This window comes from Gadus chalcogrammus, chromosome 7 (assembly GCF_026213295.1).
Source record: "Gadus chalcogrammus isolate NIFS_2021 chromosome 7, NIFS_Gcha_1.0, whole genome shotgun sequence".
NCBI classification, from domain to species: domain Eukaryota; kingdom Metazoa; phylum Chordata; class Actinopteri; order Gadiformes; family Gadidae; genus Gadus; species Gadus chalcogrammus.
In genome coordinates, this window is record NC_079418.1 from 21,033,121 (window position 1) to 21,090,620 (window position 57,500).

General features: G+C 45.5%; 4 protein-coding genes across 5 annotated transcripts in view; 1 reads left to right on the top strand and 3 right to left on the bottom strand.

Moving 5' to 3' along the window:
* The window catches only part of LOC130385650 (alkaline ceramidase 3-like), a 10,011-nt gene extending 9,585 nt beyond the window's left edge, over positions 1-426 (bottom strand). Inside the window, exon 1 of the mRNA XM_056594270.1 lies at positions 226-426. Within this exon, the coding sequence (XP_056450245.1) occupies positions 226-328 (103 nt within the window). The 5' untranslated portion in view covers positions 329-426. The remainder of the gene's footprint in view (positions 1-225) is intronic.
* Positions 427-500: 74 nt separating this feature from the next.
* On the bottom strand, positions 501-5,317 carry LOC130385637 (serpin H1-like). Its single transcript, XM_056594258.1, has 5 exons — positions 5,162-5,317; positions 3,258-3,884; positions 3,053-3,151; positions 2,414-2,646; positions 501-2,128 (listed from the first exon to the last, which is right to left on the bottom strand). The coding sequence occupies exons 2-5, from the start codon at positions 3,853-3,855 to the stop codon at positions 1,826-1,828; spliced, it is 1,233 nt and encodes a 410-aa protein (XP_056450233.1). The 5' UTR covers positions 3,856-3,884; positions 5,162-5,317; the 3' UTR covers positions 501-1,825.
* A 2,899-nt stretch (positions 5,318-8,216) lies between these two features.
* Positions 8,217-29,323, top strand: LOC130385623 (glycerophosphodiester phosphodiesterase domain-containing protein 5-like). 2 transcript variants are annotated; one of them, XM_056594238.1, is made up of 16 exons: positions 8,217-8,774; positions 13,679-13,853; positions 18,936-19,039; positions 19,706-19,799; positions 20,117-20,176; positions 20,464-20,562; positions 21,015-21,108; positions 21,417-21,562; positions 21,903-21,985; positions 22,447-22,597; positions 23,821-24,051; positions 24,585-24,730; positions 25,214-25,361; positions 26,205-26,287; positions 27,353-27,465; positions 28,012-29,323. In XM_056594238.1, the coding sequence occupies exons 2-16, from the start codon at positions 13,737-13,739 to the stop codon at positions 28,095-28,097; spliced, it is 1,755 nt and encodes a 584-aa protein (XP_056450213.1). In that variant the 5' UTR covers positions 8,217-8,774; positions 13,679-13,736; the 3' UTR covers positions 28,098-29,323. The 2 variants fall into 2 exon arrangements, with proteins under 2 accessions (XP_056450213.1, XP_056450214.1); XM_056594239.1 differs by having other exon boundaries at positions 23,821-24,042.
* LOC130386050 (SAM and SH3 domain-containing protein 1-like) lies at positions 29,100-39,692 on the bottom strand. Its single transcript, XM_056594833.1, has 12 exons — positions 39,624-39,692; positions 36,806-36,910; positions 35,519-35,656; positions 35,124-35,164; positions 34,942-34,976; positions 34,729-34,799; positions 33,104-33,568; positions 31,245-31,374; positions 30,542-30,693; positions 30,056-30,256; positions 29,651-29,801; positions 29,100-29,299 (listed from the first exon to the last, which is right to left on the bottom strand). The coding sequence occupies exons 2-12, from the start codon at positions 36,827-36,829 to the stop codon at positions 29,115-29,117; spliced, it is 1,593 nt and encodes a 530-aa protein (XP_056450808.1). The 5' UTR covers positions 36,830-36,910; positions 39,624-39,692; the 3' UTR covers positions 29,100-29,114.
* Between the last annotated feature and the right edge of the window lie 17,808 nt (positions 39,693-57,500).

Genomic DNA, 57,500 nt, shown 5'->3' on the forward strand with positions numbered 1-57,500 from the left:
GTACATTTTGGGTCTTTGTGCAAAGGAAATGAGCCAGGCATGCTTTGGTTGAGAAATAACAGCCAATCGCGAATGGTCAATACGAGTGCAGCGGCAGATGAGGTGTTTACGTTATTTCAGAGGCGACCTTTCCTATACGTTGTGGACAATCACGTACTCGCTGTTAATAATTCATTAGACAATAAACAATTTTCGACACATGTGTAGAGCTATTATTATACTTACAGAATTCGGCGATGTAATACGACACGACATAATTCTCCTCGCACCAGTCAAGCGTTGAAGTCGGCCGTCCCCAGTAGCCTTGCCTGTCTAGCGAGGGAGCCATGATGAAAAAAGAGCGGACTAGTGGAGTGAAGGAGGAGGCTGAGTCCACAATGAACGGCGAGATCAACCCTCCGGCGTTTCTCAGGCGTTCTCAGCCGAGCGTCATTAGAAACGCGCTGATACTGTATCGGATGGGCGTATCTTAGAGATAAATTAGAAGATGATTGACAAGTGCGGAGTTTATTTGTGTTCAGTGTTTCAGAGGAGCATAAGATCAGGCTCAAATCCATGGCCTTCATTATGTGAGGGACAACGTAACTGGTTCCTAAAATGAAATTCATATTGATTTAGTTAATTAAGGTTTATGAAAATAAATGTTGGCCCATTTAATAATAATAATAATAATAATAATAATAATATTAATAATAATAAAAATGATGACTCAAATATCTTTGTTAGTGTAATAAATGATAATAAAAAAAAACGCTTTATATTTCTCTGATATTAAAAACAACTTCTGAAATGTAGCTGTACAGTAAGCCACATACCTCTCGGTGGCGGTAGAAACAACAAATGAGCATATGTAGCATAGGTAAGTATGACAACACAATTCCCATTGGAATATTGATAGAGAATTTGACTTTAAATTCCAATGGATGAAAACTTGAGTTAACTATAGATGAATTCACTTTTTCCTCGTTTGTTATCAAAAAGAACAAAAAAAACACAAGAAAAGCCATAAACAAATAGAACGTTACAAAACATTGCAAAAATCAAATATTCCAAATATTTTTTAATAAGATGCATGAGACTCAAAAGTGATGCATCCATTGTTTTACATGATGTCCTTACATCATAGCATCATTACATATTGAAGTCAAGAAAAGCAAAACTTCCCCTGAGTGGTATTTACTATGTGCAAGGTAAGACTGGGTCACCAAATATACAGCCTATTTTCGCTTAGTTCAAGTCAATTCGCCTTTTGTGATCGCCTACCTATATCTTGAATATTAATTTCAGCCAATTGAACTCCCAAAAACCACATATTCAAGTCCCTTATTCAGGAGATTATACTTAATATAAGCACTCATTTTGTATTCTATCTATCTTGTTCAACAAAAGAAAATTCCTGCTGCATGTGATGCAGAAAGCGCTCCAAGATAATTCAGCGGTGTTTCAACATAAGATTGTGCACAAAATTTTGCTCACACACTTTTAAATTGGAATCGCGACAGGTTAAAGGAATGCATCAAATCTAAAACAAAAGGGTGTGAATTTTGCATTACAAATTAAACATGTGCATACATAATCCCACGCACTCACTCAGACACACACACAAACACGCACATGCACACACACACACACACACACACACACACACACACACACACACACACACACACACACACACACACACACACACACACACACACACACACACACACACACACACACACACACACACACACACACAAACACACAAACACACAAACAAACACATAGTTAGACAAACCAAAACACAGAATCAAAATGGGGGAACTGCAGTCACAACAATACGCTATAACTCATCCCTTATCTTGTCTCCCTTAGGCCGGACCATCCTGCCCATGTAGAGGATGGACTTGGTCTTGAGGTCCTTCACCAGGAATAGAAAGGGGTGGTCAGCGTAGAAGAGCTTGGGGTTCTTCAGCTTGTCCGAGCTGTAGACCGTGGGGTCGATGGGGTTCCCCTCTGTCGCCCACTCCACGGCCGAGGCGTGGAAGACGTTGGCCAGGTAGAGGTCCTTCTTCCCCGAGATGTTGGACAGGTCCGCCTTGGCCTTGTCCACGGCGTCCGTCAGACCAAGTTCTCCGAGGTGTTTCTAAAAACAAAACAGAGGACGTTCATGTAAATCCGGTTTCCTCATAAGTCTATCACCGAATGAGGCGACGCCACGCTGATCGAGCCTCTGACCCCGCTGATGAAAGCCCTCGTGTTTGAGGTATTATGATTGTTACGATCTGGGTGGCGATAGCGTTGTTATCCATGGGGACAATTAGGCTCTTCGCAAAAAGCGTCGCCAAAGAGAACAAAACCAAAATATTGGAGGTGGCAACTTTACACTACACCACATAGTGCCTTTTTTATTTTTTGGATTTTGACTGACCTGCAGGTTGTGGCTGACTTCCATGCTGATTTTGGGCAGGGACACGGCCACAGCCTTCTCCTCCATCTTGGCCACCCAGGTGTCCAGCTGTTTCCCGGACAGCAGCTTCTCCACTCTCTCCAGGGGCTCCACGTGAAGGGGCATGACGAAGACCACCGAGGACTTCTTATGGGCCAGGGGAATGCTCAGCACCGTTAGCTTGTTGTCCACATCCTCGTAGTAGTCATACAGGCCTGTGGAGCGGGCACACACACACACACACACACACACACACACACACACACACACACACACACACACACACACACACACACACACACACACACACACACACACACACACACACACACACACACACACACACACACACACACACACACACACACACACACACATACATATGCACAACATTGTCAGCTGTGCAACTATAACTACACAGTTAATATGGGTACAATATATGTGTAGTTTATAGCTAGGGCTATGTCTGATATGTTGTGTCCAAGTCGACTTAAAATGTACAGACAACTCTTGCCCAATAACTTCTGATTTCCAGCATGTTGCATGTTAACGAGATAAAGTCCATGAAAAAGTTCTCACCTGCATCATACATTTCAATGTGTTTTGTTAGTGTTTTCTGACCTGTGCGGTGCATCATCTCCACTGAAATGGTTAAGCCACGGGACGCCAAGAATACACGGCCGTCCACCATCTTCGGATGGAACTGTTCATTCCAGTGGGCTGTTTTGACAAAAAAGGACAGCTTTAAAAAGAGTAAGCATCATTCAACAATTAATAAATGCACTTTAACAACAGTTGGACATTTCTCTTCCTTGTATGATCTCACGTTTGAAAAACATAGCGTTGATGATCATCGCCCCGTCTGTCTTCTCCACGTTCTTGGCGACCTCAGGCAGTTTACCGTCCGTGGATTTGACCCCCCACTCGTTGATGGCCTTCATGGCGCTCTTCTTGTCCTTGAAGTTGATCTTGGAGTGCTCGCAGTTGTAGAGCTTCTTGCTCTTCTTCAGGAAGCTTTCGGTGAAGGTGATGGAGCTGGGCCCGTACAGGCGGCTGCGGATCTTCCAGGTGACGTTGCGGGCGGCGGGGTCGCTCACCTCGCTCAGCAGCTCCCCCAGGCCCGCGTGAAGCTGCTCGTCCTTCAGCTTGTCGGCCTTCAGCAGGCTCTTCACCTGGGAGGCGGTGGAGGCCTTGCCCCCCAGGGCAACCAGGCCCAGGGCGGAGGCCACAACCACCGGGGAGATCAGGATGTTCTCCGTGTCCTTCTCCTGGGCCACGCGCTGGTACAGGCTGAAGGCCAGGCTAGCGCTGTTGTCGGCCAGCAGGGAGGCGTGGGTGCTGAGGACTTTATCCCGGGAGGCCGACGTGGCAGAGGACGCTGTGTGGGCCAGCAGGGCCAGAGCCACCAGACTGGTGACCAACATGGCTTCAGACTTCAATTGATAGCAGAGACCTGCAAGGAGACATATGGGGGATTCTCTGTTATATGTTGTGTTTGGGAAAGTAATCAGTGCTTACAGTGTGATTATATACTATAGTATAAACATAATGGTGAGATGGTAGGGGAAATTTGGATTGGTGCTGTCACTTTACTTTGTATAACTAAACATAAATGCCGTTTTCTCCCAGAAGTAAGTTGGTCTCCGGGGTTAGCATTACTAATGAGGATTAGCAATAATATGGAAATAAGTCACAGAGCAGGCTTATATAACAGCCACGTAGGCAGCTGCCGGATGCTAGGAAGACTAAACAGGGGCTAGCCGAACTGTCCGCTCACTTGGCTTAACAGACACAATTCTGTGTTGCCACAGTTACTATGTAAGGTAATGATTTTCTATATCTGTGAACTCTTCTTCTGGTCATAGTCAAGTCCTAACACGCTTGTGAGGACAGAGAGTTATGAATAAAAGGAGTACAATTTGATCTTTAAAGCCCCAGCATTCCATTTTGAAGTTAGAATATTTTTGTGTGTTCAGATATTATATCAGGGACTGATTAAAAAGTTATTGTAAGAATAGTTGTGACATTAGGGACACCTCTTTAGTAGCATATTTGTGAAACAGACTTGTGTATCCAGTGTTAACAACATTACTATTATAAAAACAAGATTCAAGATTTAAGATATGACTGTTGCTAAAAAGTATAGGCATTCTATTTATTGTAACACATGCTACACATGCATGTTACAAATGACAAAGTAAAGTTTTGCTGTGAATTGTGTATGTGGTACTTCTTCATGTCCTTGTAAGCCATTGCGTCTCGAAGGAACCTCACGTATGAATGATGAGGGGGCTTGCTTATCCCATTGGAGGGGTGCCTCACCAATCAGCATAGTGCCAGAAGTCTAGAAGCTTCTAGGTCTAGACAGTATACGAATTATATTTTCTTTAAGTGAGCATCCTTGTTTTGCAATCATTATAACATGAATTATTCAAGATTCAAAGACATTAGTGATGCAAATAAAGTAAGTTAAGTAAAAGGCAGACAAAAGGGAGAAACATTGCAAGCATATCAAGGTAAAAAGTTCACCTCCATTATGTTATTCTATTCTTTAAATGCTGATTCTTTAAATGCTAAACTTTTAACTTTAGAATTTAAGTTATCAATACACTAGAACGCAACACAATTAAAATACTGTAATGCTGTTTCCTATAGACAAAGCATTTCAGTTGAAGACCATTTTTTCCACATTCCCCCTCCAACCCTGCCAACAAAGGCTATTCCCTTTACCTTATTGTGCTCCTGCTGTAATTCACACCTAGAGGTCTTTTACCAACTGTGTGGTACAGAGTAGGTCCTCCACAAAAAGTCCACAGTCTATAGAAAAAGTTGCATTTCTGGACCTCGGCAGGAAATGGAGTGAAGAGATTTTAGAGTTCAGTCCTAGGACCACCCCTTGTATCCAGTTACTGTGGGAAAAGAATCCCCCCCCATTTCAAGGTCCTAAAGCCTGGAATATTCTGACATTTGAAAGCACTGAGCACACCAGTGTCTGCCTACTTGGTATTTTGAAGCATTGACTTTATGAACCCTGTATTTGTACATTTGTCATTGGTAAGAATTGACATATTGAAAGTTACATTGTTTTTATGTGAGCTGTTGCCCGCTTTAAACCTTACATCGTTGTTGTGATGAGCATACTCCATTATGGTCTGTGTGCATTCGATTGTAACTAATTCAATGAACATCTTCCAAACCACGCCCTGTAGACATGTGGTAGCATGTCTTAGGATGAGTAGGCCAATGCTAATAGATGGTTACTAGACTGCTATTAGATTTCCAGTAAAGGGCTAATGTTGGCTGTTGATGTAAACTCAGAGATCTTCCATGGCTAGGTTCTTTTTGACTGTTTTTCTATTAGCGTTCTATTAAATAAAAAATCAATGCTTGGAAAAAAGCCTTCTATTCATCAGTACATGACCAGCATATTACCCCCAAATCAGTAAGTTTGTCGAGTTAAAGTCTGACCATCAACCCTCCTCTCTCTCCTCAGTCTGTTTAATTACCCCGTTGCTACGCTGTCTGTTTGAACTGAGCCTCTAATACAGGCCGACAACTTATAAGGGGGGCTATTTATGCATGTAGCTCTTTGATGTCATCTCCATAGTGATGATCCGATGTTCTCAACCAACTCTTCTTTAGCATGAGGATAACTGAACCTCGACGTTAAGAAAAGGGAACAGTGTTACTTCATGAATGCATGCCCTCTGGGGGTTGGGGAGTGCAGGGAGTTGTTTAAGTGCATGGTTAATGCTAATGGACTTGTGACATGAATTCAGACGTAAGCTATAGGACACACGTGGGCTTCCAAGCCCCCTCAGACAGTGATGGAATGTAAAGCCAGGCTGGGACAGGGCAGGAGGGCCTTCTCATGCATGCATCTGCATGCATTCCTGCAGATGCAGGAACAACAGCAGCAGCAGCAACAGCAGCACAAAAAGGACATTACCCCAGGCTCCCTGCTGAATACCTTCTGAAATTTGAAACCGTGGGCAATGGGATCTGCCCTGGTGGATGTAGAAACCAGCAGCTTCTTTAGAAATGTACACAAATAGGTGTTTGGTTGTTCCCGACCTATGCAACTCAATCAGAACAACCACAGAATAAATATATTCAGTTCTCTCTCTTTGGTTTTTACTTATACTTAAATGCACTTGGTGATTTTATTAAGGCTGATCAATAGGTTGTTGTATCTGTTTACTTTGATACGTATGCTATCAGCAAGGCTATTACAATGGACAGTGTATTTTTTTCAAATGAATGATTGAGATTCACCAGATATCATTGTATATATGTATATGACAATAACAATAACAGGTTACACAGCCTTACACCTAGAATAACAGCAATACCACAAATTGCTCGTTCTATTACTTTATATTCTGTATAGACCCTTTACTTGCTTGTATATGAGGATGAAGTGTGTAGGAAGCAGGCTAGGGAGTGGTGGGAACAGACAATGGAATGTTTCCCCCTCGATGCTTGATTCTGTCCCTTTTCCCCGATGTCATGCAAGTCCGCCCCCTGCCTATTGTAAGCTGTGTTTCAAATTAAATGTGCCGGCAGGAAGAGTATAAACAAATGCATGTCCTGTTCTGCTGTTCCACTTTAAAGTTTGTAATGGTGTCAGTGCAGCTGTGGTCAACAACCGTATTAGAAAAAAAACCGAAATCAAATAATGATGCAATAAAGATGCAAATCTTTGAAACTAAATACAGCATACATAGATACAAAGAACTCCTATGTTTTCATATGGTAATTGTTGCATGGAAGTCACAAAGAGAGTGACATTTCTTTGCTATAGATATTATTAAATAAAATGTAATACAAATCGGTGGCGAAAAATGTGTCCCTTTTAATTATTTGTGTTGTTTAAATGTGAACATCAAAAGGGGATACGACTATATTTGCAGACAAAAAATGTAATGATCTGAATGAATGAAGTGAATGCATGTGAACCGTTAGCCTGGCATCGCGGTACGAATTGCAAAATGCATGTCTGGAACCGCCCCATAATTTTCGATTTCCAAAGGGCGTTAACCACGGGCCTATCCAACCATAGGTCTACAACCAATCATAGTAACGAAACGGGTTAGGCAGCACTGGGCGACGAGAAAACATATTTCTTCTCAACAAAAGCTTTACGTTTTCTGTGTTCCTTTTTTTCGTGAAAATGCACCGTCCAGTTCGTTTAATGCTCTCTCGATAGCGTAAAAGGGCAGTTCTACATCATCGGAAGCCATCTTTTGTTGTTGATGAAAACCTACTCTGCAACGTCATCGTATTTATCCCGCCTCATATCAGAAAGACGGTTGTGATTGGTCGGTCTGTCTCGCACCGGGTAGACACATGTTTGTATGGGAGGGGAGCATGGGGGAGCCAGTCCTTCTTGAGAGCAAATGAAACATCGCGATATTCGTCTGGTTCCCAGGCTGGTGACAATGGAAAAGGAAAAATGTAATATGGTGCCCTCTGCTGGGAGAAATTGAGAAGGTGTGCTGCGCAGTCAAAATAAATGCTGCTCTCTAGTGTTACTCAATGGACAAGTATTACTTGCTGACAACCCATACAGAAGTAGATCTACACAATATATTAAAAACATATGTTAAATATAATGTTACTGAAAAAAATGGTATAATCTCCTGAGCCTTGAATAGCCCCCCTGTTTGAACCGTCCGTCAGTTGATCCGCGGCGTTATGTGACCCCGGGTGACACACACAGGGTGTTGGGAGGGATCTAAACAGCCTAGGGAGCGGAAGGATAGCCAGCAATAGCCTTGATAAATAGATGTTGACGCAAATTGGATGTCGTTTGAAGTCCACTTAATGCAACAGGAACGGGCTGCTTAATACAACGTGTAAACGGTACTTCTACCGTCCTTTGTGGACTTGGGTGTTTGACACTACACCTGCCAACGGCCCCTGTACTGTGGAGGAGAACGCCCTCCTCCACTCACTGTGTCAGACCACAGAGATATCGCCTCTTCAAGAGCTCCACCCACGCGTGTCAGAAGGATTAACGCTGGGGCTTTTTTTTTCGCCTAACACTTTTGCAAAGTATAATAACTAGGTGCTCCTCAATACAATTCAATACGAACACATTGATTATTGAAATGTAAGCGCACATTCCTTCGTCATTCGCCGCTGTAGTTTAAATTGAGTCAACTAATGTGTTCCGTTGGATTGTTGTCACGTCGCGGCGCTGAAACTTTAGAAGACCTTTTAAATTATATTTTTAAATTTAAACCCGGTGGAGGATTGTGTTTCGATTTGAATGGTAATGAAGAGCAAGAATTAAGCCGTTTTTAACAGCGTTCAGCAGAGACGCATTCGTGAAAATAAGGTGAGTGTGTGCGTGTATGCGTTTGTGCGTTTGTGTCTGGATGCGTGCGTGTGTATGTGTGTGTGCGTAGTTTATGGGATTACCTTCTAGTCCATCTGTGTTTCTGTCGTTTAGCATGGCCTACAGTGTTTGGTTTTGTATTGTCTGATGGATTTGTAGGTACACAGTTAACTATCAATATTAGCCTTCAGTTAATGGTTATATCTATAAAAATTGACATATGGTGATATTTTATACCTTGTCTTTCCAACGTATTGATCCATCCATCAACCATCATTCCTTCAGGCTAACTTATCTATCAGTCCTAATGGGTGTTTATTTTCACATCCAATCAAACCAATCGCACATAAATACATAGGCTACATTACCTTAGTTTGGAAAGCTAACAGAAATAGGCAAAAATGCATTTTAAGGTTCAATTTACTGGATCTAGTCTACTGTAACCATGGTAACACAATTATGGCTAGGGAGGTCATGCAACCCCAAAACCCCCAATATAACAATCGGAAGAAAATCCTTCATAAGGGATAAGGTTGTAACTTCAGTTTAATGGCATTAATGACATTAAATAAATTATACTCTGATTGGCTGATGGTTTTGTATTGTATGTGGAAAGTCCATTCTTAAAATTGTATTGGAGATTACATACATTTTCTGATCTATCTTAGTTAAGTGACTATGCTTACGACCATTTCAGACATTGTAAAGTTGCTTTCAACATCACATATGCCTATCTTATCCATCACCTTCGCTCTTAAGTAATTTGTGCACAACAGTCAATCATCTTGCTGATGATGTGCAGACAGGGTCAAGTATAATCACAGCAAGGGTTAAAACTTGATAAATTGATTTTGTAACACCATATCATGTATCAACTCCACACCCAATTTCAAAGAGCCAGACCTCTCAAATGGGCTTTACAATCTTTTGATTTATCGAAGAAAATATATAGTGTAGTTAAACCAGGTGATTAGAAACTGTTGAAAATGTGTAAAGGTGGAAAAAATATTCTCTCAATGATGCTTAGCACACAGTGCCAGAGCAAAGAGTGCCAGGAAAATGTTCATTCAACCCATAATGAATGAATGATTACTCCTTTATATATATACTTTTATGACGCAATGAATGAAGGGAAGAACCCAGAAAAAGGTGGCAATGATAAATATTATAAGCTAATTATAGAATGTGACATTTGCTCTGTGGGCTAAAGCCATTTACAAATGAGATGGCTGGGGTTTAATGGATTATTAAAATATTAACAAAGGCGGTCACATTAGTCACCGGAAACATGGAGATTTCTGGAGATGAACCAAACCGTACATTCTATTTTGGTAAGGCAGCGCTGCCTTTTTACTGAAGTTCTGGCAGATGAGATGGGTTGAACAGGAGGAAAGCTGAACCAATGACGAGATGGAGGTGCGATCGGTAGCTGGAACCTGACGAGACCGAAGAGTTCTGTTCGATAGGCTCAACCTTTCTCACAGGATGAAGTGTTGTGATTACTGATATCCTAAATGAATCGAGCAAAACTTTTCTCCTCCTCACAAGTATGGTCTTCCTTGCATATGCAAATTGAGGCTAATGAAAAGCATGTTGAAAAGCATATTACAACAATTTTTGGCAGGCAGCTCATCCACTACCACACTGGGAGCATCCAGTGATCCTTGCGAACCGTGCCATGGGATCTTTAGTGACTGACCACAGGACGCCAGGGCCTCAGTTTAACATGTGAAGACTGGTCTTCATGTCATTTTTAATTTGTTAATATAATACATTGTTTTTAATCTATAGAGGGAGGGTTTTGTGTCTTAGGCAGGTGCTTCAAATGCCCCGGTTTCGGTTGCTTTGTCTTATCAGATGTTTTCCCCATGCTCCCTGAAATTACTGAATCGCAAGGAAAAGCAAAAAGGATCCCTTTTTTTTAATGTTTTGCTGTGCGTCTTTGGGCAGCCACAGCTATACTTACCACCAGCGTAGGTAAGAATCTGTTTTGAATGTATTATGTTCTTCAAGGAAAGAGGGGTCGAATCCAAAGGAATAGCTTTCAAGAGACTTTATTTGTATAAAGTATTTTCGGTATGGTAAACTGATGCTCTGAAGTTAAGAGAGATTGAAGATGTGCCTTAGCACGTGCGAGAGTGTTCTCCTAGCTGGTCTAAGACTTTAGCCCACGAATGTCCTAGCGCTGCCTGGAGAGTTCTACCTGTCTCCAAGATGTGGAGGCTTTCTTATGGACTCGGAGGACCGGAAGACTTGGAGAAAACCGGTGGGACGTAATCCTCGGTTTTCCTCGCTTGGTCTGTGGTGCTGCCCTCTGTGGATAAAGTATCTATTGCAGCCTTCAGTAAGGCTCCCCTTGTGGCTATGTATGGTATTTACGGCTAATATGTTTGGTCTTCATTGGGTCTATGTGTGGGTAGCTTAGATTCTTAAAATACGTAACAAATGTTTTATTGGGAATTCTACATGAAGATTAACACCAGGACAGCCTTTCCCTTGAGAGTTTCAAAATCAATACACATCTAAGCCGATTGACAGGGTTTCAATTGATCAGCAAAATATGCAAGATTTACTATAGGTTTTGTCTTCCAACTTTCTTCCATGGAGTTTCTGCCACAGAAGTAAGAACTATAGTGATGTATATTTGAGCTGATACCCTCTCGCTGATTGTGGTAATGACACAGAACCACTGTTGTTGGTTCTATTTAACGGACGGGAAGTGGCCGCATGAAAATTTGTCTTTCGTTCTTTGGTTGGGTCTTTGATCCTTGGTTGGGTCCCGCTGCCGCAGCAGCCTATTCATTGGTCTCCTCTTGCAAAACTCATCTTGGAAAAGGATATTTCATTTCCTTATCGGTTATTCATTTTGATTTATGAATGATCGTAACACCGACTTCGCTCAGCATTCTTGGGGGATTCCAATTAGTGGTTTCCGTGTTAGACGCTGAGTCAAGCTTATCACAGCGATAAATTACATGGATTTATTCTTCCTGATTGAAATGATTCATGTCGCCACATTGTTCACACATCCCAGCATTTATTGTGCCAGCCATAGTCTTCCCTCAAATTGTCTTCAATGTCATTCATCAATGGTTTATAACCCGACAGACCCTGTATAAATGGGATTGCTGTCATTTATTTAAGCTGTAAATCACAGTTATCAATTACTCTTCCCTAATATGTTTTGTATCTGCCATTTAAAGGTTGCCATCTTTTTATTGTGGAATCATCAAACGAAAATCAACCTCTTGGAATGATTGTATAGAATAAAGCGTTTGTTTTTCTTTAATTTCAATGCTATTGCATCTGTTGAAAAAAAGGATCTCTTCTCGTTTCCTTATATGACCTGAAGGAGTGAACATTTACTTTAATTCTGGAAGTCTGTGTTTGCTAGCGAGGGGACTCTTTGACCCACATAGGCCCATTGGAGTTGACAGGGGCTGGGTCTCTGCTTAGACAGCTGCTCCAACGTTTTTTTTGTTTTTTTGGCCATTATGGCTCTATCTTTTTATCAAGTCAATCCAGCTTCTTCATGTTTTCTTGAAGAAGGTTGAAATGTTAAGTAACTGACTTCTTTGTAAACCAGGCTGGAGCAAATCACAAATTCCTTGAATTGACTGTCTGTCTCTGTCAGTTGATGTACTTCCAAAGGTTGATTATTTAGATGAGCTGCACAAGTTAAGGCTACAACAAACTTGCCATCTCCAGAAGAACTAGATTTTCTCAATTCAAAACGGCAACGTTCTTCTTCAGGAATAGTTGTTTTTCACCAGGGGAAACTTGTGGGATTATCTCTCCTCCCATGGTCATTTTTGTTCTTGCCGCCATGGTAACCGGCATTTTCTCCAGGCAACATGCTGGCCTTTCTCTACGCCTGCACCGCTGCCCGTCTAGCAACTCTTCTGGGGTTCTTAAACCCTGCAGATAGTGACCGACTGGCTCTGCGTGGACAGTAGAACTTATTATTTTCATAGGTTGAAAATGCCAAGAGATGTCAGACATGCTAAATAGCAGGTTGCCTATGCCTCTTTTATTGCAGCTGCTGCTACCCAAAACAAGGCTTGGGGCAGTCCACCTATTCATTTAGATTTTCATAATAATATGAAGAGATATTGTGATATGACTTAAAATATATATATTGGAAGAGCAACTGCATGGTAAACAATGTTCATGTGATACCTTGAAGTCCAGGGTAGAGGCAGGGCAAAGAAAACATGCTGGACTGTTCTTCGGACGCCTAAATTTTGACACACGAATATGAGGAAAGGCCAATGTCGAAGACAGAGAAACATTTTTCTCTGTTTGTGTTTAATCACGTGTACAACACTCAAAATAATAAAGGGAGAAACTTCAAAACAAGCTGTTAAGCTCATACACTGGCTCTTTATTGTTACTTTTTTGAAAATATGATGCAGACCAATTAGGTAGGTCAACAATTTTCAATAAGACCAATAGATGAACAGTTTTATTTGACAGTTGATCAATCTAGACCTTGATAAGGCAGAAAACTCAACAACATCATATCATGTCCTTCAAATGATATTTGCAACGTAGAAGTTTCTGTAATCTACCACTTTCTTCCCCAAGGGTTCCCTGTCTCGTCCATCTTTGACAGAATAGGTTATGTAATTAACCACTTTCCTTTCCTTGGGGTTCCCTATCCTGTTTGAGATGCTTACTGGACTGTCCTGTCAGGGATTCTGAGGCCTCCTTTGTGTGGGAACAGTTTTTATAATTAACTGATTTTTCCCCCCAAGTTCCCTTTTCCTGTGTGGGAATGTAAGGGAATAATTTTTGCATTCAACCATTTCCTTACCCTAGCATTCCCTGTCTTCTTTGTGGGTTTTGGAGTCCATCTTTGTGAGGGCATCGTTTTTGTAACGTAATGGTTTTCTTTCCTCCAGAGTTGCCTGTCCTGTGTGGGATGCTACTGGACTGGTGGCAGGTCGAGGCTGAAGGAGCATGGTGAAACACCAACCCTTGCAGGTCTATGAGAAGCAGGTGTTTGTGTCTTTTGTGACCGGAATCTACGGTTGCCGCTGGAAACGCTACCAACGCTCCCACGATGACAGCTCTAAGGTGAGAGAGTGAATCCAGATATAGGTACAGCTGTAGAGATGGTAAGGGAGAGAGTGAATCCAGATATAGGTACAGCTGTAGAGATGGTTAGGGAGAGAGTTGGGTTCAGTGAGGTTGGTTTTATGACCTTTTCTGTTACGATGGAAACTAAAGTTGTAAACTTTACACTGGACAAATATTGGTATATATAGTCAAAAGGATACTTTTTCTATTACATTCATATGTCTCCTCTACTAACCTCCCCTTTCTGATATCTATAGCCTCTTTGCACTCCTCTGTCCATTTATTTTTTTAGAAACTTGGTGGAACATAATTGTTTGTTTTGGTTAGTCCAATTTTGAGTCGCTGGTGACTCACTTGTGAGTCACTTCAGATTCAAGAGTCTGCTAAATAAATAACCAAATGTAGATTTACACTACAGCTCCTCAGATTGACCAAATAAAAAAGATATCAAAAGCAAAGTACTTGGGCCTCCTCCCATCCACTCCAGGTGCACCATGCCTGCACCATTGTTCCTTCATGTCTTCGCAAGCCAATATTTGAGCTAATTTAAGTTTATTTACATTGAAGAGTGGAGAAAGCAGCTTTACCTTAGTGGCGTGGAGAAAGCTAAGCCCCTGTGTTGAATTCAAGAGGGACGTGTGTGAAGTCCTGATTATGTGCCTTTTAACTCAAGTAATTGTTAATCGGACATGTCGTGCAGGTTTAGAGTGTTGGGATCGCAGATCCAGGAATTATTGGATATAAGATGTTAACCACTTTACCTTTTTTCTTATTAACTAATATACAGTAAATATATATTTTGTTCTAACCGTGTTATGCAGCAGCCACATCGTAGCCCTGAATTATACAAAAGTCTAGAATCTAAAGGGTATGGTAAGTGTCAACAGAGTGGCATTAAGCCTGCGTAGAGAAACTAATGTTGCTGGCCATGTAGGTCCTTTATCTTACACGAGGCCAGGGTAAATCTGCATCATACTGTTGAATCCTGTTCACCTTTTGGAAATAATTGAAGAATTTTCCATTTGTTTGGCTCTGTAAGCGCCCTAAAATAGGTCAGTCTTTGTCAAAGGAAGAACAGATCTGGACCAAGGCTCCGCCTGCCCACACAACCAAAAAGCGTTGCTATTAAGCGAGGCATTATTCAGCTCGGGTGAAAATCTAGATTTCAATTATTAGAAATGTGTGCAGGTCTCTTGTAAGAAGCTGGTGGCAGGCATTTTTACAACCCTCTGCCCGTAAATTTCCAAGAGAACTAACTATTTTCTCCCAAGTGTACTGAAAGACTGGGCACTATCTTTATCAGGCCCATTCAATGGTAGAGCACTATTGATGGGACATGACAGTAGTATAATCAGTGGAGTGTTGGGTTTTTCTCCAGGCCAGATGTCCAGCTGTGTTCAGACTGGGCATGCAGTACCAAACCCACCGTCAATCAGTTCTCTAAATACAAAGCGGGTCTGGCCCGGGATGACCCCATTCACCCAATGTGTCCCGGGCACTGATGATGTGTTAGGAGTAAAATGTCTGACTGCACTAGTGCCTCACGCTCTCTCTTTGTCATTTAAGGTATTGGCAGCCTCTTGTAGTATTAAACAGTTATAAAATAAATCTTAAATTCAAAGAAAGGGTTCAATTGATAAAAGACATCTTTCCTTGAATAGTTATATTTCAGTCCTTTTTTAGACTTTAATCATAAATAAAACATGTGACGGCCTCTCTCTTTCTGTCCGCTGCTGCTTTGCCTATATGTGCATGGAGCCAGTGGGCGGAGCTACGAGGGTCGTTAGCTGATGTGGTGCACCTGTGCAGGTTGGGCCTTATAAGGTGTACCACATCACCCATTCACTCTTTATTCCCACACTGGCAGTTTGGCTTCCGTTTTTTTCCCTTTTGGTTTGAGTTTGTGCTTTTTAAATGTGTTGGTAAGGTTTGCTTGTGTCTTTTGGGTGCAATGTAACGTTGCAGTCGGACAGTCCAAAAAGTTAGGTCATAACCTTTTACCTTAATGGGAAACGTCACAAGATCAAGGAAAGATGTTAAAAGGCATTCATAAGGACTGAGGAAAATACATTGGCGGTGCTAAGAGAATCCGACTGCACTAACCCTCAGCTACGGCATTGTGGACGGGGAGGGGGGGTCTGCCGTGGCTGGAACTAAAATAATCCCAAGGTCAACTACCAAAAGTGCATCTGAGATATTTTCGCCTGTGCGTTCTTCTAACCATACTGTTTCACGCAGGCTATATCAACATGGACAACACAGCGAAGAATTCTACTTTACTACTAGAATTGAAATAGAAGGGCTAGAATAGGAATACACGCTACCAATCACAAAGAGAAACAAAGTAGTTGTCCTGTTGATAATGGTTGCTCACGCTCACACACCTGCTACTCATATTTATGGACATAAATCCCAATTAGTAGGATTGTGTTCAAGTATTTGTCATGTTGATCGTTTGTTTTCGTGAATGGTTGAATAGTGAGTAGTTTTAGAGGTTCCTGCCGCAAGGAATTGTGGGCCGGCATTATCCCCTTTCCTTTGGTAACGGAGGGTTGAGTGTAACCTATGCTAAAGGAGATACGGAAAGGAGTATTGAAGCACCTTTCCTTAGCATTGAGAGAATTTAAACAGCTCTCATGTTTGGCCTCAGCTTTGTTAGGGCCCCCTGAACCAGGTTATAACATACAATTTATCCTGGCACATTTCCTATACCGTCAATCGACAAACAATCCATGTTTTTGCATGATAAGTGGACAGTGCTGTGTTCATTACTGTGTTATTAAGAAGTTGACAATGCTGTGTTCATAAGGGTGTTTTTAGTAGTTACGGTAAGTCGCTTAAACTTTGGATAAAAGCATCTGCTAATTACCCTAAATGTAAGTTGACCCGCGCTGTGTTCTTTAGTGTTTGTAAATGGAATCTAATTTTCCATATGCTCCCAAGTGATACAATGTGCAGATGACCATATGTACCGCTGTTTTTATAACTTTATTGCTTCTTGGTTTCTCAATGACTCTTTCGAGATAATTGTAGCTTGTATCAAAAACCTTGTCGCTTTATTTTATTATTTATGTATCAAATTATAAGCCAAAGTACATTTTATCTAATTAAGTTTACTGCCAAATCCCAGACCCAACTTAAAACTATTATTTTCTCCTCTGTACATGCCATGCCAAAATACTAATCTGCATGAGCGGATAATTACAGTGCCATGCAACTGTGAAACCTGTTTACATTGCTGTAACAAAAAGCTATATAATTATCATCTGAGTCAACAAATTAAATAAACGGGCCTAATTTGTCATAGGAATGTTTACCACCAAATGGAAAAGGCTCACTTATATTTGAATACATGCGTAACTTGCATCAATGGAGTGAAGGGAAAACGTTGTGTTTTAGCAGGCAAAGTCAAACGGCGTGTTCAGATTTAGGATGCATGTAGTTCAGTAGATGGCGGTTATTGAGGAGACGAAGAGATTGTGTTTACTCTCACTAAACAGATTGCTCTTCAAGGACTAACAACCTTGCTGCCAAAGCTTTTTATCTTTAATGACGTGGTGACCCCTACGCCAATGCAATATTGAACCCTATCAATCATGCTAGCCTTAAATCATGAAACACTCTTAAATCATGAATCATACAGAGTTTAGGTTAAATCAAAAACAAATCTATAAGCTAGGGAGCCAAGTAAAGTGTAGGGGCATTGAGTCATGCCGACTGTCCTCGCTGAAGGATTTAAGAGAAAACATGACTGAGGACCCGTAAACCAATCCAACTACGGCCAACTAATGAGGCGGTTTAAGCCTCATGCTTTCATCATGAAAATAAGAACAACTGCATGTAATGCCTTTCATCTGACTCCCTTCAGACTTTAGCATTAGATTCATGATCTACCAATGCAGTCATTTCATACCGCCTACGGCCACTTCAATTCAACCCCCCCCCCCTTCAATTTTCACGGTGGTGTTAGCCATGACTTCCTCACCTTCCAGGTGTCTAATATTAGCACTGTTGTAGAAGGGAGGACGCAAAGCTGATCAATGCTCAACGAGAGCTGATGAGGCCCTGCATACACGCATGCACACCAACACACACAAACAGACACAAACACGCACGCACACACGCACACACACACACACACACACACACACACACACACACGCGCACACACACACACACACACACACACACACACACACACACACACACGCGCGCGCGCACGCGCGCGCGCGCGCGCGCGCGCGCACACACACACACACACACACACACTCAGCTTGCTCCAGGTGGCATTAGCAACTAATCCTATCAATTACTGCAGGCACATGTCCTTGAGCCACTGCATATCCCAACTCACTGCTCTCCCAGCTCGACCCCATGGCTCTACACACCACAACAGACCATAGCTTTAAACAACATGATTTACTACCAAAAAACAAAATATTAATCCTTCCCAGTACTCTTTTTGTTGATACTGTAGGCTGGGTATGATAATTCTACCTCACTTAGATCAAATTAGATAAAATAAGATGGCATTGCTACCCTGGGTGAGAAGTGCGGCATGTGTTTTTATAGGGAGTTAATGTGCTATGATTATCCCCTTAATATCTTAACATTTGGGTTGAAGAGCACGCATTGTGAGAATCCTTATTGTGTAGCTGGTCATTTAACAGATGCTGTTGGCCAAACCAAGTAAATACAGATATATGTTGTTAATGACCAGGTAGAGATAAGGCATCTTGCTTGAGGATGCCTACCAGCAGACCGGAGAATCGATCCCTGTATTCTTTTCAGCTGGGTTTCGAGCGCCCTGACAAGATAATGCTAAAATACTGTTCTAATCTTAAAGGGGTGATATTTAGCCACCAGGTGAGTGAGTGTGATTATCCATCACAAGCCACCAAGCTTGTGATGTCTAATCACACTCAAACCTGGTGGCATAATATCCCCCCTTTAACCATAATGACATGTCTTTCGACGATGTTGCTCAACTCCTCAACATGACTTCATAACAAGGCCTCCTTGCAGTAAGTCTTGATGACATGATATTATGTGTGTTTGTTGTCGTGGTCGTGTGTCCAGTGGGAGTGCACGTGGACGGCCATGTTGTTCAGCTCCTTCCTGCTGCTGCTGTTCTGGGCCTACTTCTGGCTGGTGGCGCACAACGACTACAACCAGTTCAACTGGTGAGTCCAACAAAAACACATAATCTGCCTAGGTCGGTTCTTTACTGGTCCAGGGGAGGGGGAGAGGGCTTTGATACGTCCACGTACTCAAGTTAATGTATATTTTCCTTTGATTTGACCTTAATGGCATAGATAACCACCATATCAAATACTTAGATATTTTTTTTTATATTATTATTATTCATAAATACATAATTAATGATTGTAAATATTGAAGCTGTTTAGGCAGGTTCAGGACGTTTCCAACAGTTGACTGACCCCCTCCTTCCCTCTCCCTTCCCTCCCTCCCCACCCCCTTCCCTCCCCTCCCTTCCCACCCTCCCCCTTCCCTCCCCTCCCTTCCCTCCCTCCCCACCCCCTTCCCTCCCCTCCCCTCCCTTCCCACCCTCCCTCTTCCCTCCCCTCCCTTCCCTCCCTTCCCTCCCCTCCCCTCCCTTCCCTCCCTCCCCACCCCCTTCCCTCCCCTCCCCTCCCTTCCCACCCTCCCTCTTCCCTCCCCTCCCTTCCCTCCCTTCCCTCCCCTCCCCTCCCTTCCCTCCCCTCCCCTCCCTTCCCACCCTCCCTTCCCTCCCCTCCCTTCCCTCCATCTCCCTTCCCACCCTCCCTTCCCTCCCTTCCCTCCCCTCCCCTCCCTTCCCACCCTCTACCCTCCCCTCCCTTCTGCAGGTTGCTGTACAACCGCTCCGGAGAGTGGCGAGATGACACCTTTCTCATCCTGGCCTACAGTGTTGTTGGGTTCAGCTACGTCTCTATCCTAACGGTAATACCACACACACTCAGCAGACGCCTTTATCACAAGCACATTACAGTGACTATTGCAGGTTAAATAGATTCAAATAGATCCTCAGCGGAATCGTGTGATTGGTGCTCTCACTTCTCACGTGAAAGAGTCCTACGTCAGACAGACGTAACCCTTTCTGTGCCTCTCCTTGCAATGGTACTGCTTTGATTCACAACACAGCCATACCAGCAGTGACCCAGAATTGTAACTAACTAACTAATTACATTTATATTGGCGATGCTCAAGGTATCACCTCACTGAAACAAACTGTCTGTATACTTTTGCTATCCTTCCAGATTCTAGCATGCTTCCATATTTCCTTGGGCCAGCAGCTCAACCTCTACTGGGTGCATAAGGTACTTCAATGATCTGTCCTTCAGACCGTGACATTTACCTTTCATTATTCCATTAGATGTTAATTAAATACTCTTCAGCACTCTCTCATTGGTGATCTCTTTCTTCCTCTTTTGCTCTCTGTTTCTCTCTCTGTTTCTCTGTTTCTCTCTCTCTCTCTCTCTCTCTCTCTCTCTCTCTCTCTCTCTCTCTCTCTCTCTCCTCTCTCTCTCTCTCTCTCTCCCTCTCTCTCTCTCTCTCTCTCTCTCTCCTCTCTCTCTCTCTCTCTCTCTCTCTCTTGTGGCAATAGGTGGGCGTTCTAGTCACGCTGCTCACCACCATCTCAGGGGTGGTTACCGTGGACGATGTGTGGGGCGAGGAGTGGGCCATCTTGCTCATATCTCTGCAGGTCAGTCCGATGAAAACATAAAAAACCTCTAATGTCACTCAGCAGACCCTCGTCAACATTATAAATACAAGTCAAGTGAAAAGACTCAACCTTATTGACGGAACTTAGTTACGACTAATAAACTACAGACGTTTGGGTAACACCTTACAATAAGGGTGCATTACTTGACAATTAATTAACATTAGTTAAAGCAGTAATTAGCATTATTATTTAACATTAGAATAGGGGTTAGGGTTAGCGTTAGGTTTAGGGTAATCCTATTAAATAATATATTAGTCAATACCATAGTTAAAATGAACACCAATAGTAAATGATTACTAGACCAATAGTTCATTGTTAATTAAGTAGTAGAAATAGTTAGTAAATGCTTATTACCGCAATAACTCATTACATACAGTTCAATCCACACCAATCCATCCCTGTTTACCTGTGTTTACCTTTCATGCCTCCAGTCCACAGCACCTTTCCTGCACCTTGGAGCCCTGGCCGTGTTCACGGCGCTGGGCTGGCTGGTGGCGGGGTACGTGGTCCGCAGGGAGAGGTCCAGTAAGTGTGTTATGGGTCTCCATTTCAAGTACCGTTCATCTACGTGTTCTTCGTGTGTTAAACATACCCTCTTGTGGCAAAGCTCTGGTGTTTTGGTGGTGTGACTTTATTATAACTTTACTTTACTTACCTTTCAGTTTCATTTTCACTCTATTAACCGTTAATTAATAACAATTAAAACAACGTATCGTTTAAATAAGTATTATCATTTATTTGGGTGACGACCTTACTCAGCCTCCTGCTCCTCCTCTTCCTCCTCCTCCTCCTCCTCTGGCTCCACCTCCTCACTCCCCCCCAAACCCCGCCAGACTTCCAGGTGATGGTGCTGCTGATCTACGTGGTGCTCCTCCTGCTGATCTACCTGGCTCCGCTCACCTTCAGGTGCCCCTGCGTCATGAATAGCCACAGCCTGGCCCCGCGGCCCGAGATCATCGGCCGACGGGGCGCTCCCATGGTGAGCCCAGAACGGCCCGGCTCTCTGTGGTCCTGTGGTGGTACGCTGATACTAGGGGTAGCATAGGGTGCTCAGTGGCCCAGGGTCCCGGCAGAAGGGTTCAGGCACGTCGCTAAATAGAACAACTCTGTTTTATTAGATATGTTTCTAAACTGATGAATGTTGAAATGCCTATTTTGAGAAATACAATTTCATAAAATATGTTTTTTTTTTTTTTTTTTTTACAGATTTTTTAACTGATTTAACTGTATTTTTATTTTATTTATTATAGATATTATTAAAACGTGTGCCAGTAACCTCCTTTCACGTGTGTGTGTGTGTGTGTGTGTGTTGCCTCCAGCTGGCTCCAGAGAACACCATGGTGTCCTTCAACAGAGCCCTGCAGCAGGGGGTGAGCTCCCTGCAAGCGGACGTCACCATCAGGTCAGCGGGCCCCCCATTAACAACACCATAACAACACCATCAATAACACCGTAACCACAGCGTAATCCGGCCTGGTTCAACAGCCAGGGGTGAACTCCAGACAAGGGCAGCGTTATTATTCATGTCAGTAGAATGCAACACCTTGTCGGCCCTTAATGAAGGTAGTAATTCATAATAGTGATGAATAATGTCATTAATAACCACCAATAATTAAGTCAAGATAATTTGGCTTTAATGCATGATGCCGTAGCGACGATGTCCAGCTTGATGAGGTTTTGATAACCAGGCAAAACATCGATCTCTTCTTCTCCTATTAAAATCAGATCAGATCAATGCGTTCATTTTCTCTTTTATCAGATCAGAAGGCTGCTGCTAATGTCAATTATCGCCTAATCAGCCGAACCATCCTTCCTAACAACGGATCATTGCTATCTAATACCGTGATGCTGCGTGTCCCGCAGTGAGGACGGCGTGCCCTTCCTGATGCGGGACGACACCCTGCGGAGAACAACGGACGTGGGCAAGGTGTTCCCGTCCCGGCAGCACGACGACGCCTCCTCCTTCAACTGGACCGACCTCCGCGCTCTGAACGCAGGACAGTGGTTCCTGGAGGTACACTCACTCATCCTGTCCCCCTATCCTCTGGAGAGAGCCCCCTCTCTTTTGCATCTGCCCTGTGATGCATGTTCATTATTCTGTCTTATTAGGTCATTGACTAGACACCTTTATTTGAGGCCTCACACAGTGGCTGGTCAGGTCAGGTCAATTATATTTGTATTGCTCAGTCTCTGGCTTGACAGATCATATATTGATGACAGCCCCTTACCCCCAAAGGGTGAGCAAAACTCCCTTCATTATCAAAGCGTCAGGGGTGTCCAGGCACCCAGTCCCCAACACAGCAACACACTAAAACTGAGACAGTATTTAATGGTTCTAGTTAGGAGTCTTGCAGTGTGGAAATGGTCCAACAGAGAACATAGTGATCTAGTTTAGAATAAACGCGTGGATGAGTGTCTCTGCTTCCGCTGTGGATAACGTTACATAACTGAATCCAACATTAATTATAGAGAGCTTTTCGTGGAAAACTACAATACAAAATGCTTCAAAAGTTGAACTACCCATACAGATAAGATATCACATTGAAACTGATATCCTCAGGTTTTTTGTATTCATTCAAGTGAGCCATTTCATAATTTGTATGATTGATGAGCAGGAAAAGAAAGCAGGTTCAAATCTTATTTTCTTTCCTTCCTTCTTTGTTTCTTTGTTTCTTTTCCTCTCTCTCTCTTTTTTCTTTCTCTCTCTTTCGGTGTCTCTCTCCCTCTCTGTGTGTGTCTCCCCCCCCTCTCTCGGTGTCTCTCTCCTTGCCTCTCTCTGTGTGTCTCTCCCCCCCCCTCTCTCTTCTGTGTCTCTCTCTCCCTCTCTGGGCCTCTCTCCCCCCTCCCTCTGTGTGTTTCCCCCCCCTCTTTCTGTGTGTCTCTCTCCCTCTCTGGGTCTCTCTCTCCCTCTCTGGATCTCTCTCCCCCTCTGTGTGTGTTTCTCTCCCCCCCTCTCTCTGTGTGTCTCTCCCCCTCTCTGTGTGTCTCTCTCCCCCCTCTCTGGATCTCTCTCCCCCTCTCTCTGTGTCTCTCTCCCCCTCTCTGGATCTCTCTCCCCCTCTCTCTGTGTCTCTCCCCCTCTCTCTGTGTCTCTCTCCCTCTCTGTGTCTCTCTCCCTCTCTGGGTGTCTCTCTCCCTCTCTGGATCTCTCTCCCCCTCTCTCTGTGTCTCTCCCCCTCTCTCTGTGTCTCTCTCCCCCTCTGGGTCTCTCCCCCCCTCTCTCTCCCTCACTGTCAGAGCGACCCCTACTGGACGGCGGACTCCCTGTCAGCCAAGGAGCGCGGCCGCGCGGGGAACCAGACGGTGTGCCCCCTGGTGGAGATGCTGCGCCTGGCGGCCCGCGCCAACCGCTCGGCCCTGCTCAACGTGCGCCGCCCGCCCCCCCAGCACCCGCGCCACCGCAGCTGGTTCATGGACACCCTCTGGGTCATCCAGCGCTCCGGCATCCCCCAGAAGAGGGTGAGGATTGTAGGTCCATCCCTCCCCCTCTATTACACACATAACACATAATGGCTGCTTTGGGTGTGTCTGCTCTGTTGGGGTCTCTGTGTCATTTATGTACATGGGGGCTTCCAGTTCCCTCCCAGGGATTGACAAAGTGTATTTAACCATATCTTATTTATACCGCTTTTCCTCATAGGACGTGTTTTAATGACGATTTTCGCTTGTCAAGGCGAATAGGATTGGTAATTAAGGGTTTGTTGTATTATTAGTAAAACTGCAAATGCTGGAAATATTTCCAGTTTGCTGTCTCAGTAGTTGCAAATGTATAATGTGTGAAATCATTCGGATCTCAGGACCGCAAACTAAGCAGTGCTAACTAACCATACCAACCAGATTAACGTCATATATTTGGATTATAACTCTGTGATCAGCTAGACTTGTGAGAGCTCCCAGAGGACTCTAAAAAAAGTCACACATACTTCTCCCTTCTTTATTTTCCGCCCTCATCGGTAACACACCATGTCCCGGTGCTTGACGACACCATCTGCTGTCCCCAGGTGACGTGGACCCCCGACACGGACCGGGGGCGCGTGCGGGGGCTGCAGCAGGCCGCGGACGAGATGCTGTCGCTGGAGGAGATGAGGCAGAGGGGAGTCAGCAGTCTGACGCTGCACTACAGCAAGGCCAGCCACAGAGAGCTGCAGTAAGACCGTCCACACAGCCTCGGAGGCATGCAGGGCCCTGTTTCATGGACCGTCCGAAGTACTTGAGTTAATTACAGTGTTTAAAGTGAGATGATCTTCTGCCATTGGAGGGAATCCACTTCTCCCTGCCTTTTAAAAAATATAAACATTAGCAATGACTACATGATTAACCGGAGCACACGACCCATTAAGGATGCCTGTTTACCAGTTAATTGACCAAACCAATTAATCGATCAATTAAAAGGTAGCCAAAGAGTAAAAATCAACCGCCAGAATCGTTATTATCTCCCTCTCCCTCGCCTGATCAGGTCACATTAAACGGAACCAGATTGAACCAATCAGAGAGTGCGCCGCTAAGACCCTGTGTGCACCGCAGCATCCGATGAATTTGATTTTGTTTTGCTAGCTTTTTTTCTTAAGTCAGCCTAAAACACCAGCAGACTGTACTGGCGTGATGCTATGCTTCCCGCCCCGCCGCCCAGGGAGTACCTGGCCAACAACGTGAGTGTGACGGTGTACCCGGTGAACGAGGCCTGGCTCTACTCCCTCCTGTGGTGCAGCGGGGTGCCTTCTGTCTCCTCCGACGCCCCCCAGGACCTCCGCAAGGTGCCTTACCCCATCTGGCTCATGGTAAACAACACGCACAGCCGCACACGGGCACGCGCACGCACCCTCACACACAGACGCACCTTCACACGTGCACACACCTTTACATGCGCACGCACACACACACACACACACACACACACACACACCTTCACACACACACACACACACACACACACACACACACACACACACACACACACACACACACACACACACACACACACACCTTCACACACACACACACACACACACACACACACACACACACACACACACACACCTTCTCACACACACACACACACACACACACACACACATACACACCTTCACACACGCATGCAAACACACACACGCACACACCTTCACACACGCACAAACACACACACACACAAACACACACCTTCCCACACACACACACACACACACACAAACACACGCACACACATGCACAACTCAACATGCAAGGTCATGCAGAAAGGCAGAGACAGAGAGAGAGCAAGATATTCAAATTGTAATTCAAATGGGCATTATCATATATAGAGCTTGTGGTTTTGCCCCTTGAACGCACCTTGAACTCATCTTGACGTTGGGCTATATTTTTGAACAACGTGCTTTCTAAAACAAAGAGTGAATTAGGGGGAATCAACCGTCAAAATGACAGTAGGTCCATGGAGCTTGACAACTTGGAAAGAAATGTCTTTATGATATACATTTTGAAGTATTGCTCTAGTCAGAGAGCTATGCTATCTGGAGGGGCAACAGCAAATTCATATAACCGGGGGATTATGGTCCCCTCACCACCCCATAAACCCCACTGGTGTGTGAGCTGATAATCTGTTTGTTTTTCTCCCTCTTGTCTCCCAGAGCCAGAGTGCTTACTGCTTTATCTGGATCACGTCGGATCTGGTGTCCATCGCCGTCGTGCTGGTGATTTTCTCCTTCCAAAAGTAAGCTGGAGGCTCCCCTCTCCACACTCCACACCACCAGATAGCGGTCACGGTGTCGGCCCCTGGCCTCGTTCAAGTCTGTCTGCTCCTGCATTCACTGATCGTTCTGCCTTTGATTTGATTTTTTCTGTTCTTCTCTTCTTCACCTCACTCCCTGTTTGTCACATGCTCCGTTTTTTTCTTCATCCCCATCTTTCTGACTCTCTCTCTCTCTCTCTCTCTCTCTCTCTCTCTCTCTTATTTTGTTCTTTCTATCTTTCTTTACCCTATTCCTCTGTGCTTTGCCTGTCAGCTATCATATGATCAGGTAACTGCTTTCTTTTCTCGCCGTCTCGTCTTTCTTCCTTGGTGCTCGGTGCTGCGCCCCATCACACCCCCACCTTATCCCCCCCCCCCCCCCCCGACCCCTGTATTCTAGTGATCCAGCTCTTGCTTTAGCACTCCGCTGTGCCGTGGTGCGGTGTTGTTCCTGGGTCTCAGATCATCTCAACACTATGAAAGCTTACAGTAGAAACATTGTTCACATGTTAAATGTTCTTCTAGTGTTGTCACCAGTGTTTTCAAAACGGCGTCCATCGACACTATAACACATTTTTGACGTTTCATGTAGTCTCTTGGAACACTTCAGCCAGCCACTGATGTCTCGGTCACGCACAAACACAATCGTGCGTCATCTTTTTTGGCATCATACTTCAGATCAGTCCTCTTTTGGACGTTTTCAAAACACACACACACACGTTACAGTGGTGGAAAATGTTGAATGAAAGGTTTCTGCTTATGTTTTTACATTTATGTTACTTGAATTACGTGGATATGACCTCAGTATCCAGACCTCCCCCACCACCACTAACATCCTAGCTCCACCCCCCCCCCCAACTCTGAATTTTATTGCATTGTAAGAAACTCCTGTAGGAACATGCAGTGTGATGACAATTGTTGTAACGATGACACAGATCTGTGGTGTAGTGTTTCACTGGTGTATTTTGTGTCATGCTCCACGTGTTGTGTTGCATTGCGTGCGTGTGTGTGTGTGTGTGTGTGTGTGTGTGTGTGTTTGTCTGGCAGATGGAAGATGAGTGGCATGCAGAACTACAACCCGGAGCACATCATGCTGAGCGCCGTGACGCGCCGGGCCAGTCGAGACGTCAACGTCATGAAGGAGAAGCTCATCTTCTCAGGTACGCCTTTTTATTTTTACTAATCCAATTACCGGTAGTTAGCCCTCTGTTGGCCATTAGGGATTCTAATGCTATTCTAGTCCTCACAATGTATTTAATGTATCCATGTTGAATGTAGCTTTTAAATGTGTAGTGTCTAATATGGACTCTAGCATTAACGCTGGCATTTACCTACCACTAGAGGGCGGAATGTACACCCCGATGCAATATTGTAAGCAGACTGACAGCACCACTTCCTCCATGTTTATCTCCTAGACTCAAACTTGCAAGACCTTAAACTTACTGCATGCATAACAGCTTCTAATAAGTAAGATCTATTCGAAATTAAACAAAATATGAGCTTCCACACGTTAGGTGCAGACTTGCTGAAACTAAGACACAGAGGCAGCAGTTGTTTCTTTAAATAATTAATTAAATTAAGTATCATAGAGTGATGAAGTCACCACGAGGCCCTATCATAGCGAATGTTTGTTCAAGCGAGCCGCGTCATTCAGGACTATTTAATATTGATGGTGTTAAAAATATCATATCTCATTTCCATTCCAGAACTCAACAATGGGCTGAATAGCACGGAGGATCTGTCCCTCAACCTGGAGAATGGCTATGCTAGCTACTCATGTGGTGGCCACTGAATATATCAAACCAGAGGAAGAAATGCTACTTTCATGGCATTGTATTAAGGTTACTTGAATAGGATTTAACTGATACCTTGTCTGTTTAGAGATTTCTAACTGCCCAAAACCTGGCTTTGTACCAGGTTATGCTGTCTTGACTGGCTTGTGTACATTGTAATGGCGACTTTAAATGTAAGCTCAGTTATAAGGACTGTAATTACTTCTGTTATTTAATGCGATCCTTCACGCTTTTCATATCGAGTATTGCTACAAGCTGTACAGTTCATGGTTCAATAAAAGTAAATAGGTCATGTATGTTGATTCTTAGAGACTTTAAATGGATTGAGCTAGTCACACTCTGCTTTGCAGTTCTACATAAGTTTAGGTAGGAGGTTAGAGAGAAATTTTACAATAGGGTTTACCAGTAGAGTAATCAACGAAAAACCTATCAATTTGTGCTCGCTTGAGTGACCCTTACAGATGCTTTATATCAGTGTTGGTTCGCTACATTTTCCCATGTCACCTATTTTGCTATTGTTTTTATAACAGAATGAAGGCATTGCATATCGCTCCGTATTTCAAATCAATGTAAATATTCCTGTGTATTTTTAATGTTTCCCTCTAAGAGGATTTTCATGGCTTGGATTTATGCATTTATGCTAACTTTGTTGACACATTTTGATGTGAATGTCGAAGATAGTGATGGCGGTATTATTTGATCAATCCATAGCCATGACATTTCAGTTAAAAATGTTGGCCTCTGTTCTCTTATGCCATGACCAGTTCATATAGTGAATGTTACATATTTTAACTTTCACAAGGCTGCCTTCTTAAATGAATTCTTAGGATGTTGTAAAAGTTTGTATTTTAGTCCAATAAAAGAGGTACTGTATTTATATATATATTTTATGTTGTTAAACTGGAAAACTAATAATTAAAAGTGTTTTTGTGTAAGTAAAGATTTATTCACACATCATTTTAAAGACATAATGAAAACAGCATACTGCCTTATGTATCTACAAAGCATAGTTTATTTCACACCGCTGATATCTGATCCAGTGTCGGAGAAGAAATGTTGAGGAAGTTTATCTCTGAGTCGTCTCTGCCGTTATCAGAGCAGTCTGAAGGCATGTGGCATCCAGAGTCCCGGGGCCGGGACTCTACATCCATCATGCTCCTCTCACTGGGGGTCTCAGAACCCTGGTGCCGTTCACGACCACCTGTCAGGACGACAACAGAACACATTTGTTCCTGTGTGCTGTCAATGCGGACAATAACTGAGCATGCTCTTGTATTGACCCTGGTTTGATTGCGACGTGTCGCCCTATGCTGGGTGTCATTCCCTCTGCCTTTCAACCTGTTTTCCCGGCCAGATTGTATCTTGCAGATCCCAGATTGTCTCTACCTGGGCCCAGCTACAGCATCCGCTATAGGGAGTAAACCCTGTCCTTGTTAGTCGATCCCTAGACGGCATCACTGCCTTCACATCCCATATCCGACCTGTACAAACACATTAATTGAGTCTTCCAGTCGGTTTTCTTCCAGTGAGTGTGATTTCTACCATGACTCACGTTGTGGTTCTTGTAACGACTCTGCGGCGGCGAGCAACCGACGTCTGTTATCTGGACAGATCTCGTTCAGCTCGGCCGGGTGGCGATCCCTCAGCCTCGCCAGGTCCTCTACCTCTTGGTGACCATGAAGACGAAGGATGCTGCTGCACTCCTGTTCCAACAAAAACAAAAACTACTTAAGAGAAATTCTATAGAACTAATTCTATTCATGCCCAATAGCGATCTAGGTGGGTGTCCTTGGAAACATGGTTGCACAGCACCAAAGTGCGACAGTGTCATCCCCACCTGGGCGTCACTATTGAAAGCACCGTCTGCTAAATGACTAAAGGTGAAGGTAAACAATAATGATCTTCAGTACCTTCAGTACTAGTACTACAACTGGCCTCTATTATTCGTGAGACCTACCCCCAAGCTGTGCTGCTTCAGCAGCTCCTCCAGACTGTCCGGTCTGGGTTTGGAGCCCGGTCTATGGCTCAGGCACTTCTCGGACCCCCTGTCCTCCAGGATGTCCACGTAGACAAACTTGAAGCTTCCTATATTGCCGTTCAACATTCCTCTCCATATGCCCATGGTGGGTTTGGCGATCACGTCGATCACATCTCCCACCTGAGCGAGGGGAACAGAGGTGTTGCCAGAGGGCTTGTTGGTGGCCTCAAAACACTTTATATCATGTTGAATTATATCCCCATCCTACTTGCTCATTGTTATGTTGGCTCAGTTCATGAGCCATCACAAGCCCTTTATTAAAACCGACCCTCTTGTGACATCACACATGGGAGGGTTGTACGATTGATGGATCACCCTACCAGTTACTGGGATATTCCACTTGGGTAGGCGGAACCATTAGCTTGCATTCAGATCCAAAGACATTTCGGTGGGCGGAAGGCTTACCTTGAGCCTCAGCGACTCCATGTCATACGGACTGGGCACGAAGTCGGTGTGGACCCTGGCTCGGGCGCAGGAGCGCGCCGGGGGAAGTAGGTCCTCCTCGGCCCTCAGACTGTTTCTGTTGCTGGAGCAGATGGAGCCGCTGGTGACGCCGCCTGGCGGAGGAACACATTGGACAAATACGGACGAGGAAGACTTCAGTGATAACTAAAGGGCCTATTTGACCTCCATTTCTGACGATGATTAGCCATTACATTCAATTCCTTTAATTTAACTAATTTCAAAATGTACCCTTTAGTGATATCCCGCGTGGGACTGTCCAGCCATTTGAAGTAGCTTGTTATGGCTAACCAATCGTTTAATAACACTTGGGGGGGCCATTTCAGTCAATCAGAAGCAGGCAGTGTATCAGGTATTGTAAGCCAAAACCTTCCTGAGGTTCTAGTTTATTTGGGTCATAAATAATCTACTATTCATTTTGTAATAAAGTGCCAAATTTGGTACATACAGTATATAGCTTCATATATTTAGAAGAAATCTGGATATTGTTTGGCGTTAAGTTAATAGAATCCCTTTTCTGATTGTTAATATTAGGTCCATAAGATGGATAAAGTCCACCTTGTAAGGCCTTACGTTATTAGCATTGATTGGCAGGACTGCTAACTGGCTGTGTGCCTTAAGGCACACGGAGCATGAAGGAGCTTACTGGAAGAGCTTTGTCCACTGTTGAGACTGTCCAGGCTTTCTGACAGGTTACTGGAACGCCTCTGCTGTCCTCCAGGTGACACATGAACCCTGCTGACCTGGTCCTGGCTCCTGGCCCTCTGCTCCCCACTCTGTGTTAAAACAAACCAGATAGGATTATTATACCGTTCTTTCTTTCTTACTTCATTTCTCTATCCTGCCATCACCCAACATCGTGACTCTTCCACTAAGGACATTGAAATTAATATAATGGAATCCGGCCAATCAGAGAGCTGTCTGGGGTGACCTGTTGGATTGTTGTGGTTACCTAGGGTGCCCTGGTTTAAACAGGGACACACACATTCTTCCGGGAAACACACATTCTCCTCTAGCCAGCAAAATCCGGAATTAGGATGGAGTCTCTTAGCTCCTTTTAGCTGAGGGCCAAAGATTGGTTTGGTGTGTGCTGAACCTCTCCTTATAGCCATCAGTCCCCAATGCCTGCATCCTTGAGCAAAATCATACGCCTATCCTTCTTTCTCTTCAATGTAAATTACTTTGAATTACAGCATCTTCAATTGACATAATTAATAGCAATATAATAATAATAATAATAGCCAACATTTGTTAGCCAACTGTCTGATGAAGGCTCTGTGATTGTGAACATTCTACTGCTTCTCATTTATTCTCCTAATACATTTATTCTCTTCCTGGCCCTCATCACTGTCCTCTAAACATTTTTGTGGAACAGCCATCATTCCCCTCCTCAGATTGCTACCTACGTCCGGGACTCGACTCTTCACCCGTTTAACAAAACAGAAAGGCCTGTTAACGTTACCCACTGTCACACATTAGGGTCAATTTATTCCTTCATAACTTTGCTTTAACGCATGACTTCCCCTCTGACTTTTACCATGGAGGGGCCATTCCCGGGCCTTATTTGTGCCACGTGGTATCCGAGGGCACCGGATCGTCCCGATCTCAGTGTGTGCCGTGGGAGGAGGGGGTGAAAATGTGCTGCTGAATGGTGACAGATGGGTGCAGTATAGCGGCCTACTACTGTGTTTATGTCTGCCCCACGTGGAGCAACAACACAAACACAAACAAGCACAGATGGGAGCGTTAGTTTAGTGTCCCGCACCAGATTTATTTCTGCTTGCTTTATTTGTCCTTTTCTGTTTCTTTCTTTCTTTTTCTTTCTTTCCTTCTCACTTATTTATCTCCCTGTTCTAAGTCAGTTTGTTTCTTATATTTGTGTGTTCTTGAGTTAGCATTACGCATCTTGCCGAGTTAAAGAGAAAAAGATGGTGCCAGATTATGGCTGTCGTTGTGATTGTAATTGTTTGGTAATTTCCTCGGCCACCTGTCATCTCCTGGTCTGCTGCAGCACCACAACGCTGTAATTGAACAAGATAATCAGCGTTCCTGTGTAAGCGCCCATCAAGGCGGACAAGACACTGCATTGAAGCAATGAAGCGTTTCTTTCAGGGGCAGGTCGTTAGATTTAATTTTAGCGGTCATCCAGGGCCCAGAATGGACCGGCTGTTACATTAACTCTTGGCTCACCTCCCAACACTGACCAGAGGGCCGTTAGAGAGACTACCCTCAAAGAGCCCTGCTGTGGGGCTGCCATGGTAACGCACTATTGTTTTAAAGGACGGGAACAAGCACAATATGTACCTTTCTAACAAGCTACGTAATTTCAACCTAAATCCCATATTACACCCTGGGTGCATCAGACCACAATAGCACATTATTAGAGTGCCTACTTTTTTTTTGATTAAGTGATTAAGTAAAGTTGTGATAGTAAAGTTGTAACTGTTTATAACGACACTTATAACAATAATAATCATAATCAGACAATAGCGCAGCCTAGCTTACAGGGGACTCCGCAGCGTCTTCTTCATCTCTCAGGGACGGACGAGCCGGTGATGGAGAAGATCCTTTAGCTGCTCGTTGGCTCTTCTGAACGCCTGCTACCCCCTCACTCGGATCCCACTGTGCAATCCTGGACACTAGGGCCCCGTGATAGACGTAGTCCCAGGGCTCAGGGGGAACTCGGTGTTGTGTTGTGGTGTGGACGGAGGCTGCTGTCCCCGTCTGGGGAGGATCCCCGGGACTCCAGTAGTGACAGGGAGGACCACCTCTCTTCTTCAGTCTCCCTCCTCCATCTCCTTCATCCTCTTCTTGTTCCCGTCTCTCTTCCTCGTCTCCAACCCTACCCTTTTTGTGTTTACCTTGGCTTGGAGGCCGTTGCCCCGGCAATGGAGTAGAGTGTCTCCCGCTCCGTCTGACCAATCCCATGCAAGACATGAGGGGGCTGTCGGCGGACGACGCCGCGGTTTTCTTCAAGTCTTCCAAAGACAAGAAGGAAGATTTTAAGTTTTGCACATTTCTTTTGCTATTTTTTCTCTAGGTAATTGGCCACAATGAGTCACCCTCACCCTTTGACTCGTTCTTTCCTCTCCCTGCTTCTCTCTTACTGGCCTTCTTGACAAGTAACAACCGGTGAAATCTTTTTTGCTTTCTGTGTGGTTCCGCTGTCCGAAGATCACGTTCCGCACTCTGTAACTGAGAGAATGAATGATCATTCAAAAAATGATATTTTTAGACAGTGAAATCAAAAAGTGAGACCGTCCAAGCGTATCCAAACCATTCATTGCAGTTATTATTTGTCATTGGGTTTAAGCATCCAGGTCAATCTAACCCCAACATGTGCCCATATGCCATTTCATTAGCGCATGAACAAACTGTACACAACACAAATCAAGTGTCCTGGACAGCACTAAACTCATAGAAAGAGGCTTAAAGTGCATAGTCAATCTGATCTGGCTGAGACACACAAACACACGCACAAACACGCACACACACACACACGCACGCACGCACGCACACACACACACACACGCATGCACACGCACACACACACACACACACACACACACACACACACACACACACACACACACACACACACACACACACACACACACACACACACACACACACACACACACAGCCTGTCACATTTAGCTCACGTCTACATTTCTTCCTGATCCCTGCAAAGGGCGGCCGGACCAAGCGGCTGCCAGGCTCCTGATTTATTGGGCCTGAAGATGCCATAAAAGAAATGTGACACCGAAAAGAATGTATGATATTAATATTGATCGGATGGATTTTTTTGCCCCTCACACACAACCTGCCAAAGATAAATTAAATGACTCATGTGTTTTGGAAGAAGTTTTAGACCTCGGTCCAACTTTTATTTCTTTAGAACCGATATTGTTAATTTGCTCTTTGGTCTCAGTGGCTAATGACCCAGACTGGAGTGAACTCAAAGTGAGATCTGTATTCAGGGGGTCGACAGGATTCAGTAGACAAGCTGAATCACACTGAGCTCTGGTAGAGTGCTGATGCTACAGAGAGAGGTAGAGAGTTTCTGCGTTGCCATGGAGAAGCTGCTGGTGACGACTCAGAGATAATGAGAATATGATATGGAGTTTTACCTGAGTTGGCAGGTCTCTGTCTGCTCCTCCAGAGACCAGTTCTACAGTGTTATCATCCCCTTCTCCACTGTCTGAAAGGTTTCAACACAGTCAAGGTGTCATTTGATAGAGCTGACTATCAGATTTTGAAAATTCAATCCAAATATGATACTGTGTGTTGTCTTCCAAACAAAATCAAATCATCGTGGAATGGCTGAGATGAATTAAACAAACCTTTATGTTCCAAGGCTGAATGTGGATTGTGTGATCTGGAAATTATTGACAAATGGTGTGAAATGTCACTTTTAAAATAATAAAATGTTCCATTCAATTATGAACGCAAGGCCACAAGAAGTGCATCAGTGGGCATTAGTAATTATTATTCTAAATCAACATTTCAGTGTCTCTTCTCATACCTCCTGTTCTGTATTTTTTGTTTGGCTGGAGAGAGATGAATCTGGGATACATCATGGAAACAACGGGAGGGAGGGAGGAAGGAAGCAAGCAGGAAAATAAGTCAGGAAGGAAAGAAAAGGAAAAGAAGATTTGATCGTACATTTGACCAGTTCGTCCTCTCAAGAAGGCTTCAGAATAGAGGTGACGTTGTGGGTTAACAATAATAAATAATCAAATATCAAACCTTTGCTTGATCATTTAAATCAATAAAATGTTTTGTGATACTATTGTAATACAATATTATAACATAACCTGTGTACAATATAACAATATAACACTGATCTTTTTCCACATCATACTTGACTCCCACAGTGCAGTGTGGGTACACAGCCTCTTGTGAAGAGAGCTAACTTACAGAGCTGATGCATGGGTCCGATCCGCCCCAGTCTGGTGTCCGCCTCAGCACGGCAGGGCTGTAGCTAGACCCGGGGAGGACTCCCTGGATGCACTGGTTGTGGTATGGAGGCTCATAGATGTTGTCTGTGGAGCCGTCCTGGACAACAAGGAATCAACAAGGATTTCAAAGTTGAAACCTCGGTTTGCATCACTGGACCTTTATAAAATACGTAATATATTAATCTTTCAGCGTGGCTTGGAATTAATGAGTTATGTAACTACAAGGCCTATATAGTGATGTAATTATCTAACTCAGTGAACCATGGCGAATCCAACATTCATAATCAATGCTTTGGGGTGTGATTCAGGCTTCAGGCATCAGTTAGAGAAAACCGGTCAGACACTTAAAGGTGGGACGGCTGGTCGCGTGAGACTGCAACCGGGCTACTTGGTAAGCTGCTAAACCCCCAGCCTCCCATCTCCCGGACACGCTGCACATTGTCAACACACAGCCTGTGTGTTATCAGATGACCTCCTTCTCATTCATAGGGCACTGGCCTCCCTTTGTTGTTCTGTGGCCAAGCCACGTGCTTACTTACTAAAGGCAACATACCAGGAGAAACCAATACAAATCCAACATCACACATTTCTTATTTCCTGTACGATATCTACTCTAAAAACGATTGGGGGGGATGGAATTCAACAAAACATCAACAACAAATAAAAATAATAGACCACTGATTAGGAATGTGGTTACGAAGCATTCAACCAAAAGATGGCTTGATGCACAATGATGGATAGCATTTGAGTAAATAAACTAATAATTACGGAATACATTCTCAACGCCATATTGATTAATTTGATCCAAAGGAGATAAACAAATTAACAACAAAATTGCTTTGGTTTCTAATGGGATTTTACCCAGCAAAGCAAAGCCCTTTAGAAACACAGCTTTCCATGACCCTAAATAGGTACCACTATGTTAAACTAGTGATTACCAGAGCCTGTTAAGTCAATGTCCAGCACATCATGTGTCTGCACAGTTGATCATGGAGATGTACTTTCACTCAGTAATGATTGTAGCAAAGGGATTCTTATGGAGATAAAAGACAAAATATTCTGCTTCTATTTCTAATTTCCCACCAGAACCTACATAATGTTTCACCATTAATAAAATCATCAGATCCATTCTCCACTCTATAACATTGGAAATCCCCAAGCTGTTTCTTTGGCTTAAACAAACAAACAAGCAAGACAAACAGAGCTGGGAAGTGGAAAGCATTAAAAATCAGAGCTAGGATCCTACCAGCGTGAAGCAGAAGAGGTTCATGCCTGAAGCCCAGTGCCCGTCGTTGTGGTTGTTGTTGTCGCCAGACAACACGACCAACAGAGCAGCCGAATGGCGCGGCCTCTGCGATAGACAACAAACACACTTTCACCCACCCACTGGAGGCTCACACAAAGACCCACACGCCCTCACACCCTGCGGCCGCACGCGCAGCCCCCCTCCCCTTACTCCCTCTACCACCCAGTGGCTTAATCCTGGTTCGAAATCCCTTGCATAATCCAATAGATGAGGTAGAAGACAGAGCAGAGCAGAGGGCCAGGCCACCCCATAATATCACTCTTTAACACGCAGTGCAGACAATGGGCCCAACAAGGCAGGGACACGCATGCTCCTTGGTTTATTACTGTGTACATAGAATGAACTCAATACAGAGACAGAGGGGCTGGTAGAGACTCATTAAAGGAGGCAAGTGGCTAAAGTCTTTGGTCATATATTGCAAAAATAAAACACACAAATACAACAATTGGCCGAGTCATCTTTGAACATGGGCTTTTGAACAAACTTAATTTCTCTGTATTTGTGTAATGTTTTGGATTTGATGAGGAAATATTTGTCATTATTAGGAGGAATTGCTGTGTTTGAAAGTGCCAAAACGTTCCTCATGAGAGATAAGGCAAAGTTTTTCCACATCTTGTATAAGAAATGCTGTGGCTGATAATTTTTTTTTTATTATTAGCATAGGTTACAGTATATTTTAGTCACTTTACGTTTTACAAGACTACACCTCTTGTGAGTCCTCTCAAAATGTTATTGGCAATGAAAAAATCCCTGATGTATAAGCCCTATTAAAAATGGGCAGCAGGACATTTGTATCCCTATTAAAATTGTAAAATATTGGTAATTGTGAAATATCTCAACGACGGTAGTACCAAGGTACAACATAGCTCAACATTTATTTCAGGCTCTAGGCTACATTATTTTAATATGCTATGCTTTGAAGGTATTTCCTGGATTTCCCTGTTGAATTGGGTCAGTTTTGAGAGATTTAGCCCAAAAGCCTGTCTCTGATGTCACTGAAAAAGGGTATTCATACTGCAGCCCAGGGCTCGCCAAAATATGCGACAATTGCATAATTAAATCTTTTCATATTTTATTTGTTGGTTTGCCTTTTTGTTTGTGTTTGATTAATTATTTGTTATTGTTTTTTGTTCACTGACAGTGAAAGTAAAGTAAGTAAATAATCGTATTGTTAAAAAAAAACACGTTTGGGCAGTGTCCTCTACTGGATGAATAAAGACGCTACACTGCCCAAAACGTCCTCAATTAATAGGCCTATAAGTTGTGTTTCTCGGTTGTTTAAAGATCTCCAAGTGAATCCCTTTATTGCCTCCTAGGCTAAAAATAATACCGCCCGAATGTAATCTCCTATGGACCTAATATAAATGTCATCATGGTTTGGTTGAAATAACCCCACTCAATAACATTGACAAGAGGGTTTTGTAAAAGGCCTTTAGTTTACTCTAATTTAGCCATTCATAAGATCTGTGGCTCGTATTTCAGAGTATTTTTTAACTATGTGTATTTACAATACTGGTAAGGGGGATGGGGAATCCTGCACTCATACTTATTAATAGAGGGATGGCTATTTTATTACAGTACTCAAGATGGCAGTGTCTCACCTAACTAACTGCCTCTGGACCCGTCGACTCTCTTGGAGATGTCTTCACGTCCACATCACACGTTCAGTTTGTTAGTGGGCATACCGTAAAATAACCTCACTTAGATATGACCTTCCCTCCCTGAAAACTCGACTTGCCAAGTCATCAAATCATGTAGTACATTTTTATGCAACCTCATTTTAAATCCCTAATATAATACGTTTAATGCCCGGTGACTGCTTGGAAATATAGCAACCTGGGGATCGTTGTCTTTATATTCCTTTGGAAAGACTAATCTGAGATCTAGGGTTCCGGAGCTAACAAGCACAAGGCAAGGTTATTATTCCTCTTGTGGGTGGCGTTTTGCGAAAAGAACACATAAGATGCATTTGGTATGTGGGCTGGCCTGTCTATTATTGGTAAGCATAGGCCTTGCATTAAGATAGTCTATCCATCTATGCAATGCCGCTGGGGCTAAATAAAAAAAAAAAATAGGGATTCGACGCACGGCGCGTCGGAGGAGGAGTGATCGGACTCTTGTATGAGGCCGAGTCTTTGGCAACAACATGAGAACAACCGTCATTATTTACTCCGACGTGTTCATCAGAACCGGGGGTTCCGGTCAGCACCTATGACCCCGCACGCCCACCTCCTCTGGTCTGCCCGGCATTCCTGCGGCCACCTCTGACCCCGGTTCTCGCCCAATCTGAGCCCCAGAGGTGATGACCTTTTCGACGTTTGACACTGCAGAGTCAAAAAGTGAAACAGTTTTTCCCCTTGGAATGAGTGACCTCTCGTACCCTTCCCCACCCTCCCCCTTCTCGTCCAGCAGAGGTATGTGAGCACTTTGACCCCGGTCGACCTTTCATTAGCGCTTCCTTTTATTACACTGCCCCTCTCGTCCCGATTGCTTCGTCAGCATGTCATGGCGGGTGGTTAGCTTGAAAGAGAGAGGGGGTGGAGGGGGTTGGAAATAAAGACGCGCGAGAGAGGAGAGAAAGGCGAGGGAAAGGTAGAAGAAAACGAGGCAGAGAGACAGTAAAACTGAGGACGATAGAGAAAGGACGAAAAAATAACGGGGCTAGGTAGAGGAAGATAGGGGAGGATGTAATAAGGGAAGAGATAGCGCGGAGGGGAAGATAGATTGGCAGCATCTGCTGCGTTGACTAAAATGTCACCTTTAAATGGCTTCCCTGTCCTTGATGCTGGACCGTATCTGATCCCGGTTCTCCTTGGGAGTTGTAGTCCTGTCAGTCCTGCCGCTTTATGTAAGAGCCACACACACACACACACATAGGCGAACGTGCGCGCACACGCACACACGCGCTATCCAGCCTATATATCCTAGATAAGCGTTATGCAAATGTAGGATTTTACTTATGGGAGTTCTGGTGAAATTGACCATTTATATGTTACGCTAAAGGTCACTTTGATATGGATGAATAAAATTGCATTTAGTTGGGCGTAGTCAGTATCAAGGACTTATTAGCTGATAGCTATTTGTCTGCATTTTGTCGTGCTTTCATTTTTTACTTAACTTTTGTGCGAACTATTCAGAAGCAGACTTTATAGTTTAGCTTTTCATATAACAACCCCCTAATAAGCCTTCTAATTTGAGTATATAAATCCAAATTGTGTGTGTGTGTATTCACAAACATAATCATGAAGTAGTATTCAATGGTGGATGCCATTGGGGCAGAGAGCATTGCCTTCCCTGGCTGGATGTCATCGGTACACCTTAAATGTCACTCTGTGTAAAAGCAGACCACTCCATACTGGGCCTTGTCCCCAGGGCCACGATCACCCTTCAACCTTACAATAATCCAGCACAAGAGACTGGGGCCAAACCTGGACTCAGACAAGGATCTCTGGGTCTCTAAAGGCTATCGCGTGCGTTCTGTTACATAATATATTGTGTCACTGTAGGTCGTTCAACTCAGTGATACTGACAATGGGAACATATAATGAGCTTCCCCAATAAGGCAAGAGTATGGTTGTGTGTGTGCGTGTGTTTTGTGTGTGTGTGTGGTTTTGCGTGTGTGTGTACGTGTGTGCGTGCGCGCGCGTGTGTGTGTGTGTGTGTGTGCGTGCGCGGGCGTGTGTGTGTGAGTGTATGTGCGCAAGATGGCCCCAAAGAGTGCTACAAAGATAACCTAGGGGATTCTTAAAGAGCGATTGATTTGACCTGAAGAGCTGGGAACCCCGAGCTCAGGACAGCCTGCGTGGAGTAGAGAGGTCCAGGAAGGTTTAGTCCTCTGTGAGGGCGGGAGATCCTCCTGGGCTACATTGGAGAGGCAGCAGCGCAAATCTGCCAACAGAGAACTTGTGGCTGCGCCTCACAGATCTACCTCCTCCCTGACCGTGTGCCACAGAGAATTCCACGCTTAGAAAGGTCTGTGTGTGTGTGTGTGTGTGTGTGTGTGTGTGTGTGTGTGTGTGTGTGTGTGTGTGTGTGTGTGTGTGTGTGTGTGTGTGTGTGTGTGTGTGTGTGTGTGTGTGTGTGTGTGTGTGTGTGTGTGTGCGCACATCTGCCTGCATGGGAGTGTGTGTGAGTGGCACACGTGCGAGTTACACTGTGTGCTTGCTATGTTTTTCTCTCTCCTGGCCCTGGGGTGACCTTTACCCTCACATGACCTAGGGGGCAGGGGTCAGCCTTTCATTCCCACCGGTGTGGTCACAGCCCAACTAATTACCCACACGGTGACTGGGAATGCCATTAAAAGGATTATAGGGCCAGGAAGACAAAGCACTGTAATAATGGTGTTCTGTTGGCAACAAACCATTTCTATAGCAGCCCATTCGTTCACTGCTCTTTAAAATGAGACTGTAGTCATTATGTGTGTGTGACCGAGGCACAGAGGAAGATTCAGGTGTGCAGGTTTTTTAAAACCCTGCGTCTCGAAAAGTCTCCTTTAGTACAAGATGCAAATACAAAAGCACTTAGCCATTTTAAGTTAAATAATATAGGCTGCCAAAGTTTACGGGACAAAGACGAAGCTAAATTAGTTGTTTTTTTACCACAGCAGTCTGCTGAATATGTAGCCGTGAACTGAAGCGATTGGCACCATTTTCACAGTCGCACTGACACTCCTAGGTGTTCATATGGCGCTCCCATTGGCTGTCGCCACGCAACCTAGCTGCTACTATCAAAGGGTTGATAATGAAACACTTGCTTATACTGCCGTCTAAAAATATGACATGATATGAAAGTGATGTCAAAAATCAAACAGAGATTAACGCAAAAAAAGAATCCAAGTTTGACCTATTTCTGTCCCACTGTTGGCTTGTTTTGGAATGATCAAAAAGAAAAGAGAAAATCTGTTTCCCCAGGCACATAAATATCTACAAAGCCTTCTTCAGTCACAGAGGCTGTCACTGTGGAAACTGGGGGAGAAATTAGGACTCCTGTACGAGAATGTAGTACAGCACTCTGTTGTACCCTGTTTCAGAGAGAAAGAGGGTAGCGATGAACGCTGTGCCAATGCCACAACTGCAGTCCCAGTTCTAATTCCCACAATTCCTGTGCATCCTAGCAAGGCTGTTGCCAGGGCATTGTTAGTGCCGGGCCTGCGATCGTATGGTTCCAGATGACGGACATTTGCATTGCAACCATGGGTGTGATCTGCTAATCGGATAGCACAATATACCCGCTTTCAGGCCAGCAATTATGCATTCTCCTGCTAGGGCTTACATTAAGGAAGCCCAGATGCTGAGAGAGAGAGAGAGAGAGAGAGAGAGAGAGAGAGAGAGAGAGAGAGAGAGAGAGAGAGAGAGAGAGAGAGAGAGAGAGAGAGAGAGAGAGAGAGAGAGAGAGAGAGAGAGAGAGAGAGAGAGAGAGAGAGAGAGAGAGAGGGGCAGGCAGGCAAAGGCATTCACTGGGTTGGCAAATTTAGGCCCACTGGTTTTCTTTCCACCGTAAATGTGATTTTATAACTGCTACCTTTGTGTGGATCCACAGAGCCAAACCCTCCCCCCCACCTCCCTCTGGTGTCCCTGTGGTGCAGTCCCAGCTGGCTCCTGCACATCAGTATCTCTCTCTCTCTCTCTCTGTCTCCTCTCTTTCTGTCTCCTCTCTCTCTCTCTCTCTCTGTCTCTCCTCTCTCTCTCTCTCTCTCTCTCTCTCTCTCTCTCTCTCTCTCTCTCTCTCTCTCTCTCTCTCTCTCTCTCTCTCTCTCTCTCTCTCTCTCTCACTCTTTTCTCTGTGCTTTTGCTTTCATGTAATTCTTTCCACATCTCCCTTCAGTGTGAAGCGATATATGCGTGGCGATGTGTTTACTGACAGTGGACCCTTTTTGAAGTGGTTCAGGGTGTTGACTGGAGAAATCGAGCCACACCATCGAGCCAGCCCCAGTTCCCCTTCTCGACAGAAAAGCACAGAGTGTGGCATACCTTACCAGTGCTAATCCTCGTTTCTGTCTGTCAGGTGGGCTCGGGGTAGAATACGGCCGGCTGACGAGCGTCACTGGCGAGGATTAGGATTTCACCGTGTGCCTTTATGTAAGGGAGTTCAACGCGTTCAAAGGGAAGTGGTCCTCACACCGCATTATGCATATCGTTCAACAGATATCGCTGGCCAAACCTAGAGACCACAGCTACCTGGTGTATCTCTTATATTGACCAAAGCTACATGGTCTATATGTCTTAAATAGACCAGAGCTACCTGGTCCATATCTTAGACCATCTTATGGCCTATATAAGACTAACTATCCATATAAGACTAACTATCTTCAACAGAATACAATGATTGAATTCATTGCAATCTATAAAAAAATCAAATTAAATATAAGGAGTATGATTGAGTAGTTGGATTGTTTTTTATATGAGGTTTATAATATTGCCAAATATTGTTCTTCTGCGTTTTGTCAAATGAACTGTGGTTACTGTGAGAATAACTTTGATTTGATTACACGGCCTCAGCCGACCCGCCGCGTGCTGCCGTCAGAATAGCAAGCGTGTACAGCCTTAAATCAGATCGGTTCCAGTGTTTATCTTACATCTCTCTCTATATTTACATGTTCTCCTAACCGCTCTCCTCAAAACTCCAGTGGGGAGTTCTATTTGTGGCGCTGAATCAAGTTATCGCAGTCCGGTCTGAAGGCTAAGAGGGGGGGCTGCGGGGGGGGGGGGTCGGGGCGGGGATGACACACTCCTCGGAGGTGTAGGGGACAACGAATAGTAGGTCTGTCTGCCGTTAGCCCGGGGGGGGGGGGGGGTCACCTCAACGAGGGGGGGGGGGGAACGGGGGTCACACAAACCTGACAGTTGTGCGCCCCTGACAGCGGCACAAGCCTGCCCTCCAGCCCAAAGAGAAGGGGTCGGTAGGACAGGCTGCTCCATCCTTCCCCCATAATGCACTGGGAGCCGTCAGGGGCGATGAGGAGTGATGCCCGGCGAGAAGGAGGTGGAGGAGAGGTAGAAAAATCCCTGGGCTCTTTAAGGTGCAACGAAAGGTCAGCCGCCGCCGTCACGGGGGAGAATTACTCACCCCCTGCTTGGCGTCTCCACCAGCGCCGCCGCCTCACCCTCCGTGTCAGCGCGGACCAGGCAGCCTGGCGGGGGTGGGGGCGGGGGTACCGAGGGAGAGGAGGGGTGAGGTGATAGTATGGAGGGCAGGGGAGGAGTGGAAAAACAGGGAGGGAGAGGCGGGGGTTTAGAGTCTTGACGACAGATAGGTAGTGAGGGAATAATGAGTTTGGGCGTCGGGTGAGTGTGTGTGGCGAGGGAGTGGGGGGGAGGGGGGGACCAGGGACTGACAGGGTCGGGAGATGGGGAGCCACGTTGAGGTAATGGGCTGCAGGGACTGTGGGTGTGGGTGTGTGTGTGTGTGTGTGGGGGGGGGGGGGGCGGGGGGGGGGGCTTGGGGGGAAGATGGGCAACCCAGACTCACATCATAATGTGTAATAGCTACGTTGGTCCACAGCGCAAAACATATTGGTTGCACAATAAGGGTGCTAAAATTGAGAGATGACTTCGTATTTTTGCCGACGTGTTTTGGCCTATTCTTTGCTGTGGGTCTGCGTCCATGTCACGCAAAGTTTCAATCTGCGAAAAAACAACCAAAACGGCTGACATTACTTTTTCTCTATGCTATAAGAGAGTTCCGGATTTAAAATGTATTTTGATCCCATTTTCTCGCGAGAACATGATTTTCAGAATCTCTATTCATTGCATGGATATAATGTTTTGTTGTTAGTTACTACAAATATCAAAGAAATTCTTTGCTAAAGTGGTTCCTATGGATGCTGCTATCGCTGAAACGTCAGAGCTTGTGTGTTGTTTGGATCATCTTTGCATTGTGTAGTTATCTGAACTTTTTTAATATGTGAGAAAACGTCGATTTTAGATTGCCCCAGGGTAAACGTATTTCTTCTTCTGTGGATTTCTGACAAGGCATGGTACTGCTGCCAGCACCCTTCAGTAAGCTGACGTGTTACTGCAGGGCAACACGGAAGTTATGTTCACCAGTGCCTCGCCTGGAAGGAACATTCCAAAGGTACATTTTCTACATTAATTTTGATCAATTCTGAAGATGATCCTCACAAATGAATGCCGCCTTTAAGGTTTTTGATCGACATGGGGGGGGTCATAGCTCTTCAGGCAGTGATGCAATTAGCGAGTGACCTCGGGTTCAAGGACACTTTACAGCGAGCTACAGACCTGAGCTCTGTGTCATGAAAGGGGCATTAAAGACTACAAAAATTATCAACACTGGGGTCATAGCCCAACCGGAAGTGACGTAATTAGCAGGTGACCTAGTGGTCAAGGACACTTTGGGAGCGAGCTAGAGACCGGGGTCACTTTCATATGAACAGGGCCTCAAGGACATGCACGATTTGGTGGCTCTAGCGTCTAGCCTGACAGGAAGTGATGCAATCCCTCAGAATGTGGAAACAATAACACACCATCGATAGGGACACAGAGTGACTTTGGAGTAAGCTAGAGACGTCTGTTCTTTTAAATATCGAAGAGGACATTCATATTTAATTAAAAAACAATGAAGGTTTAACCTCAGGAAAAAACATGGATCCCCGAAGGAAGTTTGGCATATTGATGCCAATTCCTGAATAAAAAATGTATGCTTCTTTTGGAAAGATGAAGAAGAGAGGTGACACAGTAGGTGAGTGCATATGTATATGGGTGTGTGTATGTGTGTGTGTGTGTGTGTGTGTGTGTGTGTGTGTGTGTGTGTGTGTGTGTGTGTGTGTGTGTGTGTGTGTGTGTGTGTGTGTGTGTGTGTGTGTGTGTGTGTGTGTGTGTTTGTGTGTTTGTATGATTTGTAAGTGTGTGTATGTCTAGGCGAGTGTTTGTATACATGTGAGTGTTTGCGTGTATATATATGCGTGTCTGTGTACAGGTGAGTGTGTGTGTGTGTATGTGAGTGTCTGTGTGTTTGTGTATGTGTAGACGAGTGTCTGCGTGTGTGTGTGAGTGTCCGTGGGTGTGTGTGTGTATGCGTATGTGAGCATCCATGCGTGTGTGTGTTTGTGTGTACGAGCGTCTGTGTGTGGGAGGTCGGTCGTTGGAGACATCTTGCCCTTGCAGCACTTCATCTCAAGTCTTCCGTTTTTTTTTTTTGTAAAACCTCTGTGGCTCCTGAACTTGCCTTGCCTTTCTGCTCCAGTTGGCGCGCAGCGGACAATGCGATCAGAGCGTCCCTGCATGCAGAGTGCTGTGGCGCGCGCTCTGCTCTTTAGTGAAGATGTCAATGGTGCATGCACCGCGTCAAGGTCACCGCCCCTAATGAGAAATCTCCAGGGAGCGCGGTAATTATCAAATAACAACAAAATGCAAGGCCAGGAAAAAGGAGATAATTATTCTCAGTCACACAGACAGATAAGAAGGTCCTTTTCAGGGGACACCAATCGGCCAATAGAAACGCGATTACTCCGATGCCCCCTCCTCCCCTTCTGCCCGATGCTAATGTTTCTCGTTTTTTTTATTGGGAAAGATCGCAGAGTGCAATGTCACACACCTACTGCCTTATGAATCCAAGCAGTATCGTGTCACATTTGAATATCATTGTGGAATAATTTGAAGCTGCATAAATTATATTATATAGGCCTTGTGTGTCATTGCCCTATTGTTTCTGTTGCCACTGCATCTTACCCTCGCTTATAGCAAGTCTGTGCTTGCAGACATTTCGGATTCAGTGCTCCAGGGTGATCACAGTGTGAGCACAATTGTACCCCACCCTTCCTACTTGTATAAACCAAGATTCCTAAAATGCGAATGCATTGATTTGACCTTTGTTTTTGAGTGCCCGTTGTGTGCACATTTGTGAGTGTATATGCATGCGTGTGTGTTTATGTATCTTTGTGTGTTTTGGTAAACACGTTTGTGTGTGTGTGTGTGTGTGTGTGTGTGTGTGTTTGTGTGTGTGTGTGTGTGTGTGTGTGTGTGTGTGTGTGTGTGTGTGTGTGTGTGTGTGTGTGTGTGTGTGTGTGTGTCCGCTCTGTGTGTGTTTTTCTGTTTGTGTTTCTGCGGGGGATGTGTGTGTATTTATATAGGTGTGTGGGTTTTAAATTTATGTGTGTGTGTGTGTGTGTGTGTGTGTGTGTGTGTGTGTGTGTGTGTGTGTGTGTGTGTGTGTGTGTGTGTGTGTGTGTGTGTGTGTGTGTGTGTGTGTGTGTGTGTGTGTGTGTGTGTGTGTGTTTGAATGGCACAGAGGGGAGCTGACCGGAGGATGGAGATTGATCAGCGGCAAGGCGGCGGTGGAGCTCGCTCACCGAGGACTCCTGATTTGTAAGGTCACCCCTGCTACTGCCAAAAGGGCACATCAATTTTAGAGCCCTCAGGAGGAGCAACATGTCTCTTCCATCACACCACTGCCCCTCCTCTCCCTCCCTCCCTCTCCTCCCTCCACCCCAACCCCCGCCCCCCATGGATTTCACGACCCCTGAAGGCAAATCCTTGATCTGTGTGAAAAACCTGGTGCCGTGCATGTTTAGAAAGCAAAGGGAGAAATAAAGGCCAGCAGACAGACAGACGGACAAAGAGAGCTGGAAGGTTTCAACAGGAAACAGGAAACAATGTACCGCCTGACGGCTCTACAGTTGGTGGGGTGAATAACACGGCAAACCGACTTGGCCTCATTTTTTCCGCCAGCTCTCCACATGTTCTGATCAGTGGGGGAACCAGCAGAGGAGAACGTTGGTCTAATTCCGCTTGTCTTCGACGTCTCCCAGCATCGCCTGTCTAGTGATGGGGGAGTCAGAAGTGTCTCTACGGTGCCAATTAACAGAAATAGACAAAAGGACAGATGATCCTGTCGATCTGTCAGATGGCGCTGCTTAAGTCATAAACATTTAGTCAGATTCAAATTAAGAGCGTGTGAGTAATAGCCGACTGGCGAGTCATCGGATTCAAAATAAGGGCGCGTCCGAAGATTGATATTCCTTGTATTCCAAATAAGACTATCCAACTGGTTGAGTACTCTGCATTACTATGTATCAACAGCACCCTAACTTCTGAGAAATGTATAGGATCATCCCTAAATCCCAATGTGTAAAGCTGCAGGCAGAGGGGTTTCGGTCGCGCCGTAGCGAAGTGCGAAGAGAGTAAGAGCGGCCTTGCCGAGTGCAAACGCGTTCACCAGGGAAAGGAACACAAGGGCAGCGTAAACAATGGCGTGTTGCTCCCCGAGACGGCGGGGAGGAGGGAAAAGATAGCATCGCAGCCCCCTCCCCTAAAAACGACAGAGTCAAGGAGAAGGAGCTAAGAACAAGCGGGGGAGGGGCCGGGGACGGGAGGGAGGGAGTAGCAGTTGTCAGAGATCAGGGTGACCCTGCGTTGCTCCACTCAGGGAACACACTCTGCCCGCCGCCAAAGAGAGGGAGAGAGAGAGAGAGAGAGAGAGAGAGAGATAGAGAGAGAGAGAGAGAGAGAGAGCTGTTTGCCACAGGGTAATCTCCCCACCCTCCTCCCCCCCCCCTCCTCGTCACCATTCCTGGCCGTCGGCCTTGACTGCGACCCTGTCCCGGTGTGGCGCGGGGGAGGAGGGGGTGGGGGTGGTGCTGGGGGAGAGGTGGGTGTTGTGGGTCACGCTACCCTCTTAGTGACATGGCTGCGGGCACACAGTGGTCGGAACGTCCTGTCAAGTTGTTTGCAAAGTTTATAAGAGCACCTTGTTACCTGTCACATTTCACCTGCATCGCTGTCACCTGAGACGGGGCCGGTCGGGGTCCTTATAGGCGAGTGAAGGTGAAACCTCTTAGGGGGGGGGGGGGGGGGGGGGGGGGGGGGGCGCTGGGTGGATGGGGGGGGGGGCATGGTTGGGTGTGGAGCAGGGTTGGGCTGGAAGGGGTTCGGAGGGGAGCTGGACGCAGGGAGCGTGATCATGCTAATGCTAGACATTTGAAGCAGATGTCATCTCACTTTAGCTTCACACAGGCACACATTTGGCACCGGCTCGGAAAGATCGTTATTACCGAAGAGTTGGGAGGGGTGGGGAGGGGGGGTTTGGAAAAGCACTGCCTCAGCATATTTATTCTGGCCCGCGTACGCCCTAATCACCGCAACCAATTAGACATACTGTATAGGATAACAAAAAAGGAAATGCAAGGAACGACCTGGAATAGTGCTACATAGTAAATAAAAGTGTCTTGTACCATGTGATCTTATCCAGTTTCCAAACCCCCTCCTCCATCTATATAAAGCCGACTATCCTTGAGTTCCTGGTAGACTCTTTCTACCTCATCGGGGCTATTTTTGGATATACGGTGAAATTTAGAAAAAATAAAAATTCTCTGTCAGTCTCCTTCAACATTTCTATTGAGTCCGGAGCAAACACACTCTGACACCTTTCTAACAGAGCACAACCTCACTATAACACCTGAAAGCAATGTCTTTGGTATTTCTCTCAATCCTATGTATCCGTTCTAGGAATACATCCGTGGGAGGAATGCCGTAATGCAATATCTTTAACCTCGTCCCTCCATTCAGGCCTTAGTACCCACATGTGCCGAAGGCTGGAGACATGCGTGTGTAGATTTATAGGAGGAGCCACTTCCGCCCTGGCCCAATGCATCTTATGTACACTGTTGACCTCACCCTTCGGGTCGTTTGTTGGTGCAGCAGTCCTGCGGTGTATGCGGTCATTTGCATTTTATAATTGTTAAACAAATACCCACCCATGGCTCCCTCTCCACCACCCGCGGGGGAAACTCCTACCATGCTCTTTCCCGAGTCAAGCAAAGGTAACCAAAGGCCTCCATTTTGGAGTCACAAAGCAACAAAAGGGGAAGGCAGCAACAATAGGGACATGGCGTGAGCATGAGCTATATACATGTGACAAGGTGGGGGTAAACTTTAATCATGGCATATGACTGCGGTATACAGTCTTGAACCCCTACGAGTCGACTATCATCGATCATTTCATATGAATCGATTTTGTTTGGCTCAAGTTAGCTAATAGCCCTACACTTCAAATAAGGCTTTGAGAAACATATCAAATGGCTTGTTTGTTATTGTAAATGATCTGTTTTATAATCTGAATGGCATTAGCATGTCTATAGCAGAGAGATCGAAAGAGAGAGAGAGCGGGAGACAGGGGGAGAGAGAAAGGGGAGAGAGAGGGGGAGAGCGAGAGAGAGAGAGAGCCGGGGTGGCCAGAGCGGCTGACTGGGTAGCGTTTTGGAAACACGCTGCCGACCGAATCCTGTCAGAGCTCGTGTAGCACTGCGGATCAATAGACGGATAGCGCGTAGACATCGCAGGGCGCGCTGCGGTGCAATCTGGGAGTTTCCTCTTGGGAGGACTGCAGGTCACTAGGGGTACGGTGCGGTACGGTGTGCGTGTGTGTGTGTGTATGTGTGTGTTGTTTGTGGCGGTTGTGGCGGGGAGTGGGGTGGAGTAACGCGGTGTGTTTGTGTTACAGCCGCCGATGCGTGAAATGGAACTCAGGTAGCCGTGCGGGCCGCGCCTGGGGCCTTCCCTGTATCTTCCGCCAAGTGATTACTTTACCCCATTGATTTTCCTCTCTCCTCCACTGATCTGAGAAGATCACGGTAGAGAGAGGAAGAGAGAGAGAGAGAGAGAGAGAGTCAGAGAGAGTGAGGATCCATTGATTGACCTAATACCGAGATTCAAAAGATTGACAGCCGAACCTTGAGTTACCATGCTACCGCTTTGGCTTAGATAATCTACGACAGAGGGATCCATGGAACATTCTGGAAGCACTCGCTTTTGTAAATCCCTTTTGCAACATGCAGGTTGCGGGGTGGCAATGGGGGGGAAATCTTTTCCTATCCGAGAGCCACAGATTCGGAGCCACGTCATCAAAGGAGAAGCCCTAAAAGCCACAAGAAACCTGGGTTATGGTATCGACTGCCCCATTAGGGATGCCTTAAGCATGCCTATTACATTACAGCGTGTTGCGGTCGAGGACTAAACGTGTTTGCATCTCCTGCAGTCTTGTCAGGGTCTGCTGGTCTGATGGTGCTGCTGGAGTAAATGTATTCAGGACATAGCGAGGTCTTATTTTCATAATGCATATTTCAGACCTGCATATTTCAGAGTGATGTCACCTCAATTCAAACTCGTGCTCCTTCTGTGTACCTCCGAGCAGGGGGGGGGGGGGGGGGCAATGCATATGCAGAAATAACATAACATCATCATCATCGTCTTATTTACATAACGGTGGCGCTATGTGCTCCGGGAAGGTAGAAGGCTTTTGGATTGTTTTTTTTATTGTGTTACGCTTTAATGTTCGGGTATTGTTTTTTGCTTTCTTTTCCCTTTGGCTCCAGGCGTTGAGGCTTTCTTCTCCAGATATTTAGCTGGAAGACGTTGGGCCTGTCAGATCACTGATGCACACCGCTCTGTTTGACACAACGCTTTCCCCCCACCTTCTGAGAGAGGAGACATAAGGGAATGATATAAATAGAGGCACCGACTGTTCACCGAGAAGCTCAAATAATAGATGTGTATTTATATAAATATATTACAGCAAGAGTTTGTCTATCCCGACCGGTTTGGGTCGGTTTGGTCGGAGCCCATATGGTAGCAGTAGGACAGCGGGAGCCTGCTGTTCTTTTTTAGAACCGAGGGAAGGTCAAACGCTGCGCTGCTATTGGAGCATCATTAGGCCGGCCAGTATGTAAAAGGCCACCGCCGTAATTAAGACCTGAGACCTGCGCTTAACATTGGCTCACTCGGGGCCCGCAGAGTGATAAGTGCTTGATCCTGATCAATAAGATTCACAGACCACCCCCCCCCCCCACCCCCCCACCCCCCCACCCCCCACCCCCCACCACCACCACTCGCCACTCGCTAAAATCAATATTGTTTTATTTGCTGTTACAATAGGCTTGTCTGCTTGCAAATGAGGTCCAAGCGGCTGAGTTACTTTGCAAGCTGTAGCTCCCTTCCCTCCCCGCCCCCCCGCCCCCCCTCCCAGAGTTGTTCCCTAAATCGCTGCTAGTGAACAAGCCCCAGTGCACCGCTAGTCTCTCTGGTCCGAGGGACCACTTGTAGGAAGAGAGCAAGAGGTCCACCAACAATGACAGCGATGAACGCAAACATGCAGGCGCACACACTTGGAACCAAAACCTACACATAACACCATATGTTGTTGTTGTTGTTGTTGTTGTTCTGCACACATAGAAGGTATACACATAATGAAGACGTCGACATTCCCTCACACCTTTCACACAACAAAGAGACACACGGTGGGCAGGCGAAGAGAGGCTTGTTTTAGCAGAATCTTTGTCACAGATTGACTCGTGTGAGACTAATTCATTATCGTTTCCTATTATTTTGTTGTTCGACGCGTCCTATTGGCTCAATAAACCAGCATTAACAACCGACGGCACAGTTTCACACTTACCCATACTCCACAACTAAGCTGCGTTTATGGCGAATAAGAACCAGAGGGCCCGCCCCCCCTGCCTTAAATACAAAGCATATACATTGCGCTCATTAATCCTCTTTTGCATATTGTATAGGTACAAGCGATGGGATGAGTTGATCTGGATTTAGCAAACACGCGCTCGGCCATGGAGCCTAATCGCCGGGCTGGCGTCAGAGTGATGGGCCAGCGGCGGTGTGATTTATTCGATAAGGGCGACGCGCTGAGCGTTATGGATGGGGAGCGCTAGCACATAATGAGGGGAGAAAGGTCTAGAATAGAAGGTCATTAATAGACTCAAACCAATCTATTCGTTTAATAAAAGTGTACGCGCGCGCCCATAGATCACGCGAACGCCGTGACAGATTCAACCTCTTCTTCTTCCTTCGCTCAACTCGAGCCCCCTGGCGCCCCCCCCCTTTCCTATATTTGTGGACCTTGTTTGGGTTTATCTGGTCACCATGGCAACAGTATGATAAATGGTCTGCATTTATGTGGCGCTTTTCTAACCGGTGGCCACTCAAAGCCTTTTACAATATTGCCCTAATATTCACCCATTCATGCACACATCCACACAGGGACGGCGGTGTCAACCATGCACGGTGACAGCCAGCTCGTCGCGAGCAGTTAGGGTCTCTTGCTCAGGGACACCTCGACACTCAGATGGAGCCGGGGACTGAACTACTGCAAACCAAATAATGCTCACAGACCTGTACAAAGACTCACAGTGAATTAAGGATTTTCCGAATAATCACACGCATCAAGTTAACATTGCCGCCAGGGAGGGAAATAAACATTGATGAACTTGTTTGTAGATATCAATGCGATAACTATGTCAACTGCAGCAACTGCTTACACTGTGTGTGTGTGTGTGTGTGTGTGTGTGTGTGTGTGTGTGTGTGTGTGTGTGTGTGTGTGTGTGTGTGTGTGTGTGTGTGTGTGTGTGTGTGTGTGTGTGTGTGCGTGCGTGCGTGCGTGCGTGCGTGCGTGCGTGCGTGCGTGCGTGCGTGTGTGTGTGTGTTTGTAATATTTCTCTAATGATCATATATAATTCTACTATTTTTATCTCCAGTAACTCACACACATATAAAACAAACAGACACAAACACACACACACACAAACACACACACACACACACACACACACACACACACACACACACACACACACACACACACACACACACACACACACACACACACACACATGCACACACACATCAAGCCCGGTACGGCTGTCAAAATCACCTTGCAGTGACCTCCTCATGGTAGATCAATCCTGACAGAGGAAGGCAAAACAGGACAATCACACCCCAGCTCTGCCAGGAGAGAGGAAACAAACGACCTGCTGGGAGCTGATACTCTCTCTATCATCGCCGCGATACGTCCGTTATCATATGGCCGCATGCATTCTCCATCATAATCCCTCACGCAATTAAATTAAAACACCATACCGGTGGATTGCTTTGACTGATAGCCAAGAGTAGAGGTGTGGTCTGGGCTTCTGAATTGGTTTGTGCATATGTTTAATACAGTTTACGCTTTAGCACCAACGTATTGTAGCTAAGGCCTGGTTACTGTCATTCATGTTAGCGGGGGAAAATGCTAGCTGAAGCTAATTATCCCATAGCAGACACTGCAATTAGTTATTAGCCAACCACAATCATTTCAAATTCACACTGTACCATTGTGGACGTCCAATCACAGCCAAATTCAAACATTTGACGGCTAAGCCAGTAAACACAAACACAAATTCTCCGGCAACGCCAATTAGTCAGCAAGATACTGGTCGGGTCCTTTTAGTAATGCGGCACTTGTATGTGTTGGTAAAAGTTATGAACCCCATTTTACGGGCCTTCCTGTGCTCGTGAAATACTGCAACCACTTAAAATACAACCCTGACATATCTGCTGGCCCTGCCATCGGCCACTTAGTTTGGCACTCGGTCCTGGCTCTTAATTCACCTGCTCCCCTGCACCGGGGTGCCATTTGGCCGGCGGCTGCTAGCACCGCTAATAGGACTCCGTAAGCCCTCAGTAAATATTACCAGCGACTGCTCGGGGGCAAGCACCGCACTTGGCCTCCGCCGGCCCCCTGAGCGCATCACATCCCGTCGCCTCCTGCCCCCCTTCCCGTGGCACGACCTCCACCCAGCCCCACCCCTTCCGAACCTCCGCCTCCCCTCCCCCCCGATCCCCAGCCCTCTCCACACCGCAGTGCAGAGACTGAGCTACCCACCCGGGCCAGCCCGCCTGCCTGCCCGCCCGCCTGCCTCCTCTGGCTCCACCACCTCCACCTCCACCTCCGCCTCCACCAAGGCCTCCAGGCTCTGTCTGTTCAGTATCTCCCATTTAACCTTCATCTGGGAAACAATAAAACAAGAACAGAGAGGAGGAGGAGGAGGAGGAGGAGTGGGCAGGTGAATAGGTGGGTGTGGAGCAACAAAGAGAGAGGGTTTGAATACATGATGTGGGTGTGTACTTGATGTGTGGGTGTACGCGTGTCTGTTTTCATTTGTGTGTGTCTCTCTGTTTCAGTGTGTGTGTGTGTGTGTGTGTGCATCTCTGTCCAGGGAGTGAGTGAGAGAGAGAGGGGGAGGCGTGTGGTGGCCGTTTGACACGTCTTCTTAAGCCAACGTCGACTTCATTATCTTTGGCGGCTCTTATTGGTGGCACTAATCAAGTGGAAGGCTAGTATGAGCGAGCCGCGGCGCGCGCAAGCTACGTGTGACAAATATATTATTAACAGCCGGGCGGGCGACAGACGACCTTGCCCGCATCACCTGAGGACCCCAGTGGGGCCTGCGCTGCCAGCAGGAAACGACCTTCATACGAAATCCCCCGCAGAGGTCAACGCACTAAATAATTCACAAAGGTCATCGCTCTCGCTTTTGTGCTGAAATCTGCCGGACAAAAATAATAAAAAGACAGATGGAGAAAGACAGAGAGATAAAGAAAAAAGAGGGAGGGAAAAGAGGAGGGCAAATCTTTTTTAAATTGTGAGCGGTTGAGGCAGGAGGCCGGTGTCCTTGTCAAAGCGCACAGTGTCTCTTTATCTTCTGCTTGTGTGTGTGTGTGTTTGGGAGCGGGGGGGGCGGGGGGGGGGGTTATGGATGTGTCAAAGAACGATGTAAATCCTGAATCTCTATTTCCTCGCCACCGTCACTCCCCCATCGATCCGTCACTCTGTGTCAGAGGCAGAGGTTGAGGGGCTGCAGGACAGACTTTTTCTTTCTCCTTTTCCCACACGGCCCTAGAGACACACAACTATCGTCTTAACACACCGGCCACAGCCTCTGTACTAGTGCTGCAGCTGATGGGGAGCGACCACACACAGAAAGGCCAACCTTTTTGGTTGGCTCTCCCCGAAGCGTCTCAAAGAAGGGAATGACTCGGACAAACTTCTTTCAATAAAAATATTCAATATTGTCACTTTGGTGAATTCAGGGTGTATATATATACTCACATTGGAGGCTAATAGAGCAATAGCAATGGAGCTAGACACCCCTCCCCCAGTTCATAATAATCCATGCTGGGCTATTCCTGTGCACAGGACGTACAGTCATCGCATCTAAAAGGTCAGGGTTGGAAAAAGAACCGCTTGCTTGCTGCTGTCCTACTGCAGGCTTTCTGGGGGAGGGGGGGGGTGGATGTTCAGACATCATTTATTTTAGAGATTAAGTCGTTGGTGTCATTTAACAGATCACTGCAAAATCGGTGCGGGTCACATGACCCACGCCCACGGCACCTGTGCGCCGGTGGCTTTCGAAGGGGAGGAGTGCGAGCCGACCACGACGCAGATGGCTAGTAGCGATTTCTTAAAATATATATCTTTTTTTCATCAGTGCCGGTCTTGTCTGGGAATAGCACGAAGCACAAGAAGCTCTTACACAACGCAGCGCTACAGATTGGTTTAGCCTTAGGGTCTGTGTTGGGGTAAATCCTAGCAAAGCCTTGTAGGCTGTGATGTTCTTGTTGTTCGTTTCGGCTTTGCCTGGATGGGAATGGATGAGATGTATTGATATTTTCTGTTGCAGACGGGGGAGATTAACCTCCGGTTGACTCACTGACCCCAGTTCCATTTAGAGGCCTTTTTTAAATCTGCTTGTAGTGTAGGATGCACAGCATAAAGCCCTTTGACCCATCTTGCAATCTGGCGGTTGGGAGCAGGGTAGAACCAATCATACGAGAGGTTAGATTGCCATGTGCTGGTTAATTAGTTGGATGGGTTTGGTTGTCCCAACTTGATCCGCTGCCTAGCAACCTTTTCAGATAAAAAAACAAAAAGTAACAGCGCAGGTGACATCAACATGGCAGGACTTTACTTTGGAACCTGGAACTGTCTGCACACAAGCGTTCACTGGATAGCTGTTCAGGCTGGTTCCTGCAACAGCCGTGAAATACAATTTAGGTCATTTAACGGCGCACAATGCAACAGTGCACCAGTTTGCTTAAACATGCTCTCCTTGGCATCTGCTTTTTATCCTTCCCCCACAACAGTATATTTCATACTTAAGTCTTTACCAGCGCAACAACAACGTGGAAAGCCGTAATTAGACATTGCATAACTGACACCTGGATCCTGCTGACACGTTTGCAATTTTCAGTGAATGCAGCAACTCTGAAGCATCTTGTGCGTCGAGGGGGTTTACCCACACACACCTGGCAACACGCGACACTGCTGTTGCCGTCAAACGTCTCTTTTGTATGAGTGTCTGTGTGTGTGTGTGTGTGTGTGTGTGTGTGTGTGTGTGTGTGTGTGTGTGTGTGTGTGCGTGCATGGGAGATGTTTAATGCCGCTGTACAGTCGGTTTGTTCTGCTCGTCTTGTCTTGCCACTGGATCAGACGCATCAGTGCCATCGCCGCCTGGCACCCGAAACGCTCACGTCTTTAAATAACAAGACGGAGCGAGTTGAAGGAAGGAGCAGACGCGACACGCGCCGAGAGTTCTGAGAATCATTTGTCAACACACTTGTTCATTTTTTAGTTTGGTTTCGTGTTTTTCTTCTGCACTACATTAGAGAGAGAGAGAGAAAGAGAGAGAGACGGGCACACTCCAACGCCAAGGATAGAAAGCCCTGAGAGGAGAAGGAGGAGTTGTGGAGTTGAGTTTGACATGGCAGAGGAAATAGACAGGTTTAATTAGAAGTGCAAGGACTAGAGAGAGAGAGAGAGAGAGAGAGAGAGAGAGAGAGAGAGAGAGAGAGAG

What these genes read in the sequence shown, in the direction of transcription:
- LOC130385637 (XM_056594258.1), bottom strand. Translation starts at nt 3,855, where the DNA reads ATGTTGGTCACCAGTCTGGTGGCTCTGGCCCTGCTGGCCCACACAGCG. An exon ending in CAACGCTATGTTTTTCAAAC is followed by an intron (nt 3,152 to 3,257) that starts GTGAGATCATAC and finishes TTGTCAAAACAG; the next exon opens with CCCACTGGAATGAACAGTTC. An exon ending in GGAGATGATGCACCGCACAG is followed by an intron (nt 2,647 to 3,052) that starts GTCAGAAAACAC and finishes CCCGCTCCACAG; the next exon opens with GCCTGTATGACTACTACGAG.
- LOC130385623 (XM_056594238.1), top strand. Translation starts at nt 13,737, where the DNA reads ATGGTGAAACACCAACCCTTGCAGGTCTATGAGAAGCAGGTGTTTGTG. An exon ending in GCCAGCCACAGAGAGCTGCA is followed by an intron (nt 24,731 to 25,213) that starts GTAAGACCGTCC and finishes CCCGCCGCCCAG; the next exon opens with GGAGTACCTGGCCAACAACG. An exon ending in CTTACCCCATCTGGCTCATG is followed by an intron (nt 25,362 to 26,204) that starts GTAAACAACACG and finishes CTTGTCTCCCAG; the next exon opens with AGCCAGAGTGCTTACTGCTT.
- LOC130386050 (XM_056594833.1), bottom strand. Translation starts at nt 36,829, where the DNA reads ATGAACCTCTTCTGCTTCACGCTG. An exon ending in TTCAGCCTTGGAACATAAAG is followed by an intron (nt 34,800 to 34,941) that starts GTTTGTTTAATT and finishes GAAACCTTTCAG; the next exon opens with ACAGTGGAGAAGGGGATGAT. An exon ending in TGGAGTCGCTGAGGCTCAAG is followed by an intron (nt 30,257 to 30,541) that starts GTAAGCCTTCCG and finishes CCCCTCGCTCAG; the next exon opens with GTGGGAGATGTGATCGACGT.